This window comes from Cajanus cajan, chromosome 11, assembly GCF_000230855.2.
Source record: "Cajanus cajan strain Asha chromosome 11, NIPB_CcT2T_4, whole genome shotgun sequence".
Classification (NCBI taxonomy): domain Eukaryota; kingdom Viridiplantae; phylum Streptophyta; class Magnoliopsida; order Fabales; family Fabaceae; genus Cajanus; species Cajanus cajan.
Window position 1 is genome coordinate 24,216,875 of NC_138527.1, and position 72,089 is coordinate 24,288,963.

Genomic DNA, 72,089 nt, shown 5'->3' on the forward strand with positions numbered 1-72,089 from the left:
TGTTACTTGTCTATCAAATTATAGTGCATTGCAAAGTAGTTAATAAGGCAAATAAGACATCGTGACATGTTACAAACATTGTTAATCCAATTTAAGAAATAAAAGAAAAATACAAACGTGACACTAAATTTGCTAGTTGGAAGTGATGAGTTAACCCCGTTCACAACACAAATCAACTCCACTTTGGTAACATAACAGCTCCTTTTAATAAATAGTTCTTAAAAGTGTAATTTTTTGATTAATTAGATCATCGTGTAAATTTTCCACTTTCACAACTTCAATCTAGAACAATCTAATCCATAAAAATATAGGCTAGATTCCTGCATTTCAAATATCACACACTGCATATTAGTTCACTAATTCAAAAGTACACCTTTCAAGTCCCATGACATGATTTTTCCAATCCACTATAGCTTTTAAGGTATCTCGTGTTTAAACAACGAATCAATACAGAAGGCATAAATACTCACTGACATTATTGTTGTATATTAGCTATGGTTTGTTGAGTGTACAATTTTCATTTGCTCCATCCTATGAAAAGTCCTCATTTTGAATCCTCATAGTATCAAGGTATGATTTCCCTTGTAATTCACGTGAAAAGTATCCTTTGTAGTAATCTGCAACAACAAATCTTTTGAACATAGCTGGTCTTCCAGGTTTAACAAGGGTTGGAACTGGACCTATGACTCTGTTCAAGTCAGGCTTGTGAAATACGGCAAGGGACATCCTCTCCTTAACATTGTTAATTATTGCTCTATGTTCAACACTACGGTAAATTCCATTGGTCAGTATCTGCCAAAAACAATTGAAGAGTGTTGAAATCAAAATGTTAGTGTGTATTATAAATTTCTTACTTTTAAATTTTTGTTAATGTAGATGTAAATGATTCTATTAATTTGCAATGCACATTACCAAAATAAAACTTTAATTTTGATTAAAAAATTGTACCAACAAAACTTAGGATACATGATATGAGAATATTTAGAAAGAATCTACACAAGTTACCTCCAAAAAGTCACCAACATTTATGACAAAAGCATTATAATGGGGTTTAATAGGAATCCACATGCCATCTTTTCGTATTTGAAGACCTTCCATTTCATTGAGTTGGAGGAGGATTGTAAGGGCACCAGCATCAGAATGAGGATTCAGTCCAATTACATTTTCTGGCTGGGGGCATGGAGGGTAATAGTTCATCCTTATTGATTGACCCATATCTATATCTTCAAACAAATCAATCAATTCATTGGGTTTGATCTTTAGCAATTTTTCCACAAGGCCCATTATTGTGATGCAAATGATTTTCATTCTTAAAATGTAGGACTCTAAGTTATCTCTGCATTGAGACAAAGTATGCTTTAGTTACAAACAAAATTTGATAAATAATGTTTTACTTAAGGGTAAATATAAATTCATACAATAGAGAAAAATAAATAACCTGAATGGTTGAGGAATACTAGGAAATAAGCGAGGATTTCTTATCTTTAATGGAAAAGTGTGTATAGTGAATATGTCTGCCCAGTTTAGCTTTTGTTCCTCTGATACAACAAACGTCTGACCAAATCCCTCTATTTCTCCTGGTTTTTGCCAAAACAACTTTTTCTCTTCCATTGGAAGATTGAAGAATTCTTGTACACCTATCTTCACATTTTCTATCAATGAAGGGTCGACTCCATGATTAATAAGCTGTAATTATACTGCATAAGTATTCAAAATGCTACAGAACAAATAATATTAACTACATTGCATTCTTATTAATTTTCTACAATTTCATATGCAGAAGTTTCTTACATGACACGATCACAAGTGTGTAAAATAAAATTCATTAATGGTTATAGTTTTTTATTTTTTATTTTTGGAATTTAAGATATCTCCAGCTGAAAACTTGAGACTAATTCCTTTATACACAACAAGTACTTCTAGAAAAATCAGAAGTTTACCCAAACATGCTCTTTTACTTATAAGTTAATAATATAAACATTCATTTTATTAGTTAAGAACAATATTCTTTGAGATGTTATTCCTTTTTCCTAATATTGAGACTTGAAATGAACATCATTTTACTACTTCTGTAATTAGCTTGTGAGGTTGTTGAGTTTGCTCGAGACCAGAGAGAAACAGGTGAAAGCTTTGTTTTTTCAAGTCCTTCAGTGACTAATGTGCAAGATTTGAGCCAAAAATTAGCTTTATTGAGAGGTTAGAGTGAAAAAAAAAAACTGCTTTGCAAATAACAAAATTCTCAGCTTTGTTGGGGACTAGAGGTAGTTTTCTTTGAAGATATGGTCTTTAATCAGCAAAACGATAGTGTCACTCATGTAGCCAACCTCACCTACTGTGATAAGGCTTTTATTATTGCTGTATACTTATTAGCCTTGATTGTTATAACAAAGTTGAAAATTGCATGATTTTTGGTAGGAATAATACCCAAACTTGTGTTATTGCCACCACTTATAATTTAAGCTTAGTTTACAACCTTGGAGGACCTTTTAACTAGGAAAAATATAACAAAGTAGGAATATGACCCAAACCTGGAAGAAACCCCATTCTTTGCATGCATGGTCTAGTTTTTCTAGTTCAGTTGCATCTTCAGACAACAATTTACTCAAGTCAATGACAGGAATTTGAGGCAAAGATGTTGTGTAAGGTACAGAAAGAGGATCTTCATTGGGATGAATATATCTTTCTGGAACATTTTTCATTGGTTGCTTTACTAACTCCTTCACGGAAGGAACCGGTAAGGAGCTTCCAAGATTGGGAATTTCTGCATCCATAGTTGCAAAATGAGTCCAACCAGTTTGATGTTCTTTTTTCACTGATCTGTCCATATACAAAAGTACATGTATTAGCCTTTCTCTCTGCAAATTCAAGAATAATCAAAGATTTTTGTTGCACATTAAAATCATCTAAAACTTGGTTACAAACTATGAGAGTGAGACGATTTTTTGCTTTTATAGAAAATTATGAGACTAAATACGGGAATGTCAAGTCTGATGCAGGGTTTTGCAGTATTATGATCATTTTGTAATTGCTTGTGTTTGAATACTTTTGGTGAAATTGAAACATTCAATAGAACTTCACGCTATCCGAATTTTGTATGGTCCAAATCCAAATGTTGTTTCATACCTTATCTATATGGCTCCCAACTTCCCATTAATATATTAGTATAATGGTCAAATTCATTTCATGTTACCATTAAATATTTTGATCCCTGACTGCAACATTTTACTATTACAGAAGCACAGTTGAGTAAGTATTTTGTATGACAATACATGACACAAGAAAATGAAGATAAAGTGTTCATTTTCAAAACTACATGCTTTCATACAATTATGAACAAAGCAGACAGATTAATAAACCCAAACACCATAGGTGTCAAAACCTAATATAAATGCTATCATGTTCACTGTTTGAAGATGGGAAAATTAACTGTTGTAGTTCCACAAACTAAATTGTAAATTTTAGGAAAATCTACTCAACATGAACAAGAGAAAAAAGTAAGGTAAAATCTACTCAAATTGAACAAGATAAATATATAAGACCAACCAATATAATCTTATAACCATTATAATTTCAAGATATGTTGGGGCCTATTAAACCCATTCTAAACACTATATTTATGTATAAGTCTATTTGATATATTTATACATAATTTTATATTTATTTTAAATGAAATTTAATAATATATATTATATGTTACGATAACTCATAATTAGACTTTTTAACAATCATGAGAATATACTTATTAGTAAAAGTAATTTTTAGTGACATGTATCAGTGTATGATAATTATTATTATTTATTATTATTATTTTTTTTTGAGTGCAGCCTCTCCCAAAGTTAATAAGAGATGTGTCCTTCAACTTCAATCGTTATTTATGGGAATTTAGATAGTACTCCCTTATTGAATGTCAAACCGACACACTCTCTTGTTCTTGTCTCTAATGCAATACAAAGTTTTGTAGGATCTACCATTAGCAACAGCTCTATCTTTTACACGTGGGAATGGTATTACGAGACTCTTTTTCTGTTTCTTTGTAACATTATTTTATTTCATACCCCATATTGAACGGGTTTAATTTTTCTTTCAGCAACATAATGGGTAATTTTAGTTTGCTATAAACCTTAACAATTAACATTCTTAAATTTTTAATGATTATAATTAGATTATTTTTGTTAATTTTTATACTTAAAATTTTTTTATTCTCAATATCATTCCAATTTTCTTTCAATTACGTGTCCTTAATCTATTCAAACCTATCAATTTAATATTATATTTGAACTAAAGTTAAAACCAAAAAAAATAATAATAATATTTGAACCACAGTTGAAAAAATATATTTTTCCTTCTTTAATTATCCTTATTTCTTACTGCATAATATCCTTCGAATTTCTATTAATTAGCATATTAACCCATTCCGTGTAGTGATATTAAATTTATAGTCTACAACTTTTTTTTTTTTAATATTATCACATCTTTTAATGTATTTCTCTATTATTTTTTTTTTAATTTTTAAAATATATGTTAATATATATGTCATAAATATTTAGAAAAACACAAATTTAACAAATGTAGATATTTTTTTCGCAAATAATTTTATATTTATAAATGACTTATAGTAATATTATTAATAATATATACTAAAATATGAATATATATATATATATATATATATAATATCAATATTAATAGAAAATACATTTATATATATTAATGTATATTAAAAAAAATATGACCAAAAGTTAGATTATTGTTTTTGTTGGATCAAATATTTTTATTTTTATAGAATAATAATTAAAATTAAAGTTTAGAATTTTGTACAAACTATCTCCACTTTCACTACTAAACAAATCTTAATGGGATTAAGTTACCTTTTTTTTATTCATGAAAAACGAACTTTATATCAAGACGTATTGTGCTGTGCACCGAACTAGATTCCTTTCGTAGATGTTACCTTTTTAACACACAAATTAAAGCAATTTTAGAATACTAGCTAATTAAAATATAAAGGTTAATTTTTTATTTTTTATTTTTAAATATTTAACTACTTTTGTTGTTATATAAAAAAGTAGAAATTTAAATTTAAACTCTTCTATAGTTATTAGGGGTGGACATGGATTGAATTAAATTGAATTTAAAATATATTTTGATTCGATCTGATTAATTTTTATTAAATTTAACTAATTTGATTTATTTTAGTCTCAAAAGCCAATTTGATTCAATGAAACGATTTGAATTGAATTGGTTCATTAGATTTATTTATAAGATAAAAAATTAAAAATAAAATTACATTAGATTTTTTATTTATAAATATATTCTCATGTCTCCAATTAATAAAATATTTAATATTATAAATTTTTTTATCATCATTATAAAGTTCTATTTAAAATATTAAAAACTATAAATTTAAGAAGTAATAAACATTTGGCATTTTCAACATTAGAAACTCAAAAAATATATTACAAGTGTTACAACTAATACCACAAATCCTAATACGTGATCGGTACTAAACTTTTACCAATTAAAGACACTTTATGAGGCAAACAAAATTTCTTGAGCTAGTTCCATTTTTTCCTTTTGAATGAATGAACAGATTTCAAACAAAAAAACAAATGAATGAATTACTTGTCCCTTCTTTATATTTTACTAATTCCCATTATTTATTAACTCAAAATAAATCTAATAATAATAATAATAATAACAACAATAATAATAATTAAATTAGTCACTTGTGTGATGTACAAACTTATTTTTTAATCAAATTCATTATTAATAATGTTTCATGTTCTTATTATAAGAAACTAAGTTAAAAAATGATTTTTTTTGTATAAAGTACAATTTTTATAAAGTATTAATTATACTTTTTTATTATTATTTGACTCTATTAAAAATTATGAAAATATGTAATTTTTATTATTTAATAATAAAAAGAGAATTTGAAAAACAAATACTTTTCCTCCCACGCTAAAACTGAACTTTAGAGGTTAATAACCTTTTCAAAATAATTAAATATTTTTTAGTAGTATTATACATCTTAATAGTTTTCCAGAAAGCCAAAGATCATAAATTAACTCTTAATAAATAATTTATAGTAACTTTTTGAATATAATGTTCATAGTTTCCTAGAATTTTGGAAAACTCTAGATTCATTTTCTAGAAAATGCTTTCATTTAAAATAGTAAATCATATCAAAAAATTATAAAATTTATGTCATAAAGTCTAGTTTTTTAATATATAAAAATAATTTTGAAAAGTATCCTTAGTTGATACAGTTAATTTATAAAACCCAGGTAATTCATCTTGGATTTTCATATTTGGAGCCCAAATTTAGGTAGCAATTGTCTACCTTGTTTCAAATCCTTTTTAAGTGATCCCAAAGCCTAAATTGAATACTCTTAGGTCTAGTTTCCAACAAAACTAATTTCGGATCATTTGAATAAGTGAAACGAAAATTATGAAATTTTGATTCAGTCATGTTGAATTTGGATCTAGGTTGGTGAGTTTATGGGTAAAAGTTCTTGGTTATGAAAAAATATGAAATAAACTTTAAAAATTCTAGAAAAAACTTGGCAAAGTCTCCCCTTAATTTAGAGTATTTCCCAGACTATTCAAAGCAAAATAACATTCATAAATATTCCAACAAAATTTAGAACAACAGTTGATCCAAGTGGAATGAATAAGAAGTTTTAATCAACAAAATATATATATATATATATATATATATATATATAAATGATAATAAAGTAAAATAAAAGTTTAAAGAGATCAATCCTCACTTCCTTCGTACCTTGAGTGAGTGAAGGTGATAAATAAAAGAAAATAGATGTTTTGGGATTCTTGTATGATGGAAGAAGGAAGAAAGTGATAAAGGTTGTTTGATGGATGAAGGTGAATGGGGATAATGTGGTGTTTTAGAAGAAGGGAAAAGAAAAATGAGAGAGGGAGGCTTAGTGTTTTGGAACTCTCATACAAGAGAGTGGGGTGAGAAGATGTGGGTTTGTGTATGAAGAATTAGGGAGTGTTGGTTAGGTATTTATAGGAAAAACTGGGCTTAGGTAATAAACTTAATTTACTTATGCCATAATTTATTTTTAATTAAAATTAATAGAAATAAGATAAGAATGGAGAGAAATAGTAGTGAGCAACAATTAAAGAGTACAAAGGTCATTTTCTCTCTTTTTCTTAATTTCTCTGTACAAAGGTTAGGAATTGTTTCTATACACAATTTCTTATTTTTATATCAATTGACTTTAATTTTCATTTAAACTCTATGGGATAGTTATTAAGATATAAATTAAGTTTTATAATTTAAAATTAATTTTATAATAATTTTCTAAATATCTACTAATTATTTTAATATTTTTACTTTTGTATATTTCATCTAAAAATGAACTGCCATTATTACTTTTACAATGTTTGAAGACCAAATTGAAAATAGTTAGTATTAGAAGACAAGTAAGAACATTTTAGTTATTTTTTCAATAAATTTTTGAAAATTAAAAAAAAAAACTCACAAAATAATTTTTTAATATATATAAAGCAATAATTATAATCAATATAATTATATTAGTATTATATTATAACATATTGTTCGAAAATTAAATGAGTTAAGTTATAAATATTTCATGATACCATTTATATTTAATAAATTTTATAAATATAAATAAAGATATGTAGATAATATTTTCTAGAAACGAGATTTTAATAATCGGTAAAGAAATGTAAATTTAGTATGATTAGTAATGAATCATATTAAAAAATTATTATGTAATAAAAAATATTTACATAGCTTTTGTCCAAATGATTATTTAATATTATGTTATAAAGTTTTATGGAGAATACACGTGAAACATTAAAAAATTAATAAAATATAAATATTTTTGTTGAAAAAAAAATGCGATATAAAAATTTTAGGTGAATTTTTAATTCAATAATAAATATGTTTTATAATTTTTTTTTATGTGAATGTTTATTTATATTTAATTTAAAACTTAAATACTTAATGCAATTATTGTTTTGTGATGTTATAATGATTAATATTAATATTAATTGAATTTTATGTTTTTTTAATATATAGTTAGGCATGTACATTATCATTATAAGACAAAGATATATCAATAACGTTTACATCTCAAAGTCTATCATTCATTTACAACACACTCAAATATATAAAAATAAAAATTGAAAATAATACAAAGCCATGGGGAGACTAGACCAAAGTCCATGAGAAAAAGTTAACAAAATCTAAAAGAAGAAAGACCACATAGTTATTAAAAAAAAAACTCCGATGAATAGAAGACAGTAAAGTGTTCCATTAAACAAAATCACTCATATGAGCTAAATTATAAGCTACCAATCTATTAGCACATTGATTATCTTCTTTGAAGACGTGAAAAACTTGAAATTGCATCTTGGAGCACAAAAGCAAACAATGTTTCCATCTACTACGAATGGACCAAGAAACCAAGATAGGATTATGAAAAGCTTTTAAAACCAACCATGAATCATATTCCAACCATAACCTATGCCACCCTATAGAAAAGGGCATATTCAATTTCCACCATAGTAGCCACCAACTCCTCCTTTAAAGCATCAACAATACATAACAACTCAAGGATTTAACATGAAATCAATTCTAGTTTTTCTTACCTCAACTCCAAATAAAAAGATAGAGAAGGAAGAAAAGTTTCGCTAGGAAACTTTGCATAACTCAACGACTATGATTCACGATTCACTGATGTGAATCAAGAAATCACAACTAAATTAAGATTTCAGGGAAAAAATCACCCTCTCAAGATAAGGTTTGGTGATAAAAGCACAACTAAATTAAGATCTAGCTTCTCTTTAACTTTTCTCTCTAGTTTCTCAAAGAAATGAGTTTATGAGACTCAAATTTTAAAAGAAACCCTAAACCCTAAACCTTATATATTTTCCCTCATAATCAAATTAGACCTTAACCTAGAGAAACCCTCTAAAACACTTAAAAACTTCTCAAGAGTCCCTTAATTTCCAAGGTCTCTCAACCACACTTCAAAACATCTAAACAATAAAAAACTTATAGTGTTACACTAATTACTAATAATAGCAATTTACTAATTATTAATACTGCTAAATTTTAAAAATACTACTAAATTTAAAATTTAAAATCAATGTAAGTTTGTCTAATTGGTAATGCAATTGATCTTCAAACTTTATGATTATTTGAGATAATCTTAATATAGTCAAAGTTCTAATGGAGACTAGTTTTCGACAAACAAAAAATTTAAAGTTCAAATAAAAATAGAACTTATAAAAAATAACTGAAAATATAAATTGTAAAGTAATATTGATATATAAATATTTGAATAGAAAATATATAAATAATTTTAATTATTTAATACTTTTATTACATAATTAATTATAATGGTTATTTATAATTCAAGTAAAATTATTAATTACAAAAAAATTATTCATTATTATGTTATAAATTTCGTAAAAGATATTTTAATATTTCACATATAAAAAATCAATTGACATTAATGTTAATGCATTATAATTTTTTTCTTCTTTTAAATGCAATTAATTACTCATTAGTTCTGCATTTAAGTTTCATTAATGATAGCCAAAAGTTTTTTATATACAAATTTTATTATAATACAATTAAAATAAGAAAAAAAATATGTACCTGATATTTTTAATGTAACTAACGGCTACATTTACATTTTATTAATAATTGTTAGTTGTAATGACCCGCCATGATCCCTACACTCAATAGAATCACACTAATTACACTAGTGAACTAAGATATATATATATATATATATATATATATATATATATATATATATATAGTCATCCAAAATAATAATACTCTCCTAGTGCCAGTGAAGTACAATCAAATAGTTATCCAAGATGGTAACTCTAACATTAGGACAAAACTCCACATCCCGTAGTGGTCACAACAATCAGCTCCAACCTAACCCTGACCTGCTCCCATACATAGTATGATCATCGTAGTCCATCCATATGGAAACAGAAGGGTTAGCTAGAGTTCAATAATCAATCATGTAAGCATAAGAATAAACATCTATGTTATACCATCATCAAATCACCAATCATTCTCATATAGTCACACCATACACTCTATCATACACTACTCATGTAGTAAATGAAACTCATGAAAGATATCAATGCTTATCAATCATCTAATGCATCGTCACACATTCACCTAGGAGATCTCCCTAATACACTACAAGAAAATGACGATTTTGCGACGGTTATATGACCTACATTGCAACGGTTAGAACTGCCGCAAAGACAACATTGCGACGGTTTGGGAACCGTCGCAGAATTGTCCGTCACCAGGCAATTTTGCGACGGTTATCAGAACCGTTGCACAAATCGTCGAAAAATTGGAATTGCGACCCCTGAAGCACCTGACGCACTAACTGCCTCTATATTAACATTGCGACCCTTTCATCAACTGTCGCACCAACGACCTCTAAATTAATATTACGACCCTTTTTTTATCTGTCAAAAATTATAATTTTTTTAATTTTAATAAATTTATTAATGTAACAATCCTCATATTTGGCCTCTCAAGGGTTCTATTTTACGATATTTCACTGTTTAGCGTGTTTTATCCTTACTTGTGCAATTTCTGGGAAACTTCCCAGAAGGTCACCCATCCCTGTACTACTCCAGGTCAAGCACGCTTAACTGTGAAGTTCTAATGAGTAAGCTACCGAAATGTATATGTATGTTGTCAGTATAACTTGTACAAATTAATTCATTTAAGTCATTCTCAAATATACAATCTCATATTTGTACTATAATAATAATATATAATAATTTTATATTACGAATAATAATAATAATAATAATAATAATATTAATAATAATAATATATTTAGTTATTCTTTATTTATATGTACTTACTTTTATAATTAACATCTACTTATTTCTATTTAAAATTATAATTTAAATTATTTAATTTTATAATTTATAATGATAATATAATTTATAAAATTATAAATATTTATTTATTACATACTTATAAATTAAATTTTAATATTTTAAATAAATTATTAATTAATTTAATATATTTATTTACCTTAAATCAAACATATAAAATTCAAAAAAAAATATTTATCCTTGTTTTATTTTCTAATTATCAACTATTAATAAAATAATAACTTAAAATCTTATCTAATTATATATAATATTCTCATATCAAATTTAAAACCAGATATTAGTTATACAAGAATATTAAGATCATATAGTAAATTGTCAATAAGATTTTAGTTAAATAATTTAAAATAATTAATGTTTCAATTATATTGTTAATTAGAAAATAATTTATTCCAAAACTAATTAATTTTTTATATTAATTATTAGTAAAATTTAATAACTTTTAAATTAACAATTAATTGGATTGATGAAATTCAACACACACCATAAGTTATTGAGCGAAATAACTTTACCAAGAGTTATTTTGTAAGTTATCTTAAATCAAACATATAAAATTCAAAAAATGTATTTATCCTTGTTTTATTTTTTAATTATCAACCATTAATAAAATACTAACTTAAAAACTTATCTAATTATATCATAATATTTTCATATCAAATTTAAAACTAGTTCTTACATTTTCGACAAATATAAATTTTTCTGAAATATTCCATCAATAATATAGCTTTTCCTACAAAAAAATTTTCATCGAAAATATAAATTTTCTGACAGATTTAATTTTGTTTTATAAGAAATCATCTTCGATTAATATAACATTTTGTATATATGATTTAAGAGTAAAAGATTTTCAATTTAACGGTTGAATTTACAAAATTCACATTTAATATAAAATTATTGAGCGGTGTAACACTTAGTAAAATTTACACCGATGTAATTATAACCCCCCTCATATATATATATATATATATATATATATATATATATATATATATATATATATATATATTAAATGTGACTTTTACTAAGTATTACACCGCTCAATAACTTTATATTAAATGTGAATTTGGTAAATCCAACTGTTAGATTGAAAGTTCATATCTCTCATAGATTATATATACAAAACTTTATATTAATCCAAGATGATTTGATACTTCATTTTTATAAAACAAAATTGAAGTAATATATTCATTTCAAAATACACTGAAATATAAACACTTTGATTACCTTCCAGTTGTTGTTCAATTTTAACAAAATTTGATATGCACTTATAAAGTGATATGAACTTTCAATTTAACGGTTCGATTTACAAAATTCACATTTAATATAAAGTTATTGAGCGGCATAATACTTAGTAAAAGTTACACCAGTATAATTATAACCCCCTATATTATATATATATATATATATATAGGGACGGATGCACGTTTGGAATAGTGAGACACTTGCCCCCACTACTATTTGACATATACATAATTTTTTATCTAAAAAAATAATATATTCTAAAAAATAAAAATTATATTCTAATAAAATAAAAATATAGATTCAGAAAAAATGTTTATTGTGACACCCTCTACCCCAACATTAATGCACAATAAATGTAAACAATAATTTTTTTCTTTTCCTTTTTGAGTAAATAAAATCTTTCATAGTTGACAACCTCTTTCATGGATAAAATAATTGTCTCAATTATCATAAGGTAGAAGATTCACATTCGTAACTCATAAATCATAAAAAGGTCAACATGTAAGTATCAAAACTCAAGAAATCATATAAAGAAAAATATAGATTAATTTCAGCAAAGGTGGCAGTGCCTCCTAGTTAGAAATTAATTTATAACTTTTAAATCATGTAATAAAATAGTATGACAAAGATGTACATTTTGGTCTTTTCTCAAGAACGTTCAAAATTACAAAAGAAGAGGAAATTAAAGCTTTTAAAACAATAACATCCCAAAAATAAGCCTAGCTATGCCCGATGTCACATCCTATCAGAGCATGCCCAACTGAAGCCTTAAACCCATCACCAACATCCTCATGATGATGATCACCTGCAGCATAATTTAAACATATACAAGAACAACAAGGGAGTGAGAAACATCTCACTCAGTTTCAGGTGAAGAAATAAAGGTTAGATAGCACACACACATAACAAATATAAGTCACATGTAGATAATACATATAAAAAATCAATATCACATATATACTCATTTATCATGCTATGATGTCATGAACTTGACTCATAAATGCATGCATGTGGCACCATAAGAAATTTCACAATTCATCACTGGTGACCCTAAGGCACACCTGGTTACAACTGTCGGTGACCCTAAGGTACACCTTGTTAGCATGTTAAAACTGTCGGCGACCCTAAGGTACACCTTGTTAGCATATTACAACTGTCGGAGACCCTAAGGTACACCTTGTTAGCATATTACAACTGTCGGCGGCCCTAAGGTACACCTTGTTAGCATATTATAACTGTCGGCAACCTTAAGGTACACCTTGTTAGCATCACCGGTATGCGGCCTCAGCGGCACACCTGGAGTAATATATGCATATGATGCATGTCATACATTCATTATTTCATGGACTCAATATTTGACTTATTATAGAATTTCATTTAGTACACATGTCATTATTTTTCATAGTCTCATAATCACAGCTTGTCTCAAAAGTCCATTCTTATGTCCTATGTCATTTGTCTATATTTCACATGGTCATGTCATAATTACTCCTCATAAGGTCTGCACAAGAATTTACAGAGATCCACAGAAAACATTCTTATTTATATTAAAACTCATTTATTTTTACCATTAATTCCATATTCATTTATTACTTCCAACAAGGAACAAGGTAACAAGAAACAAAGTAACAAGGAACAAAATAGAGCAAATAGAAAATAAAACAGAACAACAAGCAAAGGATTGGGGGCCAATCCGACAATCAAACTATCCAACAATTATTCCCACACCCCCGAGCGAGGTTTCTCACTCCCCCCTTACCTGGATAAGCAGGAACTGGAACTTGGGTAGGACCTCTTCCTCTGGATTCTCTCTTTCTTCCCCTCTCTTTCTTTCTCTTTCTCTCTCTTTCTTTCTCTTTCTCTCTCTCTTTCTCTTTCTCTTTCTCTTTCTCTTTCTCTCTCTAAGATTTTACTTTCTCACTCAGTATAAATTTTTCACCCCCCTTGCCCCTATTTATAGGCATCCTGGTGTACCCGAAATGGCCCGTACTGAATTCGGAACGGCCCGTTCTGGATCCTTCGAATATAGGCAAATTTTTCAACTGGAACGGCCCGTTCCAAAATCAGAACGGCCCGTTTTCAAAAAGCAGAACAGCCCGTTCTAAAACTAGAACGGCCCATTCTGGGGTTCCACTTAACACTCATTGACCATACGTAGAACGCCCAGTTTCTAACTTAACTTTTTAGGCAAATTCAAAATCTCGGAACGGCCTGTTTCGCTTTGGGAACAGCCCGTTCCGGGATAACCCAAATGGGCTATTTTACTAATTTGGAACGGCCCGTTCCACTTTTGGAACGGTCCGTTCTGCTACCTCAAAAACAACTTATTTACCTTGTTTGGAATGGCCTGTTCCACTTTTGGAACAGTCCGTTCCAGCGTTAAAAAAATAGAATTTTATAAAAATTTTCACAAATAATTTAAATTGTTACAAACCTTTAAAATACTCAATAAAAACCCCTTTAATTAACTAAAATAAATATAAGAAAAATAATCTTCATAAATAGATAATAATTAATATTGTAATAGTAAAAATTACGAGATGTTACATTTATTTATTTGATATCTGTCAAATTTTTGAAAGAAATTAATTCTCATGTGATAAGAAAAATTTCTTAATAATGAATTAATTTTTTAAACAAGTTTAATTATAATATATATATATATATGTATATATATATATATATATATATGTCTTAATATTCACATATATAATGTAATATATTAAAATAAATAATTTTTTGATAAAATAAAATTTGTACCATGCATGTTTATCTTTTGTGTTTTTTTATTTATTTTATACGTTGATTGAAAAAATCAAAATAGTAAAATTGTATATATTGATTAAAAAAATCAAAATAAGAAAAATCAGAAGATTTATGTTCCATTTAGAATTGTTATTATAAGATATATTTTAAAATAAATTATCATCTAAAAATATATATTAAATATTAAAAACATATTTATATCATAAATAAATTAAACTGGATTTTTATAAAATTTAACATTTTTATTTTTATTTTTAATAGTGTTAAAAAGATGGACATTTAAAATAAAATTTATAAAATTTAACATTGTAAATTATTCAATAATATATGATCTGATAACTCAAAAATTAAGTTATAAAATGATAATTATATTTATTTATATACTCAACACATCTTACATACAAGATAAATTCATAAGTTTGTTGAAAGATAAATTTATATTCTAGTCACGATTTTGAAATTATATAAAGAAAAAAAAATCGTGTACCTCATGTTAAAGGAAGTATATATAAAATTGTTAATAAAATATAAGTTCATTAAGATAATATACATAATACTTCAAATTTTTTTTTTTAAAATTCTAATAAAAAAAATTGTCTTGTAGATTGCGACGGTTTATAGTAAATCGTCGCAATGCTGAAAATTTTGCGACGGTTTATGACTAACTGTCGCAATGTTAAAAAACATTTGCGACGGTTTATGATTAACTGTCGCAATGTTAAAAAACTTTTGCGACGGTTTACGATAAACCGTCGCAATGTTGAACAATTTTGCGACGGTTTATGATAAACCGTCGCAATGTTAAACAAATTTTGCGACAGTTTACGATAAACCATCGCAATGTTGAACAATTTTCCAACGGTTTTGAAAAACTGTCGTATGAAGGATCGCAATATCAAAGCGACGACAATTTCTAGATAACCTTCGCAATTTATCTGTCGCAATTTATCATTTCCCTTGTAGTGATAACAGAGCAATATAAGTGACATCTCATCCTACCAAAACCATCCCAATTGTTTTCACGCGCAATACACCTTCTCGGTCACAACAAACTGGGATATTAATCCCAACTCGGGTTTACTCGAATGATGTCACTTACAAACTTGGAAGTCTGGTTTCATCGTCAAGTATATCACAGCTGGGTAGAGGCTTACCACGACCTTGACATGCATTACCAAGTCACTTGTGGAGTTCACCCACTGACTATCCACAAGGAACCACACACCTTCTCCAGTACCTGTTTAAGGGAATAACCCTCAACCTTATACCCCGCTCCAACACTAGCTAAGGACTTAGAGGAGACCACCAATACTAGTGACCTATCCAAGCACCACTCCCACACAAAATCAGTGACCTATCTAAGCACCACTCTCAATAGGCTTTATGTGAGCTATTCCAGTTCGAAAACATTTTCCCTCTCCTCAAGTCCTTGGCTAGACACATGTCATAAGGCACGACATCACATGAAACACTGCATCATACATCATACATGGCCAATCCACCACTATGATCAATATCATCCTCATATGAAAGTACATACCAAATCATGTTTAATCATTCATATATATCATTACCAAGCATACATATGAATCAAGCACCAATTTACATCATATATCATACATATATAAACCACTATACAACACAGTATCATACAACGTTTTAATCCACATGATAACACTTAGAACATCAAAATAACATGCATCTCCCTTCGAAAACTGTCAAAGAAAATAACACACAAAGTTGTACTCATCCAAATGAGCTCAAACATATCTCAAAAGAAAGATAAGAGAATAATCTAAAACTCTTATGAAGACATAAAATTCTTAAAAAAATCATATACTTAACTAAAAATGTGAAAAATCGCAACAGATATAACCAATGCTAACAGCTTGACCCCTGTTCACTAAAACAACCATAACTAGAGTTCTAGACCTTTTTTTTAGGTGATTCTAACTCCATATGAAAGCTAATATCCAAGGCTACAACTTTTATGAAGACAAAAAATTCTAATTCGGAAATCACCAAACCTCTCAAAGCCTCCTAAAGCTATCAACACTTTGCCTCCAAGGATCCTCCCTGACACGCGGCCCTCAAAGGGCTTATCCCTTTTAAATGGCTTAGTCGTTTCAAAAGTGCTCAACCCTTTAAAACATCTCATCCCTTTGATTCTATAAATCCCCCTCTATCACGCGGCCCCCAAAGGGCTCAGCCCATTGAACCGGCTCAGCCGTTTGATGACAGAGGCACCATGTTCTACACCATTTTTGGACCTCCACACCTGAAACTTAGAAAAAAAAAAGGACACCACATGCAATGGAAGAGATAACATCCATGCACCAAAAATAGTTCAATTCAAGTCCTAAAAACAACATGCACTCATCCGATGCATCAAATAAGCCAAAATCATGTTTTGGCCTGAAAACCCCAAAAATGGAAAAATCCCTCAAATTAGCAAATCAACATCCAATTCATGCATCAATTGAGTTTCTAAACTCACATGCAACCAAATTATCACAATCCTAGCTTCCCTTACTTGAAAATTGGCTCAGAACTGCTAAGAAGAGGAAGAAGGAGAAAAATCCCTGAACGGTCGACCCGTAGACTTCAATAAGCCAAAATCAAGCTTTCTAGTCTGAATTCAAAGAAAAGACAGAAGAGATTAGTGATCTAGAAGATAAGAAGAATCAAGTAGAGAAATTTGAGAGAAAAAGGAGCTCACGGACCCAAAGTCCTTCTCTCTTAAACTTTTCTTTAGATTTTCTTTGAAAATGAATTTATGAGATTTCGTTCCCAAAGAAAACTTTATATACCCTTCTCTTTAAAGTTAACTAAACTCTAAACAATTAACTTATTACGTTACATTAGTAATACTAATTTACTAATTACTAATACTATTAAATTCAAAAAAATACTACAAAATTTAAAATTCAACTAAAAATAGAAATAAAAAAAAACACCTAAAAATATATAATGTAACGTATAAATATAAATATTTTAACAGAAAATATGCAAATATTTAAAATATTTAATATTTTCATATAATTCATTATCAACCACTACAATATTTGAAATTCAAATAAAAATATTCAAATTATAATTATTAACTATTATGTTAAGAATTCATGTAAATTATTTATAATAATTTTTAATATTTCACATAAAATAAAATTCTGTTAAAAAAATTAATAATAACACAATATTATTTTATCTTCGGTATTGCTTTCTTGATCCATTTTAATACTTTTTAATGTACTACATTTACGTTTAATTAATAATTACTGATATTACTAAATTAATAAGTATTAATACTACTAAATTTAAAATTCAAATAAAAATAGAAAATATAAAAATTTATGGAAATATTAAATGTAACGTAATATTAATCCAATTATGTTACGAATAAAGAAACACTTAAACAGAAAATAAGTAAATACTTTTAAGTATTTAACTTTTTTAATATAACCCATTGTCAATTGTGAGTCTATTCATAATTGAAATAAAAATATTAATTATAAAAAGTGTTCAGTATTATATTAAAATTCACCTGAAATATTTATGTTCATTTTTATTATTTCACATAAAATTAAAAATTAATTACAATAAATTTTTAAAAAAATTATATTAATTTGATTTTTGGTTAAATTAAATTAAATTTTATATATCTAAATTGAATCAACAACATTATTTTAAATAATTAACTTTCAGAATATCATATCCTTTGTTTGTTCAGGAAATATGTATTTAATATTTTTTAATACAATTCATTGTTATATATTAAATATGAATCGTTATTTTATGTAAGATTATTTTTAGAGACTTTTTTTAATGAGAAAATTTATGAGTATTTTGTTAACTTCTTATTTGATTCTATTTTTATTTATTAAAATTATTTATAATTAAATGTTAATATTTTAAAATAAATTATCAATAAATATTGTGTACTATAACATAAATTATTGATCATAAATTTAAAATATATTTTATATGTTTAAAAATATCTAATTATAAATTTTTTAAATATAATTCATATATTCAAAAATTATATATATATATATATATATATATATATATATATATATAATCAACCATTATATATTAAACACAAATATCTATTTTATGCAAAAGTGTGTTTAAGAGTTTTTTTTGATGAGAGGGTTTGTAGAAATTTTTTCAACTTCTTATGTAATTCAATTTTTATTTATTAAAATTATTAATGAATTAAATATTAGTATTTTAAAATAACTTTTTTGTTACAATAAAAATTATTTATCAAAAATTTCAAATATAATTTATATTTTAAAAATATTTATGTATATTAATTTCAAATATAATTATACAGTCAACTACTTTTTTTAAAATTCTAAATCATAAAATTCAAACTTTATATTTATTTTTATATATATTTATATATAATTATATGTAAATTTTTAATTATATATAATAAATATGTACTAAAATACTAGTTAATTACTAATTGTGACAATCTCTACTCTACATGTCATAACATATAAATAATAATAATAAATCAAACATGTTCAGATACATCACATTCTTAACTTAAACAAATAGATATAACCAAATGAAATTGCAAGAAAATAAAACTAATGATTCTAAAGTAAATTAACAAAAGTAACATCCTAACTAAACTTAATTATGTTCTGAAGTCACATCCTATCATAGCACAACCCATCATTGAGGATTAAGCCTCATCACCAACATCCTTAATCTCATGTTGATTATCACCCACATAATAACAAAAGGACAACAATACAAAACAAAGAGAGTGAGAAACATCTCACTTTAACTCGTGATGTAGGAATGCAATCAAATAGTCAAACAAAAATAAGACATATAAGCAACATAGCATAATAATAATAATAATAATAATAATAATAATAATAATAATAATAACAATAATAATAATAATAACAACAACAACAACATATTCCATTAATTCATAAATCATAATTAAATACCACATAATAGTAGGATGCATATGGAATGAATATACTACATATTATCATGCATGTGGCGTCAGTAAAAACATCACGTAGTGTTTTGTCACTAGCAACACAGAGTAGACTAAGATTATATGTATATATATGTTAGGTCACACTCTCAATAAGAGAACATATTACCAGGTGTACTATCTGTACCGCTATGCCGAGCTTGAGCTCGGCATCACAGCGCGAAGTGACCTCGGATACGCGCTACGTGACGTCAGCTCGTCACTTAACCAGATCATAACTGATCTGAGGAGATCTCGGTCCAGACGAGATCCGCTATCTAATTAGATCACAACTGATCTCAGGCCCAAGGCCCAACGCAACCCTAATCCACACTAAGGTACATGCATTACTTATACGAGACATACACTCATACAAACCCTAACTTTGGCATCAGAGTCTCTTTTGCAGGTACCACCCCCATCTTGGAGCATCAACGTACCCGTGAAGGAGGCTCACCGATCTTACCCAGCGGATCATCCCTACCTCGGATTCCCGGTAAGAACACCAGGGTCTAGTCAGGAAGAGCCGTACAAGATACATTCCATTCACACAAAGGGCGAGGCTAAGACTTTCAAACCAAGTTATCCTTAAGGACTGATCCCAAAGCTTTTACACAAGGGGTCCTTCTCTAGCAGTGTATTCCATATCATACTCTTAAAAACACTTTTATGCATATGATGCATGTCAAACAGACTCTACATAAAAAATCGTATGATCTTCTTAATTAACATATCATATGTTTTATCATATCATGTCGTTCATCAATCACTCGTATACATAGGCATATGGATTCATACATATCTTAACTTCATAACACAATTACCAAATAATAGAATTCCAAAGAAGAAAAAGAGAAGACTCACAGGCGAAACGACACCCGACGACACACATCTAGCACCTAACGCGATACCTTCATAAGACCACATTAGTGTTTGGCAAGACCGTGCCTAACATGACTGAGCTCATGCCTGGTGGTATCCCAACAATCCTCCCCTCAAACAAGGGTCCTAACCTTTCATGCAGCAGAATTTGTCTTTATATATCACATTATATGTTATGAGTTATGAGGGTTGTTATACCGCATCCAACCTTGCGGCTCTGATACCACTATTTGGGTTATTTTATGGTATTTGTCTGAGGGGATATTTTAAGAGTTATTACTATAAGGTTATTATACAAGCATACTCCACAATGATGAGATGTCACTACAACAAAATATACTTTTAGTGGCATTTAATATAACTTTTAGTGGCAATAAAAATTGCTACAAAATCTTTTATCGGCATTTTCACATTAGCCATTGTATGCAGTGTCGCTAAAATATTTAGTAGCAATTATTCTAAATGCTGATAAAAACCCTTATAATGGTTGAAAAAAGTGTATAACTTTTGTGACATTTTTTACTTTCTACTTGATGTGGGATTTGTAAGATGAGTACAAATACTCTTTAATTACTTTATCTCTAGTCGACGTGAGACTTGTAAGATGAGGGTTGTCTTCTACTTATATATTCTTTTTAATTTTCTTATTTTTTTAATTACCTTATTTCTAGTTGATGTGGGATTTGTAAGATGAAGGTTGTCTTCTACTTATATATATATATATATATATATATATATATATATATATATATATATATATATATATATATTAATTATCTTATCAATAGTCGGTCCCCTTAAGTTTAAGCACTATTGAGTTTGATAATAGTGTGTAATCTCATACCAACTTAGAATGGTAAGTTATTGGTCTAACTCAACCCTACATAACAAACATGTAAGGTGAGAGTTATTATCCATTTATATACTCTTTATTTATCTTATTTCTAGTCGATGTGAGATTAAAGTTTTTCTTAATAAATAATTGTCGCTAATAGTAAATTTTGATGCAATATAAATACATTTTTGGTGATCCTTATATATTAGTCATTAATACTTTTATTAAATAATAAAATAAAGACAATTAATTTATTACCGTTAAATAATTGTTGGTAAAAATAAATTTTGTTGTAGTGTATTATCCGTTTTGGGCCTAAGCCTCACGATTTTGCTTTTGGTCATCACTCAAAAGGCCTCTCTTACATTGGAGTATGTGTGTGCTTTATAAGTTGTTATTTTTTTTCTTATTTTATCGATATGGGACTTATTTGTATCCCAACATAAAGAAGAGGTCATCTTATACCTCAGACTAGATTTTTCAAATTCAACTATTGAGATAGAATAAAAACGTCTTAGGAGGCTATCATCCAAAATTTAGCTCGATTCAATGGTTAATAAATTTGCTAAGGGGTCAAAATCGTAATTGGTTTGTGCATGATGATCTTATTTTGGACAACATTTTGTCTCTCAGGCTACCTCTTATTACAGACCTAATTTTAACGATCCTACCATTGAAGTTAAAGATCAATGTCTTGAGAAGATATCATCAAAAAAACAACACGATCCAACGGCTAACAAGTTCTGTAAAGAGCCATACAACACCTTAAAAATTTGTTTTTTTTTTTTGTGGATTTAGTCCCACATCTGTAACATCCCAATTTTCAAAATGGTAATTACTATTATTATTATTATTATTACATAGTATTTGGTCATAATTTGATGATTATCTTTTATTTCAATTGTAGCTAATTTACACTCCATTTATGCTTAATTATAGGCTTTAGAAACATATGTATATTGTTGGGCTTAATTAGATAGTTGTAAACTTTCTTTTTGTTAAAATCGTTTTCGCTGGGCTGACTGGCAAGCCTCGGTTTTTGGGGCATAACTCGGTCTGTGGTTGTCCAAATGATACAAACTTTATATCAATGGAAAGCTAAGATAAAATACTATAACTTTTATGAAGAAACCATTTTCAAATTCCTTCATCTACCATGTTGAATATTCTAAAAACCGCAACATATTTAACTCACGCTGGCAGCCTGACCCCTGTTCACTAAAACAGTCATATCTGGAGTTATAGATCTCCTTTTTCGGTGATTCCAAAACGATTGAAAAGATAACATCCTAAGCTACAACTTTCATGAAGACCTCGTGACCAAATTCAGTCGTCTAGAAGGTCAAAATGGGAGTGCCAAAGGACGTGTCCACTAAACTCCACTAACCATCCACCATCACCACTAACTCCTCCACTACCACCACTAACTCATCCACTAAACCTAATTTCCTTATATTTTAATGTCTTTTGAAGGCTATAAATAGCCCCTCAATTCTTCATTTCAGAACCTCCCAAAAACACTTCTCATTTCTCTTCTCTTGTAATTTTTCTCTCTACGTTCTGCTTAGACTGAAGGAGCCTAGGGGAAGAAGTTCTGCTCTAAGTTTTAGCGAGATTCTGCCCAAATTTCTGTATATCCAGGTAAGGGGGGGAGTGGGAAACCTCGCTTGGGGGTGTGGGAGTAATCGTTAAATAGTTGTTTGTAGATTGGCTCCCGATCTTATGTCTGTTGTTTGTATGAAATATTGTTATTAATGTGCTTTGCTTTTTATATTACTTGATTTCTTGTCTGTAGTAAATAATAACTATACTATTTTTATAAAAGAAAAATAAATAAATTGTTTATTAATAAAGATATGGAAGGCTAAGCCTCCTATTAATTAATAAATATGTAATTGATGTTAAAAATGAATAAGTTTTAAAATAAAAATACCTATACGAACTTATGAAGATCTTATTATGACTTGAGTATATGAAGTATATATGAGACCTGTGCGGACCTATGAGGATATGACTGTATGAAATATGTACTCATGACTTGTGACCTATGATCCATGAATGGACCATTGAACTGTTGAACTATTGGACCGTAGGACTATTGGACTGATTGGACCATTGGACCGTTGGACTATTGGACTATTAAAGTTGGATTAATAAAATAAATCATAATTATGAAATATGAATCTTATATGTGTAATATGCTAAATGTTGAGTCTATGAATGTATGACATGCATCATATGCATATATTATTCCAGGTGTGCCGCTGAGGCCGCATACCAGTGATGCTAACAAGGTGTATGAACACCAGTGATAGGTGTGCCTTCGGGACACCAGTGATGTAACATGCTAACGAGGTGTATGAACACCAGTGATAGGTGTACCTTTGGGTCACCAGTGATAAATTCTGAAACTTCCGTATGGCGCCACATGCATGCATTTTGTGAGTCGAGTCAATAAAATCATTGCATGATTTATAAATGTACATATATATATATATATATGATATTGATTATATTGTATGTGTGTGTGCTATTTAACTTTTATTTCTATACCTGCAACTAAGTGAGAAGTTTCTCACTCCTCTTGTTATTCCTGTATATGTTTAAATTTATGTTGCAGGTAATCTTAATCATGAGGATGTTGGTAATGAAGTCTAGAGGCTTAAGTGGGCATGCTCTGATAGGATGTGACATCGGGCTTAGCTAGGCTTCTTTCTGGGATAATAATGTTTTATTTTCCTTCTTTTGAAATTTAAATATATTTGTATGATATAAAAAAAGATTATAAATTGATTCCTAACTAGGAGGCACTGCCACCTTTACTGGGATTAATTTATAATCTTTGTTTTATTATGACTTCTTGAGTTTGGTATAAATGTTAATTACGAATGTGCATCTTCTACCTTATGATATTTATTATCACTCTAATATATTTTTTTTAATATAGTTAATGCTTATTAAGTAATTATGTTGGGGTAGAGGGTGTCACATTTAGTGGTATCAGAGCAGGCCGATCCAATCGGCCGTGAGTTATGAGTCTACTATGCTTGTTTGGTAGATTAATAATGTGATGAGATGATTGATGTGCTAATGTGATGATTAATTATGTTCTTATTTATTTATTTGTATGTATTGTATTCTCAGGATTTGTCTGATAGACATGATATAAATTGATGATGCTATTTTTGATTGATCTTTTCATAATTGCTTATTTGTTTGATACTTTTGCTTACGTAAGAAGTAGTGATTGAGTAGTATCACTCGTATGGTGAGCTTATGTACCAATAGTACGGACAAAGCCTTGATAATCAACTAGAAATTATTGAGACCTTAGATTTGGATGATTTTTCAATAGTTTACGGTTAATGGAAGTTAGGAATCTATAGTAGTAGTGGTTGAATCCAAGGAGGTTGTATTTGAGAATTGGAGTTTTGATATTTTGATGAGAGATTGGTACGTTCCTTGAGTGTTGGTGCTTGCATGTTAACTTTTATGGTTGAGGTAGTATGTGAATTTTATTCTCTAAGTCCTTTGTGAGCTGTTTTGGTCTAGGATTTGTAATGAAAAACTTGAATATGAGTTAAGGTGGGAAGGAGTGAATTTGAAATGGTTGAGGTATTTTGTGAAATGTTAGTACACTACTGCTTTATGATATGGGGATTATTTTCGTTGAAATTCTGTTGTGCTAGTATGAGTATCATATGACAGACTCAGATTTTGTGGTCTTCATGAGAATTGTGGCTTGGGATATTATTTTTCCAATGGAACTAGAATAAGATAAAATAGAGGTCTAGAACCTTAGTTATGACTACTTTGGTGATCAGAAGTTTAGTTATAAGAGCTGAATATACTTGAAATGATTTCTGAATTTTTAGTTAGGAAGGTGATCTTTTTGAAATCTTATGCCTTCATAAGAATTGTAGCTTATTCATTTACCTTTCGTTTGAGATAGGTTTGAGATCATTTGGATGAGTATAACTCTGTGTGTCAGGTAGATATATGCTATCATGATATTTTTGAGATTTTAGGCATAACAAGGATAAAAATAGATTTGATGATGTTTTAAGGTCTGGTCACTGAAAGGTTGATTCAAATGATATGATTGGTTCATGGTGATAAATTCATACATATTTAGGGATGATATATGTGAAAGAGGTATTCTAATATGAATTGATATGCAAGTATGTGACCTTATGGATCAATTAGTGGATATTTGTGTGTTAATGAGAGGTTTTGACCTTAGGATGTGATACCATCATATTAGAGTTAAGTGTGAAGATATATCTAAGATAAACTTAGCTAGATTATGATTTTGATTGTATGAGGTGAGTGTTCTAGGCTATGTAATTTCTTGCGAAGGTATAACATAGAGCTATCTAAGGTAGAAGTTGTTCTTAAGTGAGAGATACCTAATTCAATTAGTAAAATTAAGAGTTTTCTTAGGATAATTTATAGGAGATTTATTAAGTAAATGTCTAAGGTAGCAGTTAGAGGTTTAGGCTACTCTCATTTCACTCGCCTCTACTACAGGAATCGCTTTTGCTTTCTTTTCCTCTAGCTACTAAGACGTTTCAGTTCACTAAGTTGTCGTTTGCCTACCCATGAATTCAACAGTAGTTTGAAAGGCTAACCCATATTAGGAATTTCTGGACCTATGTTTATTTTAAGTACCTAAAACATTTTATCGCTTACTTCTCTAGGTCGCTTAGTATTACCTTTGACTGGATTGACTAAGAAAAAGTTGCCTTTGTGTGCATAACAAAGGAGAAGGTAGTTTTCAAACTATTAAGGAAGAATTGGCTAGTGTTAATACTACTAGATGTTAACAAAGACTTTTGTGGTATATAGTTATGCTTCTAAAGATAGGATCAGGAAGAGTGTTGTGGCAAGAAGAAAGGTAGAAGCTTATGATTCTAGGCAACTGAAAATTCATGAGAGGAATTACTTTACCCATAACTTTGAGTTAGCAGTTTTAATATGAATACTAAGATTTGAAAACACTACGTATATGATTCTAAGCTTGAGGTATTTAGCGATCATAATAGCTTTAAATATCTATTAACCAAAAGAAATAGTTAGAATTCGTTGAGAAATAAGATTTTGATCTTATTGATTATTCGGCCAAGCCATTATGGCAACCGATGTTTTGAGTAGTAAACCTTTATATTTATCTTCCTTTATGATTAGAGAAATGGATTTTTTTAGATTACTCCTAGTAGTGTGAAACTAGGTATGACTTGAGTAACAAGTGAATTCTTGAAAGAAATTGGAAAAGCATAATTAGTTGATTCATTTGGTGATAAGATATGAGGCTATAAGATAAAGTGATGAATAAGAGTTTAACTTGGGTGTAAATGGAGTGGTGAAATTAGAGATCTGATATGTACATGTAGTGAACTTACGCTTAGGTGGTTAATCTTTAGAAATAATCTTAATATTGTGACAGACGCCTTAATTATGTTGATCTTTGATATATCACTTTTGATGATTTAAGGGTTGGATTTGATTGAAGAATTTAAGACTTATGATTGGTGTTTGAGATTATCCTTAGGAGAATTGAATTGATTATATTTAAAGTGACTAGTAAATTAATGGATAAGATTAGAGAAGCCTAGGAGTCAGATCCTTTCTTAGGGAATCAAATAGAGAAGATTGGTAGTAGTACGTATAATCATTTCTGAGTAGAATCAATATTGTTTTAAGGAGCAAATTTGAATGCTAAGTAAACTTGAAAGGACATAAGAACTCTTCACATTTATTTAGGAGTTACTAAAATGTATCAGAGTGGCGCAGCAGAAGCGTGATGGTCTAAGATGAGAATAGAAGTAGAGAAGTTGAATTAAGGTATGGAGAGTGAGTTTAAATTTGGAGTGGATGGAATTTTAAGATTTAAGGATAGGTTGTACATTCATAGTGTGCGAGAGTTTAATAAAGCAATCCTAGAAGAAGGACATAAGAGTATTCTTAGTATCCATCCAGAAATCACTAAGATGTACCAAAATCTTAAAAAGATATTTTGGTGGCCTTAAGTGTAGAGAGGAATAGAGGATGGTGTGTACTCATATTTAGTATAGTATAAGTCTGAGACAAAACATCAGAAGCCTTTAGGACTTTTGTAGCCTTTAGATGTTCCTATTTGGAAATGAGATAATGTGTCTAGACCTTGTTGTGGGTTTTCCTAGGAAGTTTAGAAATCTTGAACAAGTCATAGTCAAACCTCTTCGTTGCGGAAATTCGAGGACGAATTTCTTAAAAGGGGGGAAGTATTGTAACATCCCAATTTTCAAAATGGTAATTACTATTATTATTATTATTATTACATAGTATTTGGTCATAATTTGATGATTATCTTTTATTTCAATTGTAGCTAATTTACACTCCATTTATGCTTAATTATAGGCTTTAGAAACATATGTATATTGTTGGGCTTAATTAGATAGTTGTAAACTTTCTTTTTGTTAAAATCGTTTTCGCTGGGCTGACTGGCAAGCCTCGGTTTTTGGGGCATAACTCGGTCTGTGGTTGTCCAAATGATACAAACTTTATATCAATGGAAAGCTAAGATAAAATACTATAACTTTTATGAAGAAACCATTTTCAAATTCCTTCATCTACCATGTTGAATATTCTAAAAACCGCAACATATTTAACTCACGCTGGCAGCCTGACCCCTGTTCACTAAAACAGTCATATCTGGAGTTATAGATCTCCTTTTTCGGTGATTCCAAAACGATTGAAGAGATAACATCCTAAGCTACAACTTTCATGAAGACCTCGTGACCAAATTCAGTCGTCTAGAAGGTCAAAATGGGAGTGCCAAAGGACGTGTCCACTAAACTCCACTAACCATCCACCATCACCACTAACTCCTCCACTACCACCACTAACTCATCCACTAAACCTAATTTCCTTATATTTTAATGTCTTTTGAAGGCTATAAATAGCCCCTCAATTCTTCATTTCAGAACCTCCCAAAAACACTTCTCATTTCTCTTCTCTTGTAATTTTTCTCTCTACGTTCTGCTTAGACTGAAGGAGCCTAGGGGAAGAAGTTCTGCTCTAAGTTTTAGCGAGATTCTGCCCAAATTTCTGTATATCCAGGTAAGGGGGGGAGTGGGAAACCTCGCTTGGGGGTGTGGGAGTAATCGTTAAATAGTTGTTTGTAGATTGGCTCCCGATCTTATGTCTGTTGTTTGTATGAAATATTGTTATTAATGTGCTTTGCTTTTTATATTACTTGATTTCTTGTCTGTAGTAAATAATAACTATACTATTTTTATAAAAGAAAAATAAATAAATTGTTTATTAATAAAGATATGGAAGGCTAAGCCTCCTATTAATTAATAAATATGTAATTGATGTTAAAAATGAATAAGTTTTAAAATAAAAATACCTATACGAACTTATGAAGATCTTATTATGACTTGAGTATATGAAGTATATATGAGACCTGTGCGGACCTATGAGGATATGACTGTATGAAATATGTACTCATGACTTGTGACCTATGATCCATGAATGGACCATTGAACTGTTGAACTATTGGACCGTAGGACTATTGGACTGATTGGACCATTGGACCGTTGGACTATTGGACTATTAAAGTTGGATTAATAAAATAAATCATAATTATGAAATATGAATCTTATATGTGTAATATGCTAAATGTTGAGTCTATGAATGTATGACATGCATCATATGCATATATTATTCCAGGTGTGCCGCTGAGGCCGCATACCAGTGATGCTAACAAGGTGTATGAACACCAGTGATAGGTGTGCCTTCGGGACACCAGTGATGTAACATGCTAACGAGGTGTATGAACACCAGTGATAGGTGTACCTTTGGGTCACCAGTGATAAATTCTGAAACTTCCGTATGGCGCCACATGCATGCATTTTGTGAGTCGAGTCAATAAAATCATTGCATGATTTATAAATGTACATATATATATATATATGATATTGATTATATTGTATGTGTGTGTGCTATTTAACTTTTATTTCTATACCTGCAACTAAGTGAGAAGTTTCTCACTCCTCTTGTTATTCCTGTATATGTTTAAATTTATGTTGCAGGTAATCTTAATCATGAGGATGTTGGTAATGAAGTCTAGAGGCTTAAGTGGGCATGCTCTGATAGGATGTGACATCGGGCTTAGCTAGGCTTCTTTCTGGGATAATAATGTTTTATTTTCCTTCTTTTGAAATTTAAATATATTTGTATGATATAAAAAAAGATTATAAATTGATTCCTAACTAGGAGGCACTGCCACCTTTACTGGGATTAATTTATAATCTTTGTTTTATTATGACTTCTTGAGTTTGGTATAAATGTTAATTACGAATGTGCATCTTCTACCTTATGATATTTATTATCACTCTAATATATTTTTTTTAATATAGTTAATGCTTATTAAGTAATTATGTTGGGGTAGAGGGTGTCACAACATCTAAAAACTCAAAGGACTAAGTCTCACATCTAACAATTCTCGAAGGATTTTGCCTCCTAAATGCTTATATAAGTAACCCCTTGACAAGGGGAATACTACACTTTTCTCTTTCTCTCTAACTCCTTTCCAACTAATTTAGAACAATGTTCTGAAAAGTTTTGGTTAGCATTTGCAAGGATTTCAGGAGTTTTTCTAGTTAAAAATTTTCTTGAGAGTTTGAGAGGAATTATTGTAGAGCCCCAAAGGATTGCCAAAAAAGTGATCTCAAGTTTAAAATTTATGAAAGCGTAGTCTCGAAGTTTTTTTTTCTCTATAAACTCTTATTTACTGCTCTCTTTATTTCTTTTCAATACATCTTTAGAATTTTTTTTCATAATGTAATTATGTCATCGCTTTTATTTGAATAAATATGGGTAAAATTGTAAATCAAAATAATATTTAATTTGTTAATAAATTTATCACAAGGTAATAATTTTAGGCATTGTCAAATGTCTAACACCTTCCCGTAACCGACCTCGAACCCAACTAGTCTAACTATGTAGGCTTAAGTTGAAATTTTGAAAACTTTTTTATTTTTTTGATGTTTTGAGTAAAATATCTGTAGCAACTCCATAAACCCGAAATGCTTTTTCGAAAATCATTGGTAGAGGTTTAGTCTAATTATTAGACATTCCGAAGCTGGTGAGATTTTTAAGGTCTAACCATTGATTCACGTAGAACCTTCCCTAAGAAGAAACATGATAAGTCATCATGTATATTTTTTATGGGATCTGGTCGTGACAAACGGTTAGGAAATTGACTGGTCATTACAATCAGTATTTTATAAATGGACGTAAATGTAACATTAATTAGTAATTATTTGCATTAAAAATATGAAATACATATTATTTTTGAATGAATGATATAATATTCAAAAATTTAATCACTTAAAATAATATAGTTTATTCTATCCAGATATATTGAATAAAAAATAATTTAGTCTAAAATTAAATTAATGTAATTTTTTAAAATTATTTAAATAAAGCGTAGTCTCAGAGGTTTTTTTTTTTTTTTTTTTTATAAACTCTTATTTATTGCTTTCTTTATTGCTTTTGAATACATCTTTAGAATTGTTTGCACAATGTAATTGCTTAATCTCTTTTATTTGAATAAATAGGGTAAAAATGTAAAATAAAATATTATTTTATTAATAAATTTTTCATAGGATACTAATTTTAGATTTTGTAGGTGTTTAACACCTTCCCTACACGTAATCGATTCTGAACCCAACTCTGGCTGTATAGGCTTAAGTTGAATTTTTGAATTTTTTATTTATATTTTGAATAAAATATCGGTGGTGATTTCATAAACCTTAATGGTGTGTTTGGTGAGGAATTTATATAAGATAATTCATTTATTTGAAGAATTTCAAATTCCTTGAGGTGAAATGCTTTGTTTGGATGAGGAATTTACCAAAGAATTTGAAATCCAAGCATTTGTGAAATTTCTTAAAATAGTAGAATTTCAAATTCTCCCAAAAATGGGAGAATTTGAAATTTCTCATATTTGTTTTTCTTATTTCACTTATATATTTTATCTTATCTCTTTATTCTTTTAATTATTGGATATTCAAAAATATTTTTAAAATTATTAAATATTATCTTATATTAATTTTTAAAATTATTAAATATTATCTAATATTATTTTTTAAAATTATTAAATATTTAAAAATGAATTAATATTTATTTTTATAAAATTTAATTTAAAAATCTCAATATATAAATATATTTTGAAAATCAATTTTATTATGATGGAATCAAATTATCATATTCAACCTAACAATTTAAAATTTAAGAAATTTGAATTGACTCATCCAAACAAAATATTTTAAGAATGATAGAAATTGAAATCAAAGTAATTCAAATACCAAAAATTTAAAATTCCTTGAATTTGTAAAATTCATCATCCAAACACACTATAAATGTTTTTTCAAAAATTACCGGTGGAGATTTAGTCAAATTATTAAGCATTCCAAAACTAGTGAGATTTTCATGGTCTAACCATCAAGTTGCGTAGAACCTTCCCTAAAAAAAACATGATAGGTCACCATGTATGAGATTCGATTGCGACAAAGGGTTAGAAGTCTGACTAGTCGTTATAATTAATATTTTACAAATGGACGTAAATGTAGCATTAATTATTAATTATTTGCATTAAAAATATGAAATATATATTTTTTTGAATGAATGATATAATATTGAATAAAAATTAATTTAGTCTAAAATTAAACTAATGTAATTTTTTAAAATTATTTAATTTATATTTGATTTTTATGAGAAATATTAAAAATTAATACTAATTTCTTTTCATGAAATCACAATCTTATTCATGTAATTTCTTTTGAGAAATTATATTATAATTTAAATTTTAAATTACATATTTAATCTAATTAATCTTTATTTTTTTTAATACTATAACGTTCCAAAATCAAAACAGTTTTTGTTTTTACACCTTTCACCAAGTCTCATGTTTTTTCAGATTAGTTAGCACAAGTACATCCACTTGTTTACTGTTACCAGAAAGTTTGCAAAGTAAATAAAAGTTAAAACTGATGCACGTACTCTTGATTTGAAGAAAAAAAAAAGTATCTAATATTGTGCCTATATATACATTAGTGCGTGAGAAAAATAGATAGAAAAAAATACACGACAAGTTTATTTATCTTTTCTTCAAAATTATTTTTACTATCAAAATATATTTTTTGGAGCAGTGTTCTTTGGTTCAGAGATCTTTAGCTGCACTTGAACGGTCTAACGGGTTGACGTATCTTGAAAGAGGAGGACACTATAAAACTCAAAATTACCAATGCAGTAGGGACATTTTTTCTCTAAGGATTGCGCTTTGCATGCTTCAACCTAGGGCTCTAAACTTATTATTTAATATTTTAATTTACTTTTTGTGTTTAATTAGTTGTTACTGATTGTTTTTGTTTTAATTTTATAGTATTCATTGTGTTGTTGATATTGGTTTTATTGATAAATCTAAATATTTATTTTTTCTTGTGTTCTATTAAATTTATTTGCAACAATCTTAGAAAAAAAATCTTCTTTTCTCGTTCAATATCAACATGTCTGCATGGATATTTTAAAGTCCTTGAGTAGTAAGCCAGAAAAATTTAATGGTGAAAATTTTTTTATGTTGGCCACAACAGATGAAATTTGGCTTACAAAGTTGAGTTTATTTTCTCTTATTTTAAATGGAAAATCTGGAAAATGTTCTGAATGTGCCTTGGTTGAAGCTAGTTCTTCTGATGATACTTCTAGTGATAAAAATATTTTGTATCATGGTCATATTTTGAGTGCTCTATCTGATAATATTTATAAAATATTTTGTCATACAAAAATTGCTTTGGAGTTTTGGGACGCTCTTGAACTAAAGTATGGTTCTGCTGAAAAGGGTTTACGAAGATACTCTTGTGAAAGAATGATTTATTTTCAAATGGAAGATAAAAAACCTTTCTCTGACCAAGTTCATGAATTTGAAAATATTATTTATGATATGAAGATGAAATAAATTACTTTGCCTGACATAATGCTTGTTAGTTTATTAATTTCTAAATTACCTCTTTCTTGGTCTGAATTTGCAAGAAGCCTTAAGCCTAAACAAAAAGGATTCTCTCAAACCCCTTTTTCAGGCTAAGACTCATCTAGTGGAAAACGCTAATAAGCCTAAACAAAAAATTTTTCAAAAAATCTGGTTTTTCCAATAATAATAAGTTTGGTCAAAGCTCCCGTTTCTCAAAAAATAAAAATAAGGCTTTTAATAAAAACTACAAACCAAAGAGTAAAATTCAAGGAAATGAGTCTTTCTGCTTTATTTGTGGAAGAAACAGTCATTTTGCTAAGGATTAGTTTCATCGTCGTCAACCAAAAGACATTACATTTGATCCCAAATCATCGTCTCAGCCTCAAGCTAATGTTATTGCCGCTAATGCTAGCTCGAATTCCCCATCTAATAGGTATCATGTCACTAGCCCAGAGTTAAATTTTATTTATAACTCAAATGATTGGTGGATTGACTCTGGAGCTAATGTTCATGTGTGTGCTAATAAAAAATTATTTTCTTCATATCAGGAATGTGGCACATGTACTGTAAGCATGGGGAATGGGAGCCTAGCACACGTCATTGGTCTAGGCCGAGTAGAATTAGAATTATCTTCAGGAAATTATCTTGTTTTAGATGAAGTCTTTCATGTTTCTGAAATTAGAAAAAAAAATTATTAGTGCTGCTTTGTTAGTTCAACAAGGTTTTAAAGTTGTTTTTGAATCTAATAGAGTTGTAATTTCTCGACATGGTTCTTTTGTTGGGAAATGATATATTTGTGATGGTTTGTTTAAACTTAATCTCATGTCGTCCTTTATTAATAAAAATTATAGCATTTCTTCATCTTCTATTTCAAATGTTGAATGTAGTGACATTTGGCATGGTATACTTGGACATGTTAACTTGAATTCTATTAAAAGAATGATAACTCTTGATCTTATTCCTAAATATTTTAGTGAATTGAAACAAAAATGTGAAGTTTGTGTTCAAGCCAAACAACCTAGAAAATCTTTTCAAAATTCTGTCCAAAAGGAATCTTGCTTGTTTGAACTCATTCATAGTGATATATGTGATAGAAATGGTGTTATTACTCGTGGTGGAAAGAAATACTTTATTACCTTCATTGATGACTTCTCAAAATATTGCTTTGTATACTTGATTATTCATAAAAGTGAGTTATTTGAAAAATTTAAGGTTTATAAAGCAGAAGTTGAAAATCAATTAGAAAAGAGTATTAAAATTCTTCGTTCTAATAGAGGAGAAAAATATTCTTCTAATGAAATGAGTGATTTTTTTGAAACACGTGGCATTATTCATGATGTCACTCCTCTCTATGCTCCTCAATCTAATGGAATTGCTGAAAGAAAAAATTGTACTTTATTAGACATGATAAACGCTATGCTTATAAGTTATGGTTTGCCTGATAATTTGTGGGGGGAAGCTTTGTTTACTACATGTCACATTTTGAATAGAATTCCTTATAAAAATTTAGATAAAACCCCTTATGAACTTTGGAAAAATAAAAAACCAAATTTGAAATATCTCAAAGTGTAGGGGTGTCCTGCAAAGGTGAATATTCCTATTAATAAGAAAAGAAAAATTGGTCTCAAGACGGTTGATTGTGTTTTTTGGGATATTCTTTACATAGTACTACTTATAGTTTTTTAGTTATTAATTTTGAAGTTGCTAAAATTTCTAATAATATAATTATGGAATCTAGAGATGTTGTTTTCTTTGAAAATATTTTTCCTTTGAAGAATAAATTGTCTCAACCTATTTATGATACTTCTAGCTCTGTTTTACCTTCTAGTAGTTTGTTAACAAAGATTTTGAACCTAGAATCAATAAAAGAATTAGAAAAGCTAAAGATTTTGGTCCTGAATTTTATTCTTTCTTGCTTGAAAATGATCCTAAAACTTATAGTGAAGCTATGAGATCTATTGATGCACCTTTTTGGAAAGAAGCCATTAATGATGAAATAGATTCTCTTAAAATCAATTAAACTTGGTTTTTGACTGACTTTCCTCCTGGCTGCAAGAGTATAGGTTGTAAGTAGGTTTTTCGGAAAAAATTAAGAACAGATGGCTCCATAGATAAGTTTAAGGCAAGACGTTGTTATTGGTTATAAATAAGTAGAAAGTGTAGATTTCTTTGATACATATTCTCCTGTTTCTAAAGTTACTACTATTATAGTTTAATTGCACTTGCATGTGTTTTTAATTTGGAAATTCATCAAATAGATGTAAAAACTACCTTCTTAAATGGTGACTTGGAAGAAGAAATTTACATAAATCAACCTGAAGGTTTTATAGAACCTGGAATGGAAAATAAAGTTTGCAAGCTTTTTAAATCCTTGTATGCTTTAAAACAGACTTCTAAACAATGGCATGATAAATTTGATCAAGTTGTTTCTTCATATGGATTTTAGTTTAATAATAGTGATAAATGTGTTTATGTGAAACAATTTGATGATAATTCATGTGTTATTTTATGTCTCTATGTGGATGATATTTTAATCTTTGGTAGTAATCTACATGTTATAAATGATGTGAAGTCTTTCTTGTCTAGTAATTTTGAAATGAAGGATCTTGGTCTTGTTGATGTTAATTTAGGTATTAAGTTAATTAAGAATCATGATGGTATTGTTTTGACGAGGTTTTTACTCAAATAATACTATTTTAAAAAATATTTACCCAAATAGCAACTGTGCAAATTTATTTCCAAGACTAACACTATTTACTGTTTCAGAACGGGTCGTTCTGATTCTAAAACGGGCCGTTCCAGATTAAAAAATAACACATGACGAATGGATCATAACGGGCCGTTCCGAATTCAAAAAATGCACATAAAAAGTGGAACCAGGACGGGTCGTTCTGAATCCGGAACGGGTTGTTCTAAATTTGAAACGGGCCGTTCTGGCCTATAAATAAAAATTTTTAGTTCAATTTTTACTAATCAAATATTAAAACTCAAAAACTAACATCAAATAATTAAATTTATTGAATATTAACATTGTAAATATAACTAAATAAATTTATTAAAATTCAATACAATAATAAAGATCAATGGTGGCAGAAACTGATTATGTTGTTCTGTAATGTCCATATCTATTTTAATCCTGCTGGACTTTGGCCACCCTTGAAAGTTCTCTTGAATTCTGGATTTGGCCACAAAGTTGGACCAGTGTAAGTAGGCCAATAATCTTCATGTCGGAACTCTCCAACTGTCCTTCGTATACTTTTGCAACTTATTGTAAGGTATATATGAGAGATATGTAAGTTTGATAGTCGTGATGTGCATGTAAGCATGAAGTGAGTACATACGAGCAAGGGATATGAACTTTTTGGAACTTGCCGCAATCACACCACATTACATTTAGCCTTACTGTAAATCTCCTAGCGAGTCACGCGAGCAAGGGATATGAATTTTCTGAAACTTGCTGCAATCATACCACATTTCATTTAGCCTTATTGTAAATTTCTTAGCGAGTCAAACTTCTCTCGGATGTTGCGTTTCTTCCAACTTTGTGGCCAAATCTAGAACGCAAAAGAACTTTCAAGGGTCGGCCAAAGTCCAGCAGGATTAGAACAGAGATGGACATTAGAGAACAACATAATCGTGTAAAAAATTGTTCCTATTGTCACACTCCTGGTCACGCCTTACTGTAAATCTCCCAGCAGGTCATGCAAGCAAGGGATATGAACTTTCTGAAACTTGCTGCAATCATACCACATTTCATTTAGCCTTATTGTAAATTTTTTAGCGGGTGAAACTTCTCTCGGATGTTGCGTTTCTTCCAACTTTGTGGCCAAATCTAGAACGCAAAAGAACTTTCAAGGGTTGGCCAAAGTCCAGCAGGATTAGAACAGAGATGGACATTAGAGAATAACATAATCGTGTAAAAAATTGTTCCTATTGTCACACTCCTAGTCACGCCACCATTGATCTTTATTGTTGTAATGAATTTTAATAAATTTATTTAGTTATATTTATAATGTTAATATTCAATAAATTTAATTACTTGATGGTAGTATCTAAGTTTTGGTATTTGATAAATGAAAATCATAAAAAAAAAAGAAGCCTGAATCTGTAGGCCAGAACGACCCTTTCCTTATTCAGAACGGTTTGTTCTGGATTCACTTTTTATATGCATTTTTTGAATCTGGGGAACGACCCGTTCTGGTTTATTCGTCATGTGTTAGTTTTTAATCTGGAACAGCCCGTTATGGAATCAGAACGGCCTGTTTTGGAATGTGAACAATAAAAAGTGCTAGTTGGGGAAATAAATTTGCACGGTTGCTATTTGAGTAAATATTTTTAAAATAGTATTATTTGAGTAAAAAACTATGTTTTGACACAATCACATTATATTGAAAAATTATTTAAAAAGCTTAATTATTTTGATGTGAAACCAATTTCTACCCCATTTGATTCTAGTATTAAATTGAAGAAAAATATTGGTGAAAGTGTCTCTTCTCTTAAATACTCTCAAATTATTGGTTCCTTGTTGCCTTTATCTAATTTCTCAAGACCAGACATTGCATATGTTGTTGGTAGGTTAGGAAGATATACTCATAATCTTGATCATTCACATTGTCTTGCTCTAGAAAGGTTATTTAAATATCTTAAAGGAACTATTAATTATGGAATTCACTGTGCATGTTATCGTGATGCAAATTGAATTTCTGACTCTGATGAAACTAAATCTACTAGTGGTTATGTCTTTACTTTAGCTGGAGGTGTAGTAGCTTGGAAATCTACAAAACAAACTATTATTTCTCGTTCTACTATGGAATCTAAAATAATTGCTTTAGATACTGCTAGTAGTGAGGCAGAATTTCTTAAAAATTTATTATATGACTTGCCATTATTAAATAAACCTATACCTCTAATCTCAATGCATTGTGATAGTCAAGTTGCTATTGCTAAAGTTACTAGCAAAAACTTTAATGAAAAAAGAAGGCATTTGAGAATAAGACACAAATCTATCAGAAATTTGATAACTAATGGTGTTATTTCTGTTCATTTTATCATGTCTGAAAATAACCTTGCAGATCCACTCACAAAAAGGTTGACTCGTCAACAAGTACTTGAATCATTGAGGGGAATGGGACTAAAGCCCATCAACTAGTTGCAACAATGGACACCCGTTTCCACATAAATGGCGATCCCATAAATGGAGTTCAGTGGGTAATAACAAAATTGTTTGTTAACTAAGTACACCATTGTAAATTACAAAATTATTGCATGTTCCATTCTTATGGCGAAGTGTACTCTAAAGTAAACTGTGACAGTAATAAGGTTAAGGTATTCAAATATTTATATTTATTGTGTTAAAATTAAAAATACCTCTTAATGGACTCAATGACAGTTGTTGTAGGGGTGGGTGTCACAGACCACCCTTAGAAGGGTTCACCTAGTGAGTGTGGTGGTGGGGCCGCTATTGTGAGATATGGGAAATCTCTAAATAACATTCACGAAACAAGATACATGCACAAGGTTGTAATATGCTCCACTGATTAGAACTCAAATGAACACCTTTATTATACGTGTTATGTTCTAAAATTTGTCCAAAGGGATATGGCTCAAGACAATCATGTCTCCATATTCTCTCAGATGGAAGCTCATATGCACTAGGTATAAGGCTCAAGCCCAGAAGCTTCCTTATACTAATGATATAATATATCATGCTCCATTAAAATATTTAAGTTTATATATATATATATATCTTTTTTTTCATATTTAAAATTTTAAATTAGTAGAGAATTGTTGAGAAATTATATTATAATTTAAAATTTAAATTACATATTTAATCTAATTAATCTTTATTTTTTTAATACTATAACGTTCCAAAACCAAAATAGTTTTTGTTTTTTCACCTTTGACCAAGTCTCACGTTTTTTCAAATTAGTTAGCACACAAGTACATCCACTTGTTTAGTGTTACCGGAAAGTTTGCAAAGTAAATAAAAGTTAAAACTGATGCACGTACTCTTGATTTGAAAAAAAAAAGGTATCTAATATTGTGCCTATATATACATTAGTACATGAGAAAAATAGATAGAAAAAGATATATACAACAAGTTTGTTTATCTCTCCCTCAAAATTATTTCTACTACTAAAATATATTTTTTGGAGTGGTGTTCTTTGGTTCGGGGATCTTTCACTGCACTTGAACGGTCTAACGGGTTGACGTATCTAGAGAGTGGAGCGCACTATAAACTTAAAATTACCAGTGCAGTAGGGACGTTTCTCTAAGGATAGCGTTGTGCGTGCTTCAACCTAAACTACTCTAAACTTATTATTTAATATTTTAATTTACTCTTTATGTTTAATTAATTGTTACTGATTGTTTTGATTTTAATTTTATGGTATTCATTGTGTTGTTGATAATGATTTTATTGATAAATCTAAATATTTATTTTTTCTTGTGTTCTATTAAATTCATTTCCAACAATTTCTCACCTATAGATTTGCAGGATTGAGATTATAAAATAAATATGACAACGCACACATAATCTTCATAATCAAGGTTATAAAATCACAAATCCTTGATTGCGGATTGCATGGACCATCTATGTATTGCTATCACAACTTAAAATATTGTTTATAAGAATATATAACTTAAGTTCCGTTATAAATTTGCAAGCTAATAACTCTCAATATCACATCAGCAACTTGACTCATTCATAATAACTCTAAACAAATTTCGCTAACAACACACATTCTAATAGTTTCTCTTCCATTTGTTAAAAATCATAATTTTTAGTAAATCTTACTACTACACCAGTAGAGAGATTTATTAAATAAAATATAAAACTTATAAAATTTGTGAATTTTAATAAATTTCAATCAATAATAAAAATGTATTAGGAAGAATAATGTCGCTTATATCCATTCCAAGCAAAGTTGCACATGCATTATATCATTCATCAATTTCATTTTGAATCCTTACGGCATCAAGACATGATTTCCCTTGTGGCTTGCGTGAAAAGAATGCTTTGTAGTAATCTCCAGCTACAATTTTCTTGAATAACGCTGGTCTTTGAGCTGTAACCAGGTTTGATATTGGACTAATAACTCTGTCTATCTGAGGCCTATGAAAGGTGGCAATGGAAATTCTCTCTTTTTTTGAGTTTACTATTGCTCGATGCTCAATACTTTTATACAATCCATTGGTCAGAATCTGCCAAACCATTTAAAGATGATCATAAAATTTCTTTAAAAGAAACTATAATTTATTAAATTCTCAGTAAGACTATGAGTATCCTCATCATACTCTTAAACATCGAGTGTATGATTAATTTTTGTCGACGCATTAACTTAACCTTAGCTACCAAGTATATACGTATATATGGTTTAAACTCCATATATAGGTTAATTTGCACATGAAGACACTTATATGTATGAGAAAAAATATGAATGATTTTATGCAACTTACCTCCAAAGTGTCACCAACGTTAATGACAAAAGCATTAGAGACGGGTTTAATAGGTATCCACTTTCCTTCATTTTTTATTTGGAGGCCTTCTGTTTCATTGACTTGAAGAAGGATGGTTAGGGCACCAACATCAGAATGACTATCTATTCCAATGACATTTTCTGGTTGGGGACATGGAGGGTAATAATTCCACTTCATTGATTGATTTAAATTTTCAAATAACTCTAGCACTTCATTTGATTCAATCTTAAGAGCTAGTGTCATACGCTCAATGATTGTGATGCAAAGTTTTCCCAATTCAAAAGAATATTTCTCCAAGTTGTCCCTGCATTGAACCAACTTATTAGATTTGGATACATATAATAACTCAAACTTGTACGTAGTAGTTAATATAAGAGGAAACAACCTCAATGGTTGGGGAAAACAAGGAATTAACCGAGGGTTCCTTATCTGAGGTGGAAGAGTGTGAATGATTAATGTATCTGCCCAATCCAACTTTTGATCATCAGATTGAACATACATCTGGCCATAACCTTCAGAATCTTCCGGGGTTTGCCAAAATTGTTTCTTCTCTTCTATTGAAAGATCAAAGAATTCTTGAATACCTCTCTTCACATTTTCCACCATGGAAGAGTTGACTCCATGATTAATCAACTATATAAGTAATCTCAAATTAGATGCCATTTGAAGCTAATAAAATTCAATATATGTCCTTCATATTTTTGTGAAACTAGCTATTGCTGGAATATATATCTTGAATGGCATATTCACGAGAGTTAAGTATAAAACCAAATTCAATTTTTGTATCACATGGTGTGTTATTAATAACAAGCACCTATGAAATTTTATTTTTCTTTTGTTAATTCCTTAAAATTCAAGCGAGAATGAACAATCTAAAAGCAATTAACTGATTTACCATGTTTAGTTATTAGTCAAAATTATGCGATGGAAGGAGTTGGAAACCTTGCTGGATTACAATGATCATTTGATCATTAATTGATTTTCATTTTCGACATGATATTCATGATACTATTCATATTGCCATTTATCTAATTCAAGAATAATAATCTATGTATTGACAGTGTGATTCTTTTTTTAAATTGATAATTAATTAAAAATTAACATGCACTGTTGACCTTTTTACAATAATTTTCTAAAGTCATTAATATGTTTTCTGATTAGTTAATAATATATATAACTTTTTGTACACCTACAATGCATAGAAATACAACTCATAATGTAACATAATCTTATTTCTCAACTATAATTTCATTAACAAATGCATTATTGGCTTGCATTTTAATGAAATGAACTCTTGGATGTACTTGGCAGATGTTTTAACTAGTGAAAAAATGATAATAAGGGAGGAATAATTATTCAAACCTGGAAGAAACCCCATTCCTTACATGCATGGTCCAGCTTCTCTAGCTCAATTGCATCTTCAGATAACAACTTACTCAGGTCGATGGTTGGGATTTGTGGTAAAGAGTTTGTGTTGCATATAACAGGAGAGTCTTGATTTGGATGAAAATATTGCTCTGGAACTTTGGTGATTCGTTGCTTTGCTAGCTCTTGGACAGAAGGCACCAACAAAGAGGTTCCAAACTTTAACATTGTATTCAGCTATTGAATCCTCTTGGGATTATTTAATTTCAAGCCTACATACACCCCACTAAGGTGTCAATATGAGTTGGACCCAACACACCCTATAAAGCTTTGGGCAATATTGTGAAGAGGGTTCCTTGATTTTCCAATGAACTGCATTAGCACCCACACATGAAATTACATAATAAAATGATTATAACTTAATTACCTATGAGTTGGTGTAGTGGTTTGGAGATGATCAATTTAGTACGAAATCTTGTTCTTGATCTCTGCCATGTGAAAGTTCTATGAATCAGTACTAGTCAAGTATTACAAGATTAATCTCTAATTCAGTAGACTCAGAGATAAAAATAAAAATTAAAAGAGTAAGTTAGAACAGTTAACACTTAGTCCACCAAACTCAATTAAAATAATTGGTTAGTCTAGCTGGGAAACTTGTGTCTCTGGTTTAACTTTCATATCATGTACTTTTGCACATCTGTTTTTGACTCTTCAATGAAATCTTTTGATATTAAAAAAAAAAAACCTTGACTATTCATGAAACATCTTGATAACTCCATAAGCAGACAAACATTACATGGCTACGGATATTTTAGCTGAAAACCCCTCTTTGAACTTCCCAAAACTTGTACCACACTATAACAGGGCATATCCAACTACTATAGGAACTAACTTCAAAGATGTGTCAATACTTTATGTTGGTCATAAAATATTCTAAAAACTTGCTTTACATAACAAGATCCCTACAAATCTTTTGTAGCTGTAGAAACAAGCCATACGAAGTGATCAAAGATGTAAAAGAATGGCATATAATTCATTTTAACTTCATAATAATGATGTTTCTATTGAGAGACACATGCCCTGTGACTTTGTATAAATCTAAAACTAAATCTCTATAACGAATGAAAACGAACCAAAGCATGGAAACACATATATAGTGAATGATGATGCATCAGAAGTTGATCAGCAGAGCAAAATTAAAGAAATTCCAAAAGGCCAAACCAGTAAATATCAAAATCAAAATCCTAAACATCATGCATCTAACTCCGCAAAGCACAATTCTTCAAATTGGACCTCCTAATTTAAAGTCAATTATATCCTTATCCATCAAATCAGAAGAGAAGATACATAGAGTAAGATTGTTCTTACCTTTCCTTACATCAAAGGTGATTTGTGACAGAACTCTGTGAGAGGAAATAGAAGGCTTGAATGGTTGGTGTTGACTATGAAAGGGGAACAAGTAGATTGCAGGTAAGGGCTTAACTTATATTTATTGCAGTAGAATTAATAGGTAGATATATTGATTAATTTAATCATTTCTTACTCTATCGTTGAATTCTCTGCATTTAGAAATAACTAGATAATACCGTGCATTTCACGGGTATGTAGTTTTTTTGTCTTTATATTTTATAATTAATAATGCACAGATATATATACTCCAGTATTTTATTAATAAATAATTTAGATTTAGGATAAATTCACATATAACTAACTAATGCTAAATCTATATCTGTATTGCACATACATTACAAAATTCTATAAGTTTTATAATTCTAAATATGTAATAAATATTTACTACTATTTTGTTAAAGAATATGTTGGGATTCATCCCAAGTCCCACATCTGTAAAATGAAGGAACATTGGCTAGTTTATAAGGGTGTCCACCATTCCATATAGAATGAGGCCTTTTGGGAAGGAGCCCAAAAACAAAACTGTGCGGGCCTAGCCCAAAGCGGACAATATCATACTATGGTGGAGTAACAGGTGGACTATCGGGCCTAACAGAATAAGATATATTAACTAAATTGAATATAAAATATATCCAAAAAAAAATCTTATATACCAATATTGTGATATTATTTTTCTTGTACAAAATAATAGATAACTATGAAAATAACATAATTTGAATACTTGTGAGTGATGCTTAGTGTGAGACTTGTGACTCTCTTCCCTCCCATTCAACTCTCACTCACTCCAACTCTCTCATTTCTCTTTTTCATGCTCCTTACTTTTGATCTTTCTTTTGGAACCTTAGGTGGTGCTGCTGAGTAGGTGATTCAGAGTTCTTCTTCTCCGTCTCTTTTCCCTCCGTCCATTCTCTTCTCCTCCGTTGAGCCCTTCTCTTCCCGGAAGCTCGGATTCTTCTATCGAAGTAAGGGAAGCTAGGTTTTTCACTGTTTTTGGATGAAACTGAGTGCTAGAAGCTCATTATCTGTCGGTATTGGTTGATTTTGGCTGAATGTTGGTGAAAAAAATGGATTTTTGGAGTTTGAGGGTTTTGGATGAAAATTTGGGTTTTCTTGATTTAATGGTTGCATGTTGAAAATGAAGGGTTTTTCGTGATGTTTGATGAAAATGTAGTACTTTGGGCCGATTGCATGTGGATTTTCCTGGTTATTTTGCAGGGTTTGAAAAGATTTTTCGAACTTAGTGAGTTGCTGCTAGGTATCACGCCGGGCGCAGTTCTTCGCGCCGGGCGCGTGACCATCAGAGGACTTCATTGGGCAAGCACGTCGGGTGCAGTGGTGTATGCGCCGGGCAAGCTTGAGAATGTGAGCCTCTGGATGGCCCACGCCGGGCGTGGTGAGAGGGAACTGGGCGCGATATCAGTAGATTACTCAAGTTTTATGGTTCTAATGTGGCGCCGGGCGAGACTTTGTCACGCCGGGCGAGGAGACTCCTTGGGAGTCTCTGCCATAGGTGGCGCCAGGCTCAATTTATATTGCGCCAGGCATGAGACCCTGGGAAGGTCTCTACTTACTTTGCGCCGAGCGCGGGTTTGCACGTCGGGCTTATGAGACCTTGTGAGGTCTCTGCCTCCTATCATGTCGGGCGTAATACGAATTGCTCCGGGCGCGATGATCCCTGGTATTCTCTGATTGTACCACGCCGGGCGCGACCATGAGTGCGCCGGGCACGGATGATGATGTTGAATTATGCTGAAATTGTTGATAAATGTTGTTTTATGCTGAGTTGAGTTGTAATTGATGAATATGCTGTGCCGATTAGATGATAATGCTGAAATATGATGATAAGCTGTAATAGATGTATATTGCTGTGCTGATCTGTGTTGTAAGCCATTATAGCTATATTTGATGATATTGTTGTCTTGAGCTGTTATTAGCCACTATTGTGGTGCTGCTGTAGCCACTATGTCAGTGCTGTTATTAGCCACTATTGTGGTACTATAGCTGCTATGTCGGTGCTATTATTAGCCACTATTGTGGTGCTGCTGTAGCCGCTATGTCGGTGCTGTTATTAGCCACTATTGTGGTACTGTAGCCGCTATGTCGGTGCTGTTATTAGCCACTATTGCGGTGCTGCTGTAACTGCTATGTTGGTGCTGTTATTAGCCACTATTGTGGTGCTGTTATAGTCGCTAAGTCGGTGCTGTTATTACTGAATGTTGTGATATCTTTAAGCCGATTTTGGTTGAGCTGGTTGATGTGCTGATTAATGTGCTGATAGCTGCAGCTGTTTTCCATTCACATATTTATATATGTATGTTGTTTCTTTTCACTAGCTTACCCTTTGTTGTTTCCATGCGGTTTGGACTGCGATGATCATACTATGTTTGGGAGCAGGGCACGGTTAGGTTGGTGTTTTGCTAAAGAAGGTCTGTAGCTGGCAGATGAAGTTTATTCTTTTGATGTATTAGCTACTTAGTTAGCAATTGATGGATGTATTTTGTTTGTACACTCTAACTCTAGCCGGAATGGGACCTTGTATATATATATATATTCTAGATCCTATATTTATATACTTGTTCTTTCTTTCTGGTGTTTTCGGTGTGCTGTGTTGTGTGTAGTGACCAGCCGGGTCGTTACACTTTAGTGGTATCAGAGCAGTTCGAGTCTAGTGGACACTCTGTGGGGGTGGTTCCTTTAGGCTTTTGTTGTGCTGAACTCTGTGTTGAGTTATTTTGCTGTGATGTTTGTTGTGCTGATTTCCTTGTTGATTGTTGTGCTGATGATTGTGAATTGGTTTAGTTATTGTATATTGAAGATGCTGTTACTTTTGTAGACAATGACTAGAACCAATGAGCAGATAGCTCGTTCCATGGAGATGATGGCTATGGCTATGCAACAACAAAATGCTTATTTTGCTCGGATGGACATTGATAGAGCTGCAGCTGGTGCAGCAAGGCCCACGGGATCACAGGAGAGCCGAGATCTTGCTGAGTTCCGAAAATGCCATCCTCCACAGTTCAAGGGAGATGCAGATCCGGAGGTGGCTGACCATTGGATCTGTGAACTTGAGAAGATCTTTACTGTGCTGGGATGTTCTCAGGAGAAGAGGTTGGCATATGCTGTTTACATGCTGGTAGGAGAGGCTGAGCATTGGTGGAGGGGTACTCACCATATGCTTACTGCCAAAGGAGTAGTTGTTGACTGGGAGTGCTTCAGGAGATTGTTCTTGGAAAAGTACTTCCCGGAGAGCGTGAGACACGCCAAGGAGGCTGAGTTCATGCGGTTGCACCAGGGTGGGATGATAGTTTCTAAGTATGCGATGAGATTCGAGCACCTGGCTCGTTTCTATTCGCAAGCTATATCTAAGGCCTGGAAATGCAGGAAATTTGTTGAGGGTCTAAAACATGAGTTGAGGAGGGTGGTGGTTCCTATGGCCATCATTGAGTTTCCGCCCTTAGTGGAGAAGGCGAAGGTTGTTGAGAGGTTGGAAGGTGGCAACCGTGTGACTAGAGTTGCTGAGGGACCAGCTGGGTCCAAGAAGGGAGGAAATCAGAGGAAGCCATATGATAGGCCCCAACCACAGCAAGGGGGTCCTGTCATTAGGCAACCTTCTGATGCTGCTAGAGGAAGGAGACAGGGTGGAAGTGCCACTCTCAGATGTTACAGGTGTGCTAGACCCTATTTTATCAAGGATTGTCCTCACACGGAGAGCCAGTGCTTCAGGTGCCATTAGATGGGTCATGAGTCGTTCAACTGTCCTACCCGAAACGGACCAGAGAGGGGCGATGCTCAGAGGAGTGGTGCTCAGAGAGGTGATGCCTAGAGGGGTGACAGACCCACTACAGCTGGTAGGGTGTTCGCCTTGACGGGTGTCGAGGCTTCGACTTCTTCTGATCTTGTGAAGGGGAAGGGAAAAGCTGTTGGTAAGGATGTGATGTTTTTATTTGATTCTGGAGCTTCTCACTCCTTTATCTCTTATGCTTGTGCTGCTATGCTGGGTGTTCCGGTGCGTGATTTGGGGTTGAGACTGCTAGTGTCGACGCCCGCTTCTGCTTCAGTAGTTGCTTTAGAGTTGTGTGCTGGCTGTTCTATTGTTGTGAATGGAAATAGGTATAAGGTGAACTTGATCTGTTTGCCTTTGGTTGATATTGACATAATCTTAGGGATGGATTGGTTGTCTGCCAATCGCATCCTTATAGATTGTGCCAATAGGTAGTTGATCTTTCCTTAGGTGGAGGAGGAGCTGTTGATTTCAGCTGGCCAAGCTGAATCATTGCTGAGGAATGGAGCAGAGTGTTGTCATCTGCTTGCCGCCATGAGTGTGGAGACCGAGAGGGTCATTGCTGAGATAGATGTGGTGAGGGATTTTGCTGAGGTGTTCCCTGATGAAGTGCCTGGGTTGCCTTCTGTTAGGGAGATGGAGTTTAGCATTGACTTGGTTCTAGGTGCGGGACCAGTGTCGGTGGCTCCCTATAGGATGGCTCCTGCTAAACTGGTTGAACTAAAGGGTCAATTGGAGGACCTGTTGGAGAAGCAGTTTGTGCAGCCGAGTGTATCACCGTGGGGTGCTCCCGTGTTGTTGGTTAAGAAGAAGGATGGAGGTAGTCGACTTTGTGTGGATTACCGACAGTTGAATAAGTTGACCATTAAGAACAAATATCCACTTCCCCGGATAGATGACTTAATGGATCAACTGAGGGGAGCTTCTGTATTTTCCAAGATTGACTTGAGGTCAGGCTATCACCAAATTAGGGTGAAGGAGGGTGACATACCTAAGACTGCTTTCAGGACTAGGTATGGTCACTATGAATATGTTGTGATGCCGTTTGGTGTGACCAACGCCCCTACAGTGTTCATGGATTACATGAACAGGATCTTTTAGCCTTTCTTGGATAAGTTTGTTGTGGTGTTCATTGATGACATCCTGATTTATTCAAGAACTCCGGAGGAGCATGGAGAGCACTTGAGGATGGTGCTGGAGATTTTGAAGGCGAAGCAGCTGTACGCTAAGCTTTCAAAATGTGAGTTCTGGTTGGATGAAGTGAAGTTCTTGGGCCATGTGATCTCAGCTGAGGGGATTGCTGTTGATCCGGCTAAGGTGGAGTCGGTGTTGTAGTGGGAGCGTCCAAGAACTGTCATTGATGTACAGAGCTTTGTGGGTTTGGCGGGTTACTATCGAAGGTTCATTGAGGGATTCTCCAAGATAGTAGCGCCTCTAACCTAGCTGACGAGGAAGGAGCAGCCATTCATTTGGACAGATGCCTGTGAGCGGAGTTTTGATGAGCTGAAGAGGAGGTTGACTACTTCTCATGTGCTGGTGTTTCCAGATTCTGGTGAGCCCTTTGATGTGTACTGTGATGCTTCTCACCAGGGTCTTGGGTGTGTGCTGATGCAAAACAGGAAAGTGGTAGCATATGCTTCAAGGAAATTGAAGAACCATGAGAGGAATTATCTCACTCATGACTTGGAGTTAGCAACTGTGGTGTTTGCCTTGAAGATATGGAGGCATTATTTGTATGGTGCTCGGTTCAGTGTCTTCAGTGATCACAAGAGTCTGAAGTACTTGTTTGATCAGAAGGAGCTGAACATGAGGCATAGACGGTGGATGAAATTTCTGAAGGATTATGATTTCCAGTTGATGTATCATCCTGGTAAGGCTAATGTTGTGGCGGATGCGCTGAGTAGGAAATCCATCCACGTGTCTAGTATGATGGTGAGAGAGCTGGAGCTGGTTGAGGAGTTCAGAGATCTGAATCTCTGTGTGGAGTTAGCTCAAGATCACATTAGTTGTGGGATGACTACCATAACTAATGAGTTCTTGAGGCAGGTTGGACTTAAGCAATTGCAAGATGTTGAGCTGGTGAAACTTCTTAGTTTGCTGGGTACCGAGAAGGCCGTTAGTTTTGAGCTGGGAGAAGATGGAATCTTGAGGTTCAAGGGCAGAATTTGCCTACCTCAAGATGCTGAGCTGAAGAGAGCTGTGTTGGAGGAAGGCCACAAGAGTAGACTTAGCATACATCATGGTATGTCTAAGATGTACCAAGATCTCAAGAAGACTTTCTGGTGGTCTGGTATGAAGAGGGAGATAGCTGAATATGTGGCGGCCTGTCTGACATGTTAGAAGGCAAAGGTTGAGCATCAGAAGCCGAGTGGATTGATGCAGCAGATGGAGATTTCGGAATGGAAGTGGGATAGTATCACTATAGACTTCATTGTCGGGTTTCCTAGGTCGGCTAGGAATAGTGATTCTATCTAGGTGATTGTTGATCGGTTGACCAAGTGTGCACATTTCTTGCCTATCAACATCAAGTGGTCCTTGGAGAAGCTGACACAGTTGTATGTGAGGGAAATAGTATGGTTGCACGGGTGCCTTCCAGTATTATTTCAGACAGAGATCCGAGGTTCACTTCTAGATTTTGGCAGAGTCTACATCAAGCCTTAGACACGAAGTTGAAGCTGAGTTCTGCTTATCATCCGCAGACGGATGGTCAGTCAGAGAGGACAATCCAGTCCTTGGAGGATTTGCTGAGGGCTTGTGTGTTAGACCACTTAGGAAGTTGGGAGGAGGTCCTACCGCTGGTTGAGTTCACTTACAATAATAGCTTTCATGCTAGTATTGGGATGGCGCCGTTCGAAGCCTTGTATGGAAGGAGATGTAGGACTCCTCTGTGCTAGTATCAGGATGGTGAGTCAGTGGTGGTGGGACCGCTCATAGTAGGCAAAAATCTTATGTTGATAAAAGGCGAAAGCCTTTGGAGTTTGCCGAAGGGGAGCATGTGTTTTTGATGGTGACTCCGACTTCTGGTGTGGGTAGAGCACTGAGGAAAAGGAAGTTGACACCGAGCTTTGTTGGTCCCTATCAGATAATACAACGTGTGGGTCCGGTTGCTTATCGGTTGGCTTTGCCACCGCCTCTTTCAAACCTACACGATGTATTTCATGTATCCCAGTTGAGGAAATATGTTCATGACCCTAGTTATGTGGTGGAGCTAGATGATTTGCAAGTGAAGGAGAACCTGACGTTTGAGAAGTTGCAAGTAGCTGTGGTTGATCATAAGCTGAAGGAACTGAGGGGCAAGTCCATTGCTCTGGTAAAGGTGTTGTGGGATGCAGCTACTGGTGAGGCTACTTGGGAGGTTGAGCAGCAGTGCAGGGAGCGATATCCGTTTCTTTTCCCAAGTAAGTCTGTTTTCGGGGACGAAAACTCTTGTTATTGGGGAGGTTGTGAGACCCATGACTCTCTTCCCTCCCATTCAACTCTCACTCACTCCAACTCTCTCATTTCTCTTCTTCACGCTCCTTACTCTTGATCTTTCTTTTGGAACCTTAGGTGGTGCTACTGAGTAGGTGATTTAGAGTTCTTCTTCTCCGTCTCTTTTCCCTCCGTCCATTCTTTTCTCCTCCGTTGAGCCCTTCTCTTCCCGGAAGCTCGGATTCTTCTATCGAGGTAAGGGAAGCTAGGTTTTTCGTTGTTTTTGGATGAAACTGAGTGCTAGAAGCTCATTATCTGTCGGTATTGGTTGATTTTGGCTGAATGTTGGTGAAAAAAATGGATTTTTGGAGTTTGAGGGTTTTGGATGAAAATTTGGGTTTTCTTGATTTAATGGTTACATGTTGAAAATGAAGGGATTTTCATGATGTTTGGTGAAAATGTAGTACTTTGGGCCGATTGCATGTGGATTTTCCTGGTTATTTTGCAGGGTTTGAAGAGATTTTTCGAACTTAGTGAGTTGCTGCTGGGTATCACGCCGGGCGCAGTTCTTCGCGTCGGACGCGTGACCATCAGAGGGCTTCATTGGGCAAGCACGCTGGGCGCAGTGGTGTATGCGTCGGGCGAGCTTGAGAATGTGAGCCTCTGGATGGCCCACGCCGGGCATGGTGAGAGGGCGCTGGGCGTGATATCAGTAGATTACTCAAGTTTTATGGTTCTGATGTGGCGCCGGGCGGGACTTTGTCACGCCGGGCGAGGAGACTCCTTGGGAGTCTCTGCCATAGGTGGTGCCAGGCTCAATTTATATTGCGCCAGGCGTGAGACCCTGGGAAGGTCTCTGCTTACTTTGCGCCAAGCGCAGGTTGTCACGCCGGGCTTATGAGACCTTGTGAGGTCTCTGCCTCCTATCATGCCGGGTGCAATATGAATTGCGTCGGGCGCGATGATCCTTGGTATTCTCTGGTTGTGCCACGCGGGGCGCGACCATGAGTGCACTGGGCACGGATGATGATGTTGAATTATGCTGAAATTGCTGATAAATGTTATTTTATGCTGAGTTGAGTTGTAATTGATGAATATGCTGTGCCGATTAGATGATAATGCTAAAATATGATGATAAGCTGTAATAGATGTATATTGATGTGCTGAGCTGTGCTGTAAGCCGTTATAGTTGTATTTGATGATATTGTTGTGCTGAGCTATTATTAGCCACTATTGTGGTGCTACTGTAGCCGTTATGTCGGTTCTATTATTAGCCACTATTGTGGTACTATAGCCGCTATGTCAGTGCTGTTATTAGTCACTATTGTGGTGCTGTTGTAGCCGCTATGTCAGGTTGTTATTAGCCACTATTGTGGTACTGTAGTCGCTATGTCGGTTGATGTGCTTACACTTAGAATGCACATGGATGCTTCTAGTCTTCACGGATGTCCTTGGAAGAAGCTTCAAGGATGGAGGTCCACGAAGACTCAAGGTGACCTAAGCTTGCACACAAGCTAAGTCCAAAGAAGAATGGTGACCTAGCTCTACAAAGAGAAGCACTCAAGGAGGGTAGAGTAGGGAACCAAGGTGACTTCGGAGGGATGAATTTCAAGATAGAAAATCTCATCAATATAATCCAAAGTAGCTACAAGTCTCGGCCATATAGAATATATAGGGAAAATTAGGTCAAAGTGAACCATGGGTTAGCCTAAGGTTAAGTGAAACCATGGTATGGTTACTTAACCTTAGGCGCCCAAAATTTGAATTCAAAATTCAAATTTTGGGAGCCAAACCCAGAACCTACCATGTGCACCTCATTTGGAATGTGATTTGCCTTCCATTTGAGTTGTATTTCGGTCACACCATGTGCATGTGTGCACATGGCCGAAATGCATATCAAATGCAAAGCTAATTACATTCTAATGACAATTCACATGCAACCTTAATTAACCCTAATTTCAAATGACCTTCAAATGAAAATCCTAATCTAAGTGGCCGAAAATACAAGGCCCAAAAAAGGAATACAAGGCACCAAGGCCCAATCCTATACTAACCCTAATCTAATGGGCTTGAGACAAAGCCCAACAAAATAAAGTGATGGGCCTTTCTTGGGGTTGGGCCCACTCTTCATGCATCCTTCTTGCCATAGCCCTAGTAGTTGGGCCCTTAGCCCATGGGCTTCCTCCATCATCCCCTCCCTCTTGAAGAAGATTTGTCCTCGAATCCAAGGAGTCCTCCTCTTGGGTAGCCAGTCCTGTAAAGAGAGATAAATCAGAAACATTAAAGCTAGGACTAACACCATACTCAGAAGGGAGATCTAGGACATAGGCATTATTATTGATCTTCCTAAGGACTTGAAAGGGTCCATCTCCTCTAGGACTAAGTTTTGACTTTCTTTTGGAAGGAAACCTATCCTTCCTAAGGTGGAGCCAAACCCAGTCACCTTCCCTGAAGACTTCTTCCTTTCTACCCTTATTATTGTATTTTTGGTATTTTTCTGTTTGGAATTGAATATGATCTCTAACCCTCTCATGTAATTTCTTGACAAACTAAGCCCTAGATGTGCCTTCTTTATGAATAAAGGAAGCAACATCGGGTAAGGGTAGTAAATCCAAAGGGGTAAGAGGATTGAAACCATAGACAATCTCAAAAGGAGACATCTTAGTGGTCTTGTGAACCACTCTATTATAGGCAAACTCCACATGAGGGAGATAGTCATCCCATGACTTTTTTATTGCCTTTGAGGATTGCCCTAAACATAGTCCCTAGAGACCTATTCACTACCTCAGTTTTCCCATCAGTTTGGGGATGACATGTGGTAGAAAATAGAAGTTTAGTTCCTAGCCTTGCCCAAAGAGTTTTCCAAAAATGGCTAAGAAACTTAACATCTCTATCTGAGACTATAGTTTTGGGTAACCCATGTAGTCTCACTATTTCTTGAAAGAATAATTTAGCAATGTGACTTGCATCATCCACTTTGTGGCATGGAATAAAATGTGCCATTTTGCTAAAACGGTCCACAACCACAAAGATGGAATCCTTTCCTCTTTGGGTTCTAGGTAACCCAAGGATAAAATTCATGGAAATGTCTACCCAAGGAAAAGAGGATATAGGCAAGGGGGTGTATAGCCCATGAGGTTTGGTGGTAGACTTTGCTTGTAAACAAGAAATGCAACTACTACAAAACCTTTGGACATCTCTTTTCATATCAGGCCAAAAGAATTTCTCTCTCAAAAGTGAAAGAGTTTTCTCAATTCCAAAATGCCCCATGAGCCCACCCTCATGGCTCTCCTTAACCAAGAGTTTCCTAATAGATCCTTGGGGTATACAAAGTTTGTTTTCTTTAAAAAGATACCCCTCAGAAATAGAGTACCCTTGATAAGGTTTTTGAATACATAAGGAATAAAAGTTAGCAAAATCAAGGTCTTTCTCATACAACTCCTTGATGTCATCAAACCCTAGTATTTGAGAACCTAGGGTGTTCAATAAAACATGTCTTCTTGACAAAGCATCAGCTACTACATTTGTAGAGCCCTTTTTATATTTGATGGCATAAGGAAATTGCTTAAGGTACTCAACCCATTTTGCATGCCTTTTTTTTAATTTATGTTGACCCTTCAAGTATTTAAGTGATTCATGATCACTATGGATAACAAATTCCTTGGTCACAAGGTAATGTTCCCAAGTTTGAAGGGCACGAACTAAAGCATATAACTCCTTGTCATAGGTAGGTAGTTCAAGGCAGCCCCATGAAGTTTTTCACTGAAATAAGCTATGGGGTGACCACCTTGTAACAACACAGTTCCTATGCCAAGCCCTAAAGCATCACATTCTAGCTCAAAAGTTTTAGAAAAATCAGGCAAAGCTAGAACAGGTGCTTGAGTAAGTTTATGCTTAAGTTCTTGAAAAGCTAAGTTATGTTTTTCTTGCCACCCAAATACCACATCCTTCTTCACCAACTCATTGAGAGGTGAAGCTAATGTAGAGAAGTTAGGAACAAATATTCGATAAAAGCTTGCCAAACCATGGAAACTCCTAACTTCACTAACATTAGTAGGAATAGGCCATTCTTGGATGGCTTCGATTTTCTAGGGGTCCACATGAACCCCATTTTTGCTTACCACAAACCCTAAGAAAATAACATTATCCACACAAAAAGTGCACTTGTCTACATTGGCAAACAAGTGATTGTCTCTAAGAACAAGTAATACTTGTCTTAGGTGATCCACATGATCACTTAGACTTTTGCTATATATTAAAATATCATCAAAATAAACAACTACAAATCTACCAACGCAATCCCTTAAGGTATGATTCATTAGCCTCATGAATGTGCTAGGTTAGTCTTAAAAGCAGTTTTCCACTCATCACCTTCCTTGATTCTAATTTGGTGATATCCACTTTTAAGATCTATTTTGGAAAATACGGATGACCCATGCAATTCATCAAGCATGTCATCAAGCCTAGGGATTGGGTGCCTATATTTTATGGTGATGTTGTTGATGGCTCTACAGTCACAACACATCCTCCATTTTCTATATTTCTTTGGCACCAAGATAACTGGTACAGCACAAGGGCTTAGACTCTTTTGAATCCAACCCTTCTCCAACAACTCTTGTACTTTCTTCTCTATCTCTTTAGTTTCTTGTGGGTTAGTCCTATAGGCTGGCCTATTTGGAAGACTAGCCCCAGGCACAAGATCTATTTGATGCTCTATTCCCCTAAAAGGTGGAAGTCCAATGGGGCCTTCACTAGGGAATACATCACCAAATTCTTTTAAAAGATGTTTCACCTCAAGAGGTAGAGAAGTTTCCAAAGAAGATGTGGCAGTGCAAGTTAGTGTTCCTCTACACATGAGGATATGAGAAGATGGTTCAATAAAGAGAGAAGTTTTGTGTAAAGGTTTTGATTTAAAACTCTCTTCTTGAACTATCTCTAGAGAGGGAACACTAGTCTCTCTTGAATCCTCTTTTTCATCAATTTTTATAAGTTTTTTTTTAACTTTTTTTTGTTTCCCTTTTTCTTGCTCACGTTTGGCCTTCATTTGTACTTGATCTTCTATCACTTTTGAAGGTAATAAAGGATGAAGCAAAAACTTTTTACCCATATGTATGAAAGTTATTTTATTAGTTAGGCCATCATGATGAGTTTGTTTATCAAATTTCCATGGCCTACCTAATAAAATATGACAAGCTTCCATGGGAACTACATCACATTTAACTTTATCTTGATAGTTCCCAATAGAAAACTCTACTTCCACTTGTTGGTTGACTGCCATATCCCCATCATCATTAAGCCAATGAAGTTGTAAGGTTTGGGATGGGATGTAGTAGTCAAGCCCAACTTCTCAACCATCCTAGTGCTACAACAATTGCACCAATATCCACTATCCACTATGAGAGAACAAGCCTTGTTTGAAATGTTACATCTTGTATGAAAGATGTTCTCTCTTTGGGATTGTGTATCACTAGGTTGGTTATTGAGGACTCTTCTCATCATAAGAAGTTCCCCATTATAAGGATAAGTGACCTCACATGACTCTCCCTCACTTGCTTCTTCTTCATCCTCACTTGAAGATGGAGAAGTAGTAGCTTCATCTTGGCTACTATAAATGTCTTGGCCCCTTAAAATCATCACTTTCTTGTTAGGGCATTGAGAAGCAATGTGGCCTCTCCCAAGACACTTAAAGCACTTAATATCACTAGACTTAGTGCTAGTGTGTGAGGTGTTTATTTTTTTGTCTTTTTCTTTTTCTTTACCCTTGTCTAGATTTTTGGAGGGAAAAGTATTTTTCTTTTCAAAATCATTTTTCTTACCCTCCCTCTTGTAGTCAACCTTAGAGAAAGAAGATAAGTATGAGCTTGTTTTAAAACCTTTTCTCAAATTTTGTTGTTCAACCTTTAGACAAAGTTGAACCAAATCATTCAAATCCCTATAAGGGAGAAGCTCAATCTTATCTCTTATCTCAAATGTTAAACCACTCAAAAACCTAGCAATGGTAATATTTTCCTCCTCCCTAATACCAACCCTCATTAAGTATAACTCCATCGTTTGTCTATACTCTTCCACAGTCATATTTTTTTGATGGAGTCTTTGGAGCTTGTTGATAAGCTCCCTAGTGTAGTAAGAGGGAATATGCCTCCTCCTCAAGGCACTCCTTAATTCATTCCAATATTGAATTGGAGGATCATTATGGAGATGCCTATCTCTAACAAGAGAGGTCCACCAATACATGGCATGACCTTGAAAGCTTAGAGTGGCTAGGGAGACTTTCCTTTCTTCACTCACTTGGTGGCAAGTGAAGATTTGTTCCACCTTCATCTCCCAATCTAGGTACCCCTCCACATCATCTTTTCCATGAAAATAGGGAAGATCTACCCTAGGTTCCCTTGACTTGGGGGTCCTATGGACTCTTCTAGGAGGTTGTTGATAATGATCTCCTAATGCTAGGCTACCATCATGCATTGACTCTCCTAAGGTGGAACTATTGGCGTATGAGCTATGTCTACTATATGATGTTTCTTTTTTTTCTTTTTCCTTTAATAGACGAATTTCTTCCTCCATAAGAGCTATTTGAGCTTCTCTTTCAAATTTATCTCTAATTCTTTGTTGTGATTCTTGCTCTTTCCATAGCTTTAATGATCTTAATTCACGTGATAACTTAGCAAGGTCATTGTTATCACTTGAATTAGTATCACTATGAGGAGTAGAAAATTCTTCCATTATAGGTGAAAGATTTCTTTTTATGAAAGAAGTTTGAAAAGCAATTTTTATGCAAGGTTAAGACTAAGTACTTGGAGGATTAAGTATACAAATTGAACTTTGGAGGGAGGTGAGCTACTAAGAGCCACTTAAAAACCAAGCCTCTTCAAGTAAAAATTACTAATCCCCTTTGTAGTTAATCTCTACCAAATTCTTTTCAATGAAAATTTATTTTTGATGTTTTATGAACTATGTTATACTAGACGTATGAAAGCAATTAAAACAAGTATCAAGCAAGAATTTAAACTACCTAAACGTGTCCTAGGGTGAGAGCTTGAGAGATACCAAAGATCAATCAAGGACCACTCCCACCAAGTACTAACGAAAATTGTAAACCTAAGGAGAGATGGTTGTGTACCAAAGACACTCCCAAGACACTCCTTTAAATGGCCAAATACAAGGTATGAACAAAGCTAAAACAGCAAAGAACAAGTGGCTTAAAAGAATTAAGAAAACAGCCACCAAGAATTAGTGATGGATTAGAGACCGAATTTGCAACAAAAATTTCAAACTAGTAAGGAAAAATTGGTCTCTAAAATCCGTCACTAATACTTATATATATATATATATTTTTTTTTTAAAAAAAATTCAAGTACAAATACAAATTGAATTTCCAAGATGCTTCACGGTTGATCCAGTCCAGCCACCACAATTTTCAGCCAAGAGTGTTTATGGTGTTTGTGTTTGAAGTAGCCAAATCCGAGAGCCACCTATGTCCTTTCCTCCTCCTTTCCTTAGGCTTCTTTTGATGACCCTTGTAGAACTAGCTTCTAGGAAGATAGGCTAGGTCAAACTTAGGCCACACTTTGAGTTTAATCAAGTATAAGAGCAGCAAAGAGTATTGAAGAAGTAGGGAAGACAAGAATAGATTAGGAGATGACAAGTTTAGATGACACAAACATGTAGATGACTAGAACAAGAAGGAATTAACCTAGGATTAGTTCTAGAATGGATGCACAAAACCAAAACACTCAAAGATAAGTGAGCTGAAAATATTATGAGTCAAGAACAAATTCAAGCCGAGAAGAACAAATGAAAATTCAAACTCCTTAATTGGCTTTTGCTTTTCAAATTTAGGTTTAGCACTTTTTTTTTAATCACTTTTGTTTTGAATTTCTTTTGATCTTTCTTCTAATTTTTTTTTTAATCTTTAGGAGTTTCCTTTTACTATAAAGTTTTATGTCTCATATAAGTCTCGGTCACCTTAGGAACACAAAAATCGGATTCAAAAATGAAGTGCCAAATGATAAGCAAATAAGGTTCAAATTCAAGTCAAATGAGTCATGCTTTTAATGCTTGTGAATTTAGAAGGCACATGTACGGTTTTAGGCTCCACAATTCAAATTTGAATTTGAATTACAAACACAATTTCCAGCACTCCTTTAAGCAACAAAGATCAAAACACTCACAGATTGAAGAATTTTTTTTAGGACATTTTCAAATTTTGGAAACCTAATTTTTTTTAAGAAAACTACTAATGATCTAATAGTAGTTCATGAACTCAAACAAAACAAAAATTATGAGCATATACCAAAGGTTATGGATCTCGGCCAAATCCAGAAAAATACTTTTAAGATGCAAATAAAAGAAAATCAAATCGGATCAACAAGCATAGCTAGGAATGATAAACACAAAAAGAACTACACATGACTACTAGACATAGATTCAAAATAAAATGGACTCAAACAAGCAATGACCGAATAAAATTTCAATTATGACTCAAAGAAAACAAAAAGATCATAGGCAGAATTTTCCTAATAGGCAAAAGAGAATGGAGCATGATTCATGGAAGCATATAGTCATAAAGCATAAATGAATCATTCAAGCACATGATACTAGATCCATCAAATTTTAAGACAAAAATTAGATCTATGAAAGAGTAAACTCTAAGTGACAAAGAATCAAAAACAAGATGAACAAAAGATGAGAATTAACCACGGATCACAACTTCAAAAGACAAGGAAATGACTTATCTCTTGAAGAACTGAATGCTCTTGATACCACTTGACGTGCTTCCACTTGGAATGCACATGGATGCTTCTAGTCTTCACGGATGTCCTTGGAAGAAGCTTCAAGGATGGAGGTCCACGAAGACTCAAGGTGACCTAAGCTTGCACACAAGCTAAGTCCAAAGAAGAATGGTGACCTAGCTCTACAAAGAGAAGCACTCAAGGAGGGTAGAGTAGGGAACCAAGGTGACTTCGGAGGGATGAATTTCAAGATAGAAAATCTCATCAATATAATCCAAAGTAGCTACAAGTCTCGGCCATATAGAATATATAAGGAAAATTAGGTCAAAGTGAACCATGGGTTAGCCTAAGGTTAAGTGAAACCATGGTATGGTTACTTAACCTTAGGCGCCCAAAATTTGAATTCAAAATTCAAATTTTGGGAGCCAAACCCGGAACCTACCATGTGCACCTCATTTGGAATGTGATTTGCCTTCCATTTGAGTTGCATTTCGGTCACACCATGTGCATGTGTGCACATGGCTGAAATGCATATCAAATGTAAAGCTAATTACATTCTAATGACAATTCACATGCAACCTTAATTAACCCTAATTTCAAATGACCTTCAAATGAAAATCCTAATCTAAGTGGCTGAAAATACAAGGCCCAAAAAAGGAATACAAGGCACCAAGTCCCAATCCTATACTAACCCTAATCTAATGGGCTTGAGACAAAGCCCAACAAAATAAAGTGATGGGCCTTTCTTGGGGTTGGGCCCACTCTTCATGCATCCTTCTTGCCATAGCCCTAGTAGTTGGGCCCTTGGCCCATGGGCTTCCTCCATCATCGGTGCTGTTATTAGCCACTATTGTGGTGCTGCTGTAACCGCTATGTCGGTGCTGTTATTAGCCACTATTGTGGTGTTGTTATAGCCGCTAATTCGGTGCTGTTATTACTGAATGCTGTGATATCTTTAAGCCGATTTTGGTTGAGCTGGTTGATGTGCTGATAGCTGCAGCTGTTTTCCATTCACATATTTATATATGTATGTTGTTTCTTTTCACTAGCTTACCCTTTGTTGTTTCCATGCGGTTTGGACTGCGATGATCATACTATGTATGGGAGCAAGGCAGGGTTAGGTTGGTGTTTTGCTGAAGAAGGTCTGCAGCTGGCAGATGAAGTTTATTCTTTTGATGTATTAGCTACTTAGTTAGCAATTGATGGATGTATTTTGTTTGTACACTCTAACTCTAGCCGGAATGGGACCTTGTATATATATATATATATTCTAGATCCTATATTTATATACTTGTTCTTTCTGTCTGGTGTTTTCGGTGTGTTGTGCTGTGTGTAGTGACCAGTCGGGTTGTTACACTTAGGAACTGAATTTAATTAAAATATTAGTTATAAAAAATAATAAATAACACAAATTTTTTTTTTGCAAAAACTTAAAAAATGTAACATATATACGTCGTACATCTTGTGGTTGTAAACAAATTGTTTTTTAATAAAATGTTGACACAAACGGTCTTATAATTTGTAGAGATACACACTAATAAAATTTCAGTAAATGTTAACAAAAATTCATGAAACATATAATAATACAATATTAAAGCATGATAATTCTAAAAATAAATAAATAAGATCACATTACAATTCAGTTGTATATGTAGTTACTAAAGCATGAAAACAACATTACCACTATTTAATTAAGAAAACATAAGATAATGATGACTTTAGTAATATTAGTCCATATAGTTTATCACGCTTGACCATTAAATTAGTTGTCTATAAATTGATTTAATAGATGATGCAGTGATAATTTTGAAAGTATATTAACATTTTTTTAAATCGGTTAAGCAGTTAACCAATAATCTAGAAAGATAAATTTTTAGAATATCAGTTGAATTATAATCAATTTAGTATATACACCATTCTTAATTTGTTAATTGTTTAATCAATTTAGAATATTATATACAAAATTAATTTATTTTTATCCGACTTTAATAACTCTTTTATCCCCACGCTTCACCTCGAAGACTTGCATCCTTCGCTTAACATCTATTGAGGTGAGGATCATCATAAATGATGATAATGTTGGTGACTAGGCAAAAGCTTTGTGATGTATTATGCATCAAACTTTAATAGGATGTCACATTGAATATTCACTACAAGAAAAATGATTTATGCCTACACACAGAAAATGTCAATAAAAATATAAATTCCATAAGTAAAGGTATCATGGACTTTGACCTATAGACATTGAAGTTGTCAATTTTGAGGGGGCATATAGCTACAACTAATAGTCTATCACTATAAGTTTTACCTACAGACATAATTTTACCTACAGCTACATTTGACTATCACTATAAGAGCTACCTACAATTTGCAATATGCGTGGGTAAAAGTCATTGACTTATATTTACACTCCCTACTATAGGTAAACACCATTAAGTTGTACTTACATGTTATGACTGTAGGTAAAAGTCATTAACTTATTCTTACATGCTCTGACTATAGGTAAAAGTATTTTTTATTTTATTTATTTATTTATTATTATTATTATTATTATTGTACCTATAAATAAATAAATATATATATATATATATATATATATATATATATAATATCTCTTATAGAGAATATGTGTACTCTATATGAAGTGTAGTTCAAATTTTATTATTATCTTGTATACAAAAAATGACATTAAAGTATAAAAAAAAGTCAAATTTCATTAACTGATATATTGATATATTTAATTTAATATTTTGTTCTTGCTAAATTTCATTAAATAATAAAAACTATATATACAAAACATAAAAAAAAAAGGAAAAGATAAGTAGATGACTTGACAAAAGTTGTTTTTTGATCTATATTAAAATAACATGAAAATTTTTACTTATTCACATACTAGTCTAATATGGAGATTCTATATCAGTGTCAACAACCAGTAATTGTTATCATGTTATTATAAACATCATGTTTGTATTATATTTCAAGTATCATTGTTCATAGAGCTAGACATATAAGTATCCAAACTATGTTATAAAAATGACAAATTCATGATGTTAAAGTTGCTAATTAGAAATAAAAAAGGAAAATATATTGCATTGATAAATGTCATCCTGTAAGTATTGCCATCTATGTTGATCAACTACATGTAAATCCTTCACCAATCCTAAAAAAAATATGAAAGATATCAATTTTACAACACTAAGATAATTATCATCATCATGTATTATGCCATTAAATTATGCATTTTAATTACTAAAACACATAAGAAAACAAATAGTTATCTGATAGCAGAAACAAAGACACAGACACATTATTTTGCATAGTCCAAATGGGAAGGTAATAAGAACCTAAGGAAAATCACACCACAAAAGCTAATTGTTGTATTTGGAGAGTCCAAGATTATATAAACCCCACACTAGATTTCATACTTCCAGTGTACGACTTAATCTAATTCCTTGCAGTTCAATCCTAACATCACAACACACTCAGCAGCTGCATGGCACCCATGCGGGATAATTGTGTGCCAATCCCTTGACTAGTCCTAAACAAACATTGCAATGCTGGTAATACCACCTGCACCACTCGTTTTTAGATGAGAGACATAGTAGAAGGCTCTAATACCAATTGATTAGAACCTTAAGAGAGCCCAAGGACATTTAAACCCCACACTAATCCCATACTACCATAATGCTAGACTCAAATCCTATACCTTGTAATTACATGCTAAAAACATATTCTTGATATCAAGCAAATAAAGTGGCCAATGACAAATAACAGTCATAAACAAGAATAGTTGAACATATGTCATTTTAGCCAGAGTGGAACATATATTTATTTCATACATACAAGGACAATTACACATAATTACAAGAATATATTGTTATTCTAACTAACAGAAATATAATTATACCCTATTTATAATATTACTATAATTACATTATTTCAACAGGCATAATCATACAAAATAATTACCCATATTAAAAAAGTAATCAATGGTTACATTACATTATATCCCAATGTTTATATATATATATATATATATATATATATATATATATATAGATATATATAAGCCTTCTATTCATCCAATCACACATAATATTATAATAACATAAAAGAAAAAAAAATATTGTTGTCAATATGAAGTATAAAAAATTTAATTATTTGAATTTCAATTAACTCACCTATATCAACTTTTCTCATTTGGGTCTCTTGTAATTTGATGATTTTCACTAATAGAATCATTTGAAACATTTGTAGGTACCTAAATGAGAAAAAGTTTTTTAATTTATAAAAAGCTATATCATTTGAGTTATTAAATAAATTGCATTATAAAAACTCATACCTCTTCACCTACAACTTGTAAAACTTGATTAATATGTGGATCATCTACAAACCGTGATTGAAGGACAACAACAAGATTTCCAAGCAAATTCTCTAATTTTTGAATTCTATTGTCTATGGTAGAGTTTTGGTATGAACTTGCATGTCGTGGAAGCTTTCCAAGACAACGCACTCGTCCTCTTTTTTCAGGTCCTTTATTCACTTTGACATGGCACGAGGATAACTATTTTCCGTACACAATTTTTTCTAAAGTCATTTTATATTTATAATTATTTTTAAATCACAATTCTATTCTATCATTATTTTCTCTTTCTTTTTTTATACATTAATTAATTTTTAAAAATTAATTATTTAATTCTTATTTTAATTACATATTTTGTATTGATATTGATTTTTTATGAAATTAATTAGTCTTATATATAATTATTTATTTTTTTTACATGGATTTTTATTTATATTAAATAATTTTAGGTATAAATTTTGTAAATTTTTTACCTACCTAAAATAGTAGTAGGCATAAGTCTTTGAAGGCTTTTACCTACATTGACAATTTGTTGGTAGAAGAACTTTAAGTTGTATTGAGTTTTGCCTACACCAAACAAAAGTGGATATAGATTTTTGAGTTATACCTACATTAAACATTTGTAGGTAATTTTTTTTTTTAGTTTTACCTACACTAATTCAGGTCTATAGGTAAAAGTGTCTTTAGGCATAGGTTATTTTTTTGTAGTGATTCTTAGATTATGATCTTGATTTGTTAGAGTTATTTATTATGTTTGTGGATCATGCACATACTTTTGGATTTGTAGTAGTTTCATATTAACCATGAAGTTATTTTTTCAAATCTCATATTTCTTTTATTTAAGTATTTGTTTTCAAGTTTGAACAAATGTGGGTTCCTCTTTCCTTAAAGGTGATTTGCAAATAATTTTTCCTTTATGTTAAAGTTTCTTCAAATCAATCAAAGATTTATTATTATTTATTTATGAGTGTTGGTGAGAGTGTCACAAGAGGGGACACTTTGAGGATGAGATATCATTCATCTCTAGGAAGATCCACTCTTTGCTAAAGAATAAGAGGTGAAAATGTTGGAAGCATTTCAACAAAAGGTTCTCCAAGAAGACAAAGGACAAGGCTCTAGTTACTTGCTACAAATGCAAGAAACTAAGTCACTTCAAGTCTAAGTGTTCTAATCTTGAGAAGGAGAAAAAAGAAAAACCAACCTAGTCAAAGAAGAAGAAGAAAAAGTTCTTATAGTAACATAGGGGGATTTGGACCTCTCATCATTTGATGAAGAAGCAAACAAAGAGGCTAATCTATGTCTCATGGTAGATGAAGAATAGGCTGCAAGCTCTAGAGAAAAGCAAGAAGATAAGAAAGTGGTAAATCTTACAAACTTTTTACTTGTAGAACAAGCTTATCATGAACTATTTATTGCATCCTCAAAGAAATCTACCTAGGAAGAATCACTTGATGAAATAGATAAATTAAAAAAAGAAGTTGATTCCCTTATGATAAACTTGTCCAAATTTGTCCAAGGTACTAAAAACCTAGATAAGATCTTGAGATATAAGAGGAATTTCCATGACTAATCTAATCATGGATATAAATGCAAGAAGTATATGTTTATGACAAATTTGTAACAATCTACTACTTTTGTGGAAGGATTAGGCATGTTACATCCAAGTGCAAACACTTTACCAAAGAAAGACCACTTAACGACTCTAAAACTAATGATAAAGGACCCAAGTCCATTTTGGTACTTAAAGAGAAAATTGTTCATGCATGTTATAAATCTCCTTGATAGTATGAAAAATAGTCTAGTCATGGTACCTGGACTGTGGATGCTCCCATCACAAGAATGAAGAAAATTATTTGTTCAAAAGCCTAAGGTCAAAGAGTGGTGGTCAAGTAACTTTTGGAGGAAATTAGCAAGGCAAAATACTAGGGATATATGGGTAAGACAAGTATATCATCTTCCCTTTCTATTGATGTGGAAGAACATATGCATAAAGTTTTGATGATGCCAAAGTGTTGAAGAAAATAAAAAAGTCAAGTTAAAGCAAGTTGATCAAGAAGCAAGATCTCAAGAAATAATTAGATAAGTCTTGACTACTTAGCTTGATATGTAAAATAAACTTTTAAAAATTGCAAATTTTACTTGGCCATAAAATAAGGATTTCAAGAAAATCTAAATTTAGTCTTTTTGAATATAAGAATAAGTTTTTGAAAAAGAAGGTAAAAAGAGTGTTCAAAAAGATTTTACAAAAATATTTTTGACTGAAAATTAGAAGTTTCCTATAATTAAAAGTTTGTGTAACAAATATAAGAATATTTGTCTGGTAATCGATTACCAGCTAATGTAATCGATTACCAGCGTAAAGAAACTTCAAATTCAAATTTTGAATACAAAATGTGTTCTAGTAATCGATTACAACTAGTAATCGATTACCAGAAGAGAGAACTTCAAAAATTTGAATTTAAAAGATACAAAGTTTCAAATTTTTTGAACTTAAAACCGTTATAATCGATTACCAAGTCTTGTAATCGATTACCAGAGTATCTTTTCTGAAAAATTATAAAGAGTTACAACTCTTCATGAAAAGACACAACCTAAGAAATACTTGTCTATAAATACCTATAATTTTTCAAAAGAAGGTTGATATAACACTATTTATCAAAAGAAAAATGAATGACATTCTTTTAGTACAAATCTATGTTGATGATATTAGTTTTGGAGCTACTAATGACTACTTGTGCAAGGAATTTTCAAATGATATGCAAAGAGAATTTGAAATGTCCATGATGGGAGAACTAAATTTTTTTCTTAGACTACAAGTAAGGCAAACCAAAACTAGAATTTTTATAAATCAAAGCAAATACTGTAAAGATTTGCTCAAAAGATTTGGAATGGAGAATACCAAACCAATGGCAAAACCAATGAGCACTTCTTACTACCTAGACAAAGATGAAGATGGAAAATCCATAGACATAAAGAAATATAGAGGTATGATTGGATCTTTTTAATATTTAACTACAAGTAGACCTAATATTATGTTCAGTGTATGTCTATGTGCAAGATATCAATCTAACCCTAAAGAATCTCATTTGAGTGGTGTGAAAAGAATAATGAGATATGTATTAGGAACTATCAATCTAGGTTTATGGTATCCTAAAAACATGCCTTTCAATCTAGTAGGGTACTCTGATTCTGATTTCGTTGGGTGTAAAACTGATAGAAAGAGTACTAGTGGAACATGTCACTTTATTGGATATGCTTTAGTATCTTGGCATAGTAAAAAGAAAAATAGCGTTGCCCTATCTACTGCTAAAGCAGAATATATTGCTGCTGGAAGTTGTGCTCAAATTTTTTGGATGAAACAACAACTATCTGATTTTAGTCTATCATTAGATCATATTCCAATTAAGTGTGATAAACTAGTGCTATTAATCTCTCTAAGAATCCAGTACTACATTCTAGAACCAAACACATTGAGATTAGACGTCATGTTCTTAGGGATCATGTTCAAAAAGGGGACTATGTTCTAGAATTTGTTGAATCAAAGAATCAATTAGCCGACATTTTTACAAAGTCTTTACCAAAATAAAACTTCTTTTCAATTAGACAAGAATTGAGAATTCTAGACTCTTCTCACATTAACTCTTGACTCTAGCTAATGGTGATTGTTATCTCTTTCAATATTTATATTGCAATGTTCTTTTTGATGTTGCCAAAGGGGGAGAGAAAGGGAAAACAGAAAAGAAGAACAAGGGAAAAGAAACAACCATTTTTTAAATATACCATTTTTTTCTCTTGGTTTTTATGATAAAAAAATTGGCTTTTATGATTAGAACGTTTGTATGATCAAAAATTGGTTTTTATGTTAAGAACAATATAACTTGATCACTACAAATTTCTATTTAAATACAAATCCTTTTACTAAGGGGGAGACTAAGGGAGAGTGATCAAAATATGTTGTTTTATTTTCCTTCCCTTTACAGTGAATTGTCATCATCAAAAAGGGGGAGAATGTGGAAGAACATATGCATAAAGTTTTGATGATGCCAAAGCATTGAAGAAAATAAAAGGTCAAGTTAAAGCAAGTTGATCAAGAAGCAAGATCTCAAGAAATAACTAGATAAGTCTTGACTACTTAGCTTGATATGTAAAATGAACTTTTAAAAATTGAAAATTTTACTTGGCCATTAAAATAAGGATTTCATGAAAATCTAAATTTAGTCTTTTTGAATATAAGAATAAGTTTTTGAAAAAGAAGGTAAAAAAAGTGTTCAAAAAGATTTTACAAAAATATTTTTGATTGAAAACTAGAAGTTTCCTATAATCAAAAGTTTGTGTAACAAATATAAGAATATTTGTGTGGTAATCGATTACCAGCTTATGTAATCGATTACCAGAGCATGGACTTCAAATTCAAATTTTGAATACAAAATGTGTTCTGGTAATCGATTACTAGACCTTGTAATCGATTACCAGAAGAGAGAACTTCAAAAATTTGAATTTAAAAGATACAACGTTTCAAATTTTTTGAACTTAAAATCGTTGTAATTGATTACCAAGTCTTGTAATCGATTACTAGAGTATCTTTTTTGAAAAATTATAAAGAGTTACAACTCTTCATGAAAAGACACAACTTAAGAAATACTTGTCTATAAATACCTATAATTTTTCAGAAGAAGGTTATGAACTCTATTGTGAAAAAGTCATATACAAAAACATCTTGGCTAATTTCATTTGCATTATTCTAAAGAGTTCATTAAGATCAAAAAGGTGTAATATCTACTCTTAAAATAGAGTTATTCTGTAATTCCAAATTGATCATTGGATCTGTAAAGGAGAAAGGGTTTTTCTCCTAGTTGGTTTTTGAATCTCAACACAAGAAAAAAGAGTTCCAAGGTGTTGGAGGATTCAAGTCTTGTAAGGTTTACAAGAATAGTGGAAATCTCAAGTGGGATACTTGAGGACTGGACGTAGGCAGGATTGGTCGAACTAGTATAAAATTGAGTTTGTAATTCTTTTATCCTTACACTTTTAATTACTTGTTATTAATTGTGATTGGGTAGTTTGCATCATCATTCATTCTTTACATATAAATTTATCTAAGGAATTGAATTTGTAAGAAAGTAATTCAGAAAAGTTTTATAAGAGGAAAATTTGGAAAACTTAATTCACCTCCCCTCTTAAGTTATATGAGGCTACTTGACTAACAATTGATAATGCATTTTTCATTGAAAGACTCAAACATAATCTACTTGGAATAAGTCAAATGTATGATAATGGATTTGATGTGTCCTTCAACAAGGATAAATATGGGTGAGAAGTATTCTCACTCCCTATTGTTGTTGTTGTTGTTGTTGTGTGGGTTGATCACCATTTTTAGGCTTAGATCAGGTACAAGAGAGGGAGCTTGATGGAGGCAAAGCTTAATGTTTCATTTATTATTTTGGGATCTTTCTCTAATAGTGTGACATCGGTATTAAAGAGTTTATTCATGTTTTCTTTAGTCTGACAGAGTTTATTAATTTTATGTTTTATTTGCCTTGTCAGAATTTTATATAACTTGACAATTGTTCCTTATCTTTGATTATTTTGAGAGTTTAATCACATTATAATTTTTTGAGTTTATTTTATGAAGATTTCGTGAACCCTTTTACTGAAATGACCAAGTTTAATTTTTTTTTATTAATATTGTTTTACTTTAAAAATTAATTATTTTAATTTGGGGTAGAAGGGTATCACAACATTAATATTTTAAATAATGTTAAAGACTCCGAACAAAGCACTCTAGGACAAAGGATATATGAAAGACATGTAAGAAGAGTTAGATTATTTCCAGAAAAATGATGTATGGAAACTTGATCCTATTCCATAAGAAAATTTTGTTATAGGAACTAAATAGGTCTTCAAGAACATGTTGGACCAAGTAGGTAAATGCTTGAGAAATAAAGCTAGACTTGTAGCTAAAGGTTACTCACAACAAAAGGTATTGATTTTAGTAAAAAATTTGCACATATAACTTGTAACCATTAGAATCATATTTTCATTTGCTACTTTTCGTACAATTTCATTGTATCAAATGGAAGTTAAGAGGGTTTTTCATAATGACATCATAAGTGAAGAAGATTTTGCATTCAATCCAAAAATATTTATTTTTATTTTTACTACACACACACGCACACACGAGCACACGCACAGATGCAGAAATGCGCACACACACACATACACACACACGAACAGACACACACACACGCAGAGACAGACAGACAGACACACACACACACACAAACAGACACAGACACAAACACAGACACGCACACACACAGACAGACACAGACACACACACACATAGACAGATAGACACAGACACAAACACAGCACACACACACACACATACACACACAAAAATTATTGGTAAACCCTAAACCTAAAAAATATAAGTTTACTTTAATGTTTTTTTACAAAAAAAAAAATATATTTTAAGATCATATAAGAAAAATTCTTATATAAAACAATTGGTTATGATGACATGTAGTTTCTCAAATAAAACACTTTGTCTATCTAAGATGAATATGTTAAATATATCATTTATTATGTTTGATAATCATATCATTTATGTCAATGTTATTCCTTAATAGATCAAAGAAATAAAAACTTCTTTGGTACACTAACTTCAATAAGGAACAAAGATTTGATTTTTATCAGAGAAAGGACAAATAAATATCTCGAAATGTATAAAGTCACATATAAATTCATTTCTAATTGACACATGATGATGGAGTGAGGCAAGTGAAGTGAAGATTAGACCTCCTTTTCCTTACTCTAAGACCATGATCTTCTCCTTCAGAATAAGTTCTGGATTTGATTTTCCAAATTTGAAGATGAGACACTTGATCCTAGGCTAAAGAAGGAAGCACTCTAGCAAGAAGAGCAAAGGATTGCTCACAAATCAAGCTTAGAAGCCCTCGGATTCCTAGAACCTAAGCAAGGATTTTCGATGAATTTTGGGAGAGAATTGGCTGAAGAAATGGTTCAGATTTCTCATATATTCAAAAGTGATTCAAATGAGGGAGAGAAACCCAATTTATAGGCCAAGGAAGCATCACAGATGGAGCCAATGCACATGCCTCCAATTGGCATCGAAAATTTGAATTTCAAATGGTATTTGAAATTCAAATTTATTTGCCGCTACATAAACACTCCCATATGCGGTCACCATTTGATTTAAGTTTTGTTTAGGGTTAATTTGATGTTGCCAAGTGCGGATCATGTGCAACCACCATTAGGCTATCACATGTGCACCAAATGCAACTCAAATTACTCTTAAATGTGACTTAATTTAGCTAACTTTGCCTAATTGGATTTTCTCTCTCAAAACATGATCTAATGGTCTAAATACAATGGCCCACCTATCACAAACAATAAGAAATAATAAAAGAAGTAAAATGAGTTCAATATTGGGTACCAAAACACCTAAGGCTCATTAAGCCTGAAAACAAGCCCAATAAACCTATGGCCTAAAAATCCTAATCCATGTGGTCTAAAATAAAAGACTAAAATATATGAAACCTATACTATTATAATCTATACACATAAAGGAAAATGGAGATCTCAGGGTGTGGCCCATGTGAGGAGCAACTTGGGCCTACCAAGCCCACTAGGCTCTAAGCTAGCCCAAATCTTCATGTCTAGTTCATTCCTCTTGGGTCCTTCAACGTGTCACCTCATGACCTCCTTGGCATGATTCGACCACATAAAAATTTCTCTTGTTTTCCACCTTAAAGGTGATAACTAGCCCCCTTGATTAGATAAGAAGTGAAAATTTGGTGACATACATTTAATGCACTAATTAACACCT

The 72,089-nt window shown here is 32.1% G+C and overlaps 3 protein-coding genes and 1 long non-coding RNA gene across 12 annotated transcripts; 2 read left to right on the forward strand and 2 right to left on the reverse strand.

Moving 5' to 3' along the window:
- Positions 1-293: 293 nt before the first annotated feature.
- LOC109789906 (protein SRG1) lies at positions 294-7,014 on the reverse strand. Of its 6 annotated transcripts, XM_020348959.3 has the most exons (6): positions 6,785-7,014; positions 4,869-4,951; positions 2,529-2,817; positions 1,439-1,686; positions 1,006-1,336; positions 294-792 (listed from the first exon to the last, which is right to left on the reverse strand). In XM_020348959.3, exons 3-6 carry the CDS (start codon positions 2,769-2,771, stop codon positions 532-534), a joined length of 1,083 nt encoding a protein of 360 aa, XP_020204548.1. In that variant the 5' UTR covers positions 2,772-2,817; positions 4,869-4,951; positions 6,785-7,014; the 3' UTR covers positions 294-531. The 6 variants fall into 6 exon arrangements, with proteins under 6 accessions (XP_020204548.1, XP_020204545.1, XP_020204547.1 ...); XM_020348956.3 differs by lacking the exon at positions 4,869-4,951; XM_020348958.3 differs by lacking the exon at positions 4,869-4,951 and having other exon boundaries at positions 6,774-7,014.
- A 15,534-nt stretch (positions 7,015-22,548) lies between these two features.
- On the forward strand, positions 22,549-30,050 carry LOC145953045 (uncharacterized). The gene is made up of 3 exons (XR_014430584.1): positions 22,549-23,321; positions 24,301-28,781; positions 29,759-30,050. It is a non-coding gene; the product is annotated as an uncharacterized LOC145953045 (long non-coding RNA).
- A 10,491-nt stretch (positions 30,051-40,541) lies between these two features.
- On the reverse strand, positions 40,542-44,067 carry LOC109789907 (protein SRG1). 4 transcript variants are annotated; one of them, XM_020348960.3, is made up of 6 exons: positions 43,909-44,067; positions 42,968-43,028; positions 42,538-42,812; positions 41,561-41,808; positions 41,155-41,479; positions 40,542-40,899 (listed from the first exon to the last, which is right to left on the reverse strand). In XM_020348960.3, exons 3-6 carry the CDS (start codon positions 42,766-42,768, stop codon positions 40,639-40,641), a joined length of 1,065 nt encoding a protein of 354 aa, XP_020204549.1. In that variant the 5' UTR covers positions 42,769-42,812; positions 42,968-43,028; positions 43,909-44,067; the 3' UTR covers positions 40,542-40,638. The 4 variants fall into 4 exon arrangements, with proteins under 4 accessions (XP_020204549.1, XP_082923055.1, XP_082923056.1 ...); XM_083066929.1 differs by having other exon boundaries at positions 42,538-42,895; XM_083066930.1 differs by lacking the exon at positions 43,909-44,067 and adding an exon at positions 43,674-43,820 and having other exon boundaries at positions 42,538-42,895.
- Positions 44,068-46,840: 2,773 nt separating this feature from the next.
- LOC145953458 (uncharacterized) lies at positions 46,841-48,219 on the forward strand. Its single transcript, XM_083067417.1, has 3 exons — positions 46,841-47,673; positions 47,785-48,067; positions 48,163-48,219. The coding sequence occupies exons 1-3, from the start codon at positions 46,841-46,843 to the stop codon at positions 48,217-48,219; spliced, it is 1,173 nt and encodes a 390-aa protein (XP_082923543.1).
- The last annotated feature ends 23,870 nt before the right edge of the window (positions 48,220-72,089 follow it).

Coding starts and splice junctions, on each gene's coding strand:
- LOC109789906 (XM_029269549.2), bottom strand. CDS start 3,063: ATGTTTCAATTTCACCAAAAGTATTCAAACACAAGCAATTACAAAATG. Junction 2,818..2,974: donor GCATCAGACTTGACATTCCC/GTATTTAGTCTC, acceptor GTATATGGACAG/ATCAGTGAAAAAAGAACATC. Junction 1,337..1,438: donor AGTATTCCTCAACCATTCAG/GTTATTTATTTT, acceptor GTCTCAATGCAG/AGATAACTTAGAGTCCTACA.
- LOC109789907 (XM_020348960.3), bottom strand. CDS start 42,768: ATGTTAAAGTTTGGAACCTCTTTGTTGGTGCCTTCTGTCCAAGAGCTA. Junction 41,480..41,560: donor TGTTTTCCCCAACCATTGAG/GTTGTTTCCTCT, acceptor GGTTCAATGCAG/GGACAACTTGGAGAAATATT. Junction 40,900..41,154: donor ACGTTGGTGACACTTTGGAG/GTAAGTTGCATA, acceptor ATGGTTTGGCAG/ATTCTGACCAATGGATTGTA.
- LOC145953458 (XM_083067417.1), top strand. CDS start 46,841: ATGCAACAACAAAATGCTTATTTTGCTCGGATGGACATTGATAGAGCT. Junction 47,674..47,784: donor ACGGAGAGCCAGTGCTTCAG/GTGCCATTAGAT, acceptor GAGGGGTGACAG/ACCCACTACAGCTGGTAGGG. Junction 48,068..48,162: donor TGAATGGAAATAGGTATAAG/GTGAACTTGATC, acceptor TTGTGCCAATAG/GTAGTTGATCTTTCCTTAGG.